The sequence below is a fragment of the Peromyscus californicus genome, unplaced genomic scaffold, assembly GCF_007827085.1.
Source record: "Peromyscus californicus insignis strain IS unplaced genomic scaffold, ASM782708v3 Scaffold_9__1_contigs__length_137607984, whole genome shotgun sequence".
In the NCBI taxonomy this organism is placed as follows: domain Eukaryota; kingdom Metazoa; phylum Chordata; class Mammalia; order Rodentia; family Cricetidae; genus Peromyscus; species Peromyscus californicus.
In genome coordinates this window covers 19,507,738-19,579,631 of record NW_026294617.1, presented here as the reverse complement: position 1 = coordinate 19,579,631, position 71,894 = coordinate 19,507,738, and the positions used below count along the sequence as shown (strand labels likewise).

Below are 71,894 nucleotides of genomic sequence, written 5' to 3'. Positions count from 1 at the left end.
TTTTTCTGCAAAGTGTAAAGTGAACTCACTCCATCAGTAAAGAAGGAGTGGAGTAATAAAACATCCCATGTGGAAAAGGTTTTAAACAAATGAAAAATGGGTCAGGGCCTAATTGAGAAGTGCCATGAATAACAGCAGAAACCCAGAGAATAACTTAGAGTCACTTTGCCTCACTGGAGACCTGGCATATCAGCTGTTGGCTTTGTAATTAAAACCTCATTCATAATATTAATGAAGACTGTTTCAATATGGGTGAAAGGCAAGTTCTAACCAAATAAAGAGTAACGGAGTAGAGGAAGTCAAGGTACAGAGAGGCATTCAGGAACCGTGCCCCCAATTCCTTCATCCACCCCCCATTCTACTCCAGGGCGTCTTTCCTGAAATCTCTCAGGACTTGCCTCTCATTCAATCTCCTTTGCAAGTTCTGAGCCTACAGTCAGATATACTTGCAGATTCAACCACTCATGGATGGAAAACATCTGAAAATAATTGCAACTGTACCCAACATTGGGTTTTTCCTTGTTGAAAATCTCTGAGCAGTACACAGAATCCGTACTTATGTACTGTGCTGATGGGAAGGTGCCTACAGTATATGGCTACCAGCAGGTTATGTGTGAATGCTATGACACTTTGACAACTTTTCCCTTGAGTCACCCAGGTCCTGTGCAGGTTAAGCATGCACTCTACCCTTAGCTACATTCCCAGGCCCATCCCTAAATTTCAGTAGCTGTGAGTGGCCCAGGAGCCAGTCCCCACAGATATCTGGGGATGATTGGGCTTACCATGGAGATGGCAAAGGAAATGGAAAACCGATCTCAGAGTTACCCCAAGTATGTACTGCTTAGTACAGTCTCAATGGGAGAGCCTGTTGACTGTGCTGAGAGAGGGGTTCCTAGCTGTACCCTGGATGTTTCTTTTAGGACATCCATGCTGCTTCACAGTACATCATTGTGCTATTTGTTTTTCTGGTCAGCAGAAACCTGCTGAATAACAAATGCTTCACAGAAGCATCTTGAGGGTGGAAGGGTTATTTTAACTCTGCATTCCAGACATACAGTCTGCCATGATACGGAAGGCCTGATGGTGGGACCAGCTCTTGATGATGGTGGACAGCTGCTTGCTCACACCTAGGAATTAGGAAACAGAGACACGGCATTTTCTTTCCATTCTTTGTACTCTGTCAGGTACCCCAGTCCATAGCATGGAGCTGCTCACATATATGGGTGGGTCTTTTCCCCTCCATTTTTCTCTGTGGAGGAGCCTTCCTTGACACAGTTGCAGGTATACTCACCATGTGCCGCATTAGCTCTCTGCCTAGAGGTGTTTTCAATTGAGTGGCCCTTAGGCCACATGCAGCCCAGGATAGCTGTGACTTTAGAAAAATACAAGAGAATAAACTTATTTTAAGACATTATACTTTTTCTTTGTATAACGTTTTTATAACTTGATTTCAAGGTTCTCGAGTTTGAGATTTGTAGCTGACAAAGTCATGTCAAAATTTTAAAATGATGGACTGCCCGGCCCTGCAAGGCTTTGCTTTTCTTTCTTTTTTCCTTTTCTTTCTTTCTTTCTTTCTTTCTTTCTTTCTTTCTTTCTTTCTTTCTTTCTTTCTTTCTTTCTTTCCTCCTTCCTTTCTTTCTTTCTTTCCTTCTTCCCCTTCTTCCTTCCTTCCTTCTTTCCTTCCTTCCTTCCTTTCTTTTTTGAAACAAGGTCTTAGTGCATAGACCACACTGGCCTTGAACTCACAGGGATATGCATGCAAGGCATTCCTTAATCCATTCAATGTAGGAAATGGATATGAGCCAGGAGAGACAGAGCCTGAGAGAGAAAAAAATCTAGAAAAAGAGAAGTATATCAAGAGGGTTATCCTAAGTGGAGAGGTGTGTGTGTGTGTGTGTGTGTGTGTGTGTGTGTGTGTGTGTGTGTGTGTGTGAGAGAGAGAGAGAGAGAGAGAGAGAGAGAGAGAGAGAGAGAGAGAGAGAGAGAGAGATTGAAGGAAAGAAGCCACAAATTGGATGCTCTCTAACTAAACTACCAGGCCAGATACTATTGCACCCACTGTACTGAGGAACACAACCCCAGGGAGGGGAGAATTCATTGGTTTTGATTTCAAACCAAACTTAGCACAACATCTGGCACAATGCATATTCACTGTGTATTAAAGAACTCCAGAGTCAGAAAGACAATATGAGAAAGCCACCAGATTACCAACCAGTAAAGACACGGCACCATCGTGGTCATAATCACACCAGCATCTGCTCTGATTAGTCAGTTTGTGCATGTTAGACATCATTTAATAGTTTTAATTTTTCCCCTGGAGCGACAGTTAAATAATGAAGTATCTCCCACAGCTGCTTAAGTTAAACATGGGCTGTGGCATGTTCTAATAGGTCATGGAATCTTCAGAGATCAAGCCTAGCTGGAGGAAGCAGGTCCCAGGGAGTGTCGTCGCTTTGATGGGAAACAGTCCCCTCAGCAGAGCATGGGCTCTGCTTTGCTTCTCCTTCCCCACGATGGACCAACACCTCAGGAGCCACTGAAGTGCCCCCAGGAGTTAATCATGTTAATTACATTCATAATTCTTACATCTGCAAAGCAGGGCATAAACTGAGCATAACCTTAATTCTAACGGAGAAGCAAAGACAATATTACTCGAAGATAATAAGATGTATGGAGCTTCTTAATTCTCTGAAATTTCTTGAGTGCTTTTCGTCTATAGTGGGGAGTCACAGAGTGTTGCCCAACTCAATTTATGCTGGGCCATAAAATATATAAACTATGGTATTTCTTAATATGATATATTTTACTACATGAAAACTGTCTATATTTAGAGGAGGAGGAAGGGAGAGAGAGACAAAGAGAGAACTTAGTTTCCCTTCAAAGTAGAGATTTCAAGGGCATTGGAATAATAATCATTACTCAGTTATTCCCATCACTGAAAAAGGCCATCAATATGTTTTATGCTGCCACATTTCAAAAGCACAAAATGTTCCATGCATTTTTAAGTTTTGTTAAGTGATTGTTTTAATCATAGTGTAATATTCTGCATATTCTGTTGGGTTCTCATCATACCTTTTAACTCTAAAAGGAGAACTCTGGCTGAGGCTGCCGGCTTATGGGCCATAATTTTCATTCATGGCTATCCCTCTGCCATGAATGAAGGCAATGGTCATTACCCCTTTTCCTCCTTTAAAGGTGATTTGATAATCACTGGAAACTGAATAAAGTCTGACTTAGTACTTGGCAGCACCAGGGCTTGTCTTTCCTGTAACTCATATTCATTCATTCATCAAGGTATTGAATGGCCATGTGGAATAACTAGATCCCAATAGAGGAAATGTTGAAGAAAATACAGTGTGTATGGCTTCCAAAACGTGGGGTCTGAAGTGCTAAGTGGATACATGGAGGATGAAGAAGGCAAGATAAAGTGGTTACCGGGTGGTGTTTCATCACCGTCACTGGGGACTGTTCAAAGAGCCTTACACACACGAAAGGCAGCAATGATAAAACCTCATCAAAAGCAATGGCAGTCAGATCGAGGATGGATTGCTCTGCAGTAGTGTAGACTACAGTGTGGACTGGAAGCGGATGATCCGAACTGGTGAAAACAAGGGTCAATGAGGAGAAAGTGGATAAGCATGGTCATAAAGGTGCTTAGGCCAGCAAGGTGGCGCATGCCTTTAATCTCAGACCTCATGAGGAGAAAGCAGGAAGATTGGGAGTTCAAGAGTCTGAGAGATGCAGTGAGAACCTGTCTCAAAAAACAAATGGTGGGATAGGGTGTATACCAAAATACATTATATGAATCAGAAGGATTCTACTAAAAAGATAACTCCAATAAAAGGCATTTAGGTGACTAGGAAGATGTCATATGAATAACAAAGAGAAAGGAGCTGTGTGCGGCGATGCCTAGTCTTGTGATTTGAGCAGCCAAAGGGAGAATGTACCCAAACAGTGATTGCAATCCAAGAGGAAGAACAGATTTGTGTGGGATGAGAAGATATGTTCTCTGAAATTGAAATGAAAACACCGGTCTGTGGCTATGTTACAAGAGAGTGTTTTTTATAAAAGTGACTCCACGGCTCTCTGGGCTAGGCAGAGCATTTGTTTATTCAACACGAGTTACTGAGGCATAATAACGCATGACAGAAGAGCAAGGGGGTGGGGCATGACGAACACATATGGCCTCTGCCCTGAGGGAGCTCACAGAGTATATGAAGTAGAAAAGTCGCCCAAATAATTAGTGTTGAATATTACAGAAGATGAGAGGCCAGGTAGGGGAAGCTTGCCTTGTATCTGCTGACTCCCATTCTCAGGGGTGAAAGCATTTACATACGCTGGTGGTTTGGGAGCCTAAGATGGAATCATGGGGAGGTGGAGAAGCCTGTCATTCATCTCAATGGCGGGATTAGAGTCACACAGACTTTTTGCACCCTCCTAAGAGTGGCTGACTTCTCTCTCCTCCTGGTGACAGGGGTTTGATAAAAACAACGGAACTTCTGAAAGATCTGAGTGACACGATTTTGAATGCAAATTCCTATAGCAATATGGAAGGTACATTGGAGAATGCTGGACACGGAAGACACATTTGGACAGTTGTGATTCCTCGATAAAAACCGAAACACCAAATAGGGCGATAATGCTGAAAAGGAATCAAGTGTGGAAATGTTCAATGAAATTAGGTTTAGAACACGGCTGGGCTGAGTGCATGGGGTGTGCTCAAGAGACCAGGAGGCTCAGAAACTGGGAATGAGGAGAGCTGATGTTATCTGGGCTAAATCTAAAGGCCTCTGAACCATACAAACTAAAGGAGCTAATGATGGAATTCTAAGTCCAGACACAAATGGTGTAGAACGGTGGCAGGGGGCTATAAGCCTCACAGATCCAAGGCCAGAAATTCTGAAAAAAAAAAAATATATATATATATATATATATATGTTTTTCACGTCTGGAAAAAGAGGGGTATCTCAGGAGGTGGGTTTGAGGGGAGGGCAAATAGACAGACAATTTACCCTTTCTGCCTTCTTGTTCTGTTGACTCCAGTTCTTTAGATGATGCCAAACACATTGAGGCTGATACTCCCCTCCACAGTCTGATAACTCACGCACCAGCCTTCTCTGGATGCCCTTCACAGACACTCAGAAATAATGCTTAACCGACTGTTTAGGGGCCTCAAGTTGCCATGCACATCATCAGGTAAAATCTGCCCCTTGCTCAGTGTGGTGGCCCACGCCTTACACCCCAGCACTGGGGAGGCAGAGGCAGGGGAATCTCTGTGAGTTTGAGGCCAGCCAGGACTACACAGTGAGACTCTGTCTTGAAAAAAAAATCCATCAACTCCCTTGGGCAACTAATTGGAGTTTCTGCTTTCCTACCATGGCCTTAATTGCTACATGGTGATGTTAATGGAGACGGTGACCACAGTTGGGGGGGGCATGCACTAGGCACATGTACGTGCGACTCTACACCACAATCAAGGTCTCTAATAACTAGTAAGAGATCCATGAAAATAAGAAAAAGAAATTTGCTTTTTCTCTGCACCCATGTTGGACTGATGGTTCTAGGGGGTCAATGCCTTTCCAGATCCAGCTGGCAGGAGCACCCAGTGGGGCCACAAGTCGCTACAGCTCACCACCGCGCAGCCAGAGTGTAGAAACAAAGGCAGCTTGACTTAATATCACTGTCAAGGAGAGTACAGAGGTTACTGTTACTGAAACCTCACAGTTGGGTGCATTTCCTGCTGCATACCTGTGTGAGCCCCTTGTCTTGGTAAACGGTCAGTGTGCTCTAAGCAGTTAACACTACAGTTTTCATGAACGCTGTCTTTAACTCTGACAGGACAGCTGGCAGCCACACCTCGGTCTCCAGCCTGGGGTGTGTAGTGCAGGTTTTCTCAACGATGAAAGACATGCCTGTCACCGTCAGGGAAACAAGTGGCACTATTTATTGCCGATGACAAAATGTAGGCTTTCAAAGCACAGTGACAATCTCGGGCTAGGTCTGGAGAGATGGCTCAGTGGGTAAGAGCACTTGTTGCTCTCCCTGAGGACCTGGGTTTGATTTCCAGAACACACAAGAAGGCTCACAACAGTCTGTAACTCCAGTCCTAGGAGAGCTGATGCCCCCTTCAGCCCCCAGGCACGCACTTGGTGCATAAACCTGCAAGCCGACAAACATTCATATACATTACATTTATCTTGGAATGCTAGTGGCCATCTTTGTCAACTTGACCAATGTTATTAAATTAATGTTTTTAATAAAAGGCTGCACACAAAGCAAGGTATGAAGTAAAGGGTTTCTTCCTGATGATTGTCTTCCTGATGTTTCTATACGTGCACGTCTTGTTCTTCCTCTCTTCCCGTCTTGCTCCCTTTGATACTCTCCCCCCCACACCCCCCTTCCCTCTCTTTTGAATGAGTTTTCTGGGGATCCCAAGAACTGGGGTCTTGTTTCTTGTTAGTCTGGGTATCCTTTCTATAAGGGGATGTGTCTACCAACCTCAGCAAACGTTTGCCTAATCATAAAAATACAGTGTTATGCAATCATATCTAAAAAAAATGTCCATTTGAAGTTTAAGATAGACCAAGTGGGTTTATGGTAATATACCAATAAAATATATTGCTCTGGTTCAAGACAGACCAACCAGATTTAACTGAATCAGTAAATTAATTGACCTGAACTCAAATCCCATTTTTAAACTTTATGTTTAAGATGCTGCTGTTAGCCAAATTTTGGTGCAATATGAAGCTGAACATTAACTATTATATGAAAAATTATTATAATTTGTGCCTTTTCTAACTACATTTGTGCTTGGTTTGGCTGCTGTATGTATATGAGCCAGAACAGGTCAACATAAGAGTGTATTTCCCAGCAGGCAGAGATCCCAGATGTCTCTTATTACGTCTCACATTAAAGAGATTTGTCAAAGGGGAGTGCTGAAGTCTTCTCACAGCATTTTGCTAGTCTTGCTTTGAAAAAATACCTTTTATAAAATTACATTATTTGTACCAGCATGCAATTGGCTTATGGCCATTTAAACATAATATATTTACACTCTTTGTTTTAATAGGGCAAGTACATTCCCATAGGAGCACCGTTTGTAAGCTACATAAACATGATTATTCAATAACTATTAAAGTATAAATGTGTGCTGAGACGAAAAATAAAAATAAAATAAAAGCTTGGTGACCTGACATAAAGAATGGAAAGAGAAAAACAAGTGACTGGCTTAAGAAGTTGCTCATTAGAGTTCACTTCAAAATGTCTACAGGTGTTCCTTTGACCTGTCTCCCTGACAGAGGATTCCTGTCTTAAGTCCTGCCCCGTGGCTTCCAGCCAAGAGCATAACAAACCTAGGGGCTTCTGGTGCTGGCAGCCATCCAGTCCTCCTGCTTCTTCCCCGAAGAGTCAGCATGCTCTGTTTTGTTTTACTTTCCTTTATCTCTAGCAAGGTTGCACTGCAAAGTTATTTGCCCCGATTCTAAGATCTCCATTATCCCCATTCTATATTTCCTCTATTTCAGAGTTATCGTTGGCAGTCAATGCCTAAACACATAAAATTCTAAACCTCTGTGAAACCAAAGGGGAAATTAGCATCAAAGAGCGTGGTGCAGAAGAGGTGGGCGCGGCAGGCCTGTTCTAAGGATCCTTGGATACAGACAGGAGCAGAGGTTGAACGTCTGAATGTGACTGTGTCCAGAGAAGAGAAAATGAGATGGAGAACCCTGGCGAACATCACACTGAAGGCACCATGGATGAAGTGGGGTCAAAAGATGGCTGCAGGAGAGATCAGCTCCACCAACAGGGCCCTTGCTCAGGAAAAGTGTGATGCTAACATTGGATGTCAGCCTGACAAGATCTGGAATAAGCTAGGAGAAAAGCATGAGGGATGATTTTGGTTAGGTCATTTAAGGTGGGAAGACCCACTTTAATTGTGGGTGTCACCATTCCTTGGTCTAGGACCCTGGACTAAATAAAAAGGAGAAAGTAGGCTAAACACTCGCATTTACTTTCTGCTTCCTGACTCATGCCTCTGTTACTATACTTCCCCAGCCATGATGGACTCTGTGAGCCAAAATAACCCCTTTCTTCCTTAAGTAGCTTTGGTCAGGTATGTTGTTACAACCAGGAAAGTAGCTAATATAAAGGCATTGTTTGAGACATCAAGACAAACTGGGGGAGGCCTGGAAATTGGCACAGGTCTTTAGAGACATTGCTGACAGCAGTGTTTATCAGAAGTGTAGGGCAGGGGTTGTGGGTGAGGGGTGAAGGGGCAGGAGCTAGATGACAAACTGAGGACTTGAAAGTTGGAAGCACTGAACTTGGCCTTCCCCAAGTTTTTAAGTTGAGGAAAAATGCCCACAATCTTGCCTTCACACGTCCAGTTGTGCTTGTGAGTGTTTGCTGATTCTGTTTGGATTTTATTCTGTTATTGAGAGATAACAGATGAACTGTGCGTGAAGAGCTGTGCAGTCCCTGAATTCCTTTGCTAGGACTGCCACCAGAGAAAGCAGCAGACGGTGATACAACCTATAGAAATGCATCTTCATGTGGCTCTGGAAACCAGAAGCCTAAGACTTAGGCACCAGCAGGCTTGGAATCTGGCCAGGCCTCTGATGTTGGTTTGCCAATGGCCACATTGGTGGGTACCCTCACTTACTGTTTCTTCTATGCAAGCACCCCTGCCTCTTCTTTTGGGGTTCCAGCCCTACTGCATTAGACCTTATAAACACATTTTACTTGACTCGCCACCTACAGCCTTATCTCCAAATCCAGCTGGACATTAGGGCTCCCTAATGAATGCATTTGGGAGTGAGGGAAAAGGTGCCATTCATAAGGACACCTAGGAGTATCAGAGGTGTACCCTTCTGCTTTCTAGCCACAGAAAGAGCAGATGAGAAAACCCTCAAATGAAGCCATGGTTTAAGTCAGAGGAGAGATGAAACCACAAGAAGACACCAGCGGTCCTGAGAATCAGAGACTGTGTGTGTGTGTGTGTGTGTGTGTGTGTGTGTGTGTGTGTGTGTGTGTGTATGCACACGTGCGTGAAGCATGACTCAGGCAGAGAATACACACGGTAGAATCAAGCTCAGAAGTCCCAGGCTTTAAGCACTGGTGAAAACTCCTATCGTAGAGGGGCTGCAGCAGCAGGGACAGTTACACAGAGAGTTGGTAAGATGCCCCTTTATGCATCTGCATGCATGCATGCATGCATGAATTAATAATATGTCCTTCATGCATATATGCATATTTTAGTATTGAGTTTCCAAAGGTCCACTTTCTGCATTTCCATGTACTTCACATTTTCATGAAATATCCAGTCTTGGTGCAGTAAAAGAAGGTGAGTCCATGGGACGAGGCACATGCGATCAAGATGGCGCCAGCACAAAGCCACTGCCTTGTGCTCTTGATTTCAGGTGAGGGGACCAATGCCTCTTTTTCCTTTTTTTTTTCCTTTTTTTTAATGTTTGTTTGTGAATATGTCTGGGTGAGTATAGGCAGATGCCCTTGGAGGCCACAAGAAGGTGTTGAATCCCCTGGAGCTACGGAACACTCTTTTCAACTGCTTTGAATCACTCTAGGTGTGGCAGGCTGTTATAGGGCAATTAAAAACTGATTCAAGCTGGGCATGGTGGCACACACCTATAATCCTAAAGACTGAGGCTGGAGGAACTTGGTGAGTTAGAGGCCAACCTAGGCTACACAGTGAGAGCTTGTCTCAGAAAAAAAAGAAAAGGAAAAAGGGAAGGAGGGAGATAAAGAGAGAGGGAGATGAGATGAGGAGGAGAGAGAGTGTGTGGGGGGAAATAGAGTTATAAACATTCTCGTCCAAAACTGGGAAACTTAGAATGGTGTTAGGCCCATCTGGGAAAAGCCTGGGAACATCCTTTGTGCTTTTGGTCCTTGTTTTCCAGAATCTTCACTCTGACCCTCTTCCTCTTCCAAGAAAGGTGATTTGTGTCAGTAGCTGAGTGGTTCTGGTGACCCCAGCTTCCTAAGTTTATGCTAGTTTCTAAAACCTCTGTCCCTTTCAGGCCCAGGCAGATGATTTCCTGGAGATACCAAGTTCTCAAGCACCTTTTGGCCTTCCCATGGATGTCTCCAGGTTTACTCCGTGAGACACAAAGCTGTGCTCATCTTTCTGAGACAGGGACGACTCCTTTCTGGCCTCTGCTGCATAGGGCTGCTGCGATTTGACAGGAGGCTACCACCAGACTCTGGTGCTGCATCCTCCAAGGTTTTGCTCTTTCTGGGGTTATCAGCCACACGTTCGGTCTTTGTCTGAGCCCCAATTCTGAAGTTGTGGAATTCCCAAGCTATGACGTCTCTGTTAGCCTTTCACAGTCCTTTCTTGAGCTGCTCTCTCTACTAAAGCAAAGGGCAAGGCTTCACCTTTGACACTTAGCAATCTCCTCTGCTCTGCATCGAAATTTACCATGTCAAGGCCGCACATTCTAAATAGCCACAGGAATTAATGTCCCTAAGCCTGCCCCCACCATGAAGCAAGAATGCTCCTTCTTCCGGTTCTGATAGCACATTCCTCCTCAGGCCTCAGGGCCTTCAGAGCCCTTCTCTGGCAATGTTTTTATTTGTTTGCTTTTGTTTTTAATCTGTGTTTCTAGTAACCAAGGTTCTAAGCCTTGTCTATTATTAAAATTCTAGTGGCTTTGATTCACACCCAGACAGCCAAGGCCTCTCACATATCTGAAAATTTCTGTGATGGCCTTGTGGCGCTTTATCGATCAGCTTTCTATGGCTAGCAAACAAGTTATCACAGACTCAGGATCTCAACATCTGCTTATCACCCCCGAGTTTCTGGACAGCAGAAACGCAGCCAGACTCAGGTGACCCTAGCTTTAAGGTATCACAAAGTCCAAATGAAGGTGCAGGCTGTGGGACTCCTTTGCTGGCTCCTGTCTTGTGATTGGGAGAACTCAGTGTCCTACAGCTGTTGCCTTCAGGTCCCATTTCCTGTCGGCAGTTTCCTGAAGCCAGGCTTCACTTTACACCTAGTTCCCGGGGTCACTGCCCAATCCTTGCCTGTGGCCACTGCTGTATCCAAGCCTGCAAAGGTGCACTAAAACTTCCTTCTGCAGATTACCTTGTACCCGGAACAGTACAGAAGCAGAGAGACTTCCTGAAAACCATCAGTCTTCAGTCACTGAAATCGCCTTGATGGGCACTCATTCTGGTAACTCCTGTGATGGCCAATCTTGATCATCCTCTTGACACACCTGGGAAGAGGGAACCTCAACTGAAGAGCTGCCTCAACCAGGATGGCCTGTGGCCATAACTGTGGGGGCATTTCTTGATAGCTAATTGATACGAGAGGGCCCAGCCCAGGTGGGCAATACCATTCCAAGGCAGGTGGACCTGTGCTATATAAGGAAGCTAACTGAGGGCTGGAGAGGTGCTCAGAGGCTAAGAGCATTGGGGGCTCTTCTAGAGGACCCAGGTTCAATCTGCAGCACCCACGGTCCGGGGGGATCCGATGCCCTCTTCTGGCTTCCTACCGGAGCCCTGTGTACATGGTGCACAGACATACATGCAGGCAAACACACATATTTTTTAAAACATTTATTTCAGAGAGACAGAGATAGAGATAGAGAGAGAGAGAGAGAGAGAGAGAGAGACAGAGACAGAGAGAGACAGAGAGAGACAGAGAGAGACAGAGAGAGACAGAGAGAGACAGAGAGAGACAGAGAGAGACAGAGAGAGACAGAGAGAGACAGAGAGAGACAGAGAGAGACAGAGAGAGACAGAGAGAGACAGAGAGAGACAGAGAGAGACAGAGAGAAACAGAACCAGGAAGCATGTCAGTAAGCAGCATTCCTCCATGGTTTCTGCTTCAGTTTCTGCCTCCAGGTTCCCCTGGCTTCCCTTTGGGATGCACGTAAGTTGTAAGCCGAATAAACCCTCCCCTCTCTAAGCTGCCTTTGGTCAGTGTCTACCATGGCGACAGAAAGCAAATTAGGACAGTTCCCTGCAGTGAACTTTTGGTTTCTGAGTTCTCCCCAGGGCACACTTTAATTGCAGTGTTTTCTCTCGAAGCTCAGGCTTGCCTTATCAAGTGGTAGCACCTGGTTCTTCTGGACATTCAGGAACTGTGGGAGAGTTTCTAGTCTGTTCTATACAGACACGTGCAAAGCACGGCTTGTATCTTATCAATCACAGAAAGTGCCAGTCGCTTGTGCAAGTGACTTTTCTAAGATTTTCCGGAAGCAAATAATGAAGGCATATACGGATGTAAAGAATAAAATACTCTTCATTCATTTTACTTGAAACTCAGCCAAATTAAACTACCATGTGTTATAATACATGCTCACAGTACCAAGATCATATCAAATAACAAACTTATCTGAGGAAGATACAGCCAGTGCCAACTATTATGTCATATAGTAAATTACCTTTGAAAAACATTCATCTTAAGATAGGTTTCGGCACCCATTGTTTAATGTTTAACAATAGAAATTAGGAATTTGACTTTCTTATTTGATGGAATACACTCCAACTAATACCCAAAGTTTAAAAATTAGTTGATTTTAACCTTCTTAGTTTAAAATAATTTAACTTTAGAAAGTGCCAAATTAATGAAATACAACCGACTTTCTAGAATTAGCTGAGGAAATATGACTATTTTGCTTTGTGTTATTTCGTTTAACACACAATATGTGCTCAGCTCATGTTCTCCATTTGTACAGTTCAGGATTCCAGTCAGGCAGTGCATGCCACCTGAAGTGGGCACATCTCCCCACCCCAATTAACGTAATCAAAACACCCCCAACAGTCACACTCAGAGGGTTATTTCCCAGGTGATTCTCCCGCATGTGGACAGGAAACGTACCATCATTCTTGCTCAAGCTGCTTTTGACAGTTACTTTTGTGTAGTGACAAGAAAAGTGACCAACAATTAAACACCAAGTTCATTTGTTTCAAGCACATATTATCCTGATAGCTGGATGGGATTTTACCCCACGTTCTCAGCAATGTTGAACTGCGACTATGACCCACCCTGTGGAGTCACCAGTAGAATTTCTTATTTGTGCACTCATCTCAGCACTTCTCGTGTTTGGAGTGTTTTCCATTCCGGATCCTGAATTATTATGTTCAACCGTGTTTGTGGGTGACTCTGCAAACTCTCCTATCACCTAGTCAGGGTACAGGCTTGACACTGAAACCATTTTGTGAGCCCTGCGGTTCCCGGGGCTTCCCAGGCTCGGCTGGACAATCCTGTCATTGCTCTCAGTGTAGTTCATGGTGTTGGAGGTCGTGACATGGGGGCCTCACTGTGTCCTGGGACGTTGGGCAGCCTGGGTGTCTCCTTCCTTAGTGATGGTTCTTAAACTCGAACCTTCCCAGGTGGAAAATCCTGGAGCTGACATCCTCTCATGCTGTCACATTCTAGTGCGGCCAATAGGATACATCAAGAGGATGGTCTAAGGACACCCACTGCAGGAGGCAGGGTGCATCTTGGTATTTACCTAGGAGACCCAGGTAGCTAGGTGGGGTGGGGGTGGTGCCATTTTTGCCCCCTCTTGAAGAAAGGGAGTCTTTGCATTTACTTTGTAAGATATTTTCCACGTTTCTGGCATTGCAGCCACCACTGACTGGATAGTGTCTAGCTAACTCAGTGTTGACTTGGAATTTCAATTACAATTATCTTCCAGAAGCATTCTTCAGAGCAGAACAGGCTGAGGCAACATTCAATGAAAGTTAGAAAAAAAAATTAACACCCCCTAAAAGAAGGATGATATATTATACTAGGCTAATCAAAAATACAGGCACCTACCTCAGCTGACTGGTTAAGAAAATTATGAATTACGTCTTTGTGGCTAACTTTGTGGCCTAACTTCAAACAAAGAGGAACAGGACTCTCTGGCAGACATCACTGAAGGCCTCCTGCTGTGTCGCAGGCTGTCTCTGTCACCTGTATGTATCATCATCACAGCCACCTCCACGAGCTCTCAGTGCTGTGTAGAACAGGGGCTGTAGGACCCACAGGAGCCTCTAAGACCTTAGGAAACTTTCTGCTGTCTTCCACTTTATTTTTTAATCATGTAAGTGTGTGTGTGTGTGTGTGTAGACATGGGCATGTGACTACAGGTGTCCCCAGAGTCCAGAGGGCTAAGATCCACTTGGAACTGGAGGTTATGGGCCAACCAACGTCAAACTCTGGTTCTTTGCAAGCCTCTTAACTCTTAACCTCAGAGCCATCTCTCCAGCCCTTGGAGAGAGAAGGTCTAAATAGATGCGTGAGTGCCATAGTTTACCTCTGTGCTTTTCTAGCACATCACATTAGTCTTCCGAGTGAAGGCAAGCTCCCATCCTGAAGTTATCAAGGTGGCTCAGCAGATAAGAGCAGTCTGGAGAAAGAAAAAGGAAGGTGTGCTCCTGGGAGCACAGACAGCCTGAGGACAAGTGATTAAACAGTGTCTTTCATTTCCCTGGGCACACTCAAGTTAACAAATTTTATGCAAGCTAATGAAGTGATTAATTTAGCCAATGTTTCCTTGCCATCTCACTGGAGGATGTGTAGCAGACATAATAAAGTTACAAAAGTTCACCTTGACAGATGACATTTAACATTAGTTTCAAATTGTTGTAATTCCGTGTGATTAGTGCTATGGTTCTATAGGAACATATGGCACAGGCCCTATCTAAGGACTCATGAAGGTCATCTGTTACTAAGTTGGTTTCCAAGGTTCTCAGATATTTACAATGTGGTTCCGAGAATGCTTATGAGCACACGAGACTCTGTGGAAGGCGGAGGGTGACTTTGAGGTTGAAGTTAGAAGATCATTAAAATTGCAGGCAAGTTCAATGGCTGGCATACGGTGAAAGGACCCTAATTTGCTGTTTAAAAGTTCCTTTCTGCCTTGAGAGTTGGACAGGGATGGAAGTTTTAAATTCATACGACTAACTCTACTGTAGGGTAACACTGGGGTCTACTGACAATTTATGCCTAGAGAATAAAGGCAAAACTTGCAATCAGCTGCTTAACCACAGCTGGAAGGTCTTCATTCCTTTGGGCCGGCATATTAATGTTTTAAGATTTATACACTGCAAAGTTATATTTCTTTTCATTTTGACCATTTATGTATAAAATAAGGTTTCATTCAGTTAGGAACAGCACCTCTAATCAAAAGAGGTAATCTGCAAAACACAACTTATCTGGGGTTTCTCCTATCCTTTGAGGGAAAACATCTGTACCTTGTATGGTTCAAAAGCAAAGGCCACTTTAGGTATGTTTTCTAGGACAGGGTAGGCAACAAGTGCCTTCCATATGGAAAGCTCAAACAGGCACTCCTCCCAAAGGCACTGAGGCGGACAGCCACAAGACATCCCATTACTAAGCTCAAGTCTCTTTGTCTTGGTCTTTTGAGGCAGGGTCTTACCAACCAGCCCAGACTGGCCTCACACTCTCAGTAATTCTGTCTCAAGCTTTGGAGTCAGAGCTACCATACTCTTACATGGTAAAAATCTTTTCTGTGCTCTCCATTTCTGTTAAGTTCAGCTAGCATAACCAGCATGCCCCATGTTTGTGTAAACAATCCTGTACTACCAGCAACATTATAAATCATGTGGGATGGGTGTGGCGCCCTCATTACTTTACTTTTAGCTTCTGCCCTATTGAGCAGTATGTGGCATAATCTGTGGATTATGTGTGGAGTTCTTTAAATTTGTGGGGAAATGGGAAAGGCCACCTGGGACAACTTCTTCCCTAGTCCTTCCAGATGAAAAGCACTTTTCTTTCTAGGGTGGTGAGCTATCTCAAAACACAAAACATAGCTTTATGGGCGTAGTTAGTGCGCTCTCTCTCTCTCTCTCTCTCTCTCTCTCTCTCTCTCACACACACACACACACACACACACACACACACACACACAAACAGAGGCAGTGTAGCTAGACACTTGCAGACTTGTTCTGTGGTGTGCTCAGCCACTGGCTCCCACACTTGGGACCACTGCAGTGTGTTCCTTCCTGAGGTTCAGTGGGAACCAAATGTAAGCACATAAGCGCTCTGGAAAATGAGCAGTAAAGACCATGTCATCTGGTAAGGAAGGAAACACACAGCCCACAGAATTCTTGAAAGTTGTGGCATAATCTGAAGATGCTCAAGCCTGGTGTTGTGAGCTAACCCGAGGATCTACACCAGAGTATGGGCAGGAGTCCTCTACGTTTTCAAAGCTTCTTACTTAAAATCTCTAAAATCTCAGTTATTGATGTTTGTTACCTCTGCCTGTTGAAATGACTGAAATCAGGGTTTAGATAGAAATGGATATTTTTCTCTGCCAAAGAATAAAACAACCATTCTTTAACACCCCATTTTGAAATTTTATTTGTGCTTTTTAATACCTTTGCTTGTGGGGTGAATCTTTTGGTTAGAGGTGCTGTTCCTAACGGAATGAAACCTTATTTTATAGATAAATGGTCAAAATAAAAAGAAATATAACTTTGCAGTGTATAAATCTTAAATATAATTATATTTAAACATAAATTTTAAAAGTGTGATGAGTTTGTGTTTCAACCATATTTGTTGAAGGATATAACCCTGAATATGGATCAAAAACAATGTAAGAAAAGATTTGGAATGAAAAATTGTCATTTTCAAATAAATTAGAAACTGAGACTACACTTTATTCAGCCAGTTTGCTTTGAGCTTAATGAGTAACTAATCTCTAATGGGGGCAAAACAACCAATAAAAGACAAAAGAAAAATTAGTCTACAGGGAAATGTATTTGAAAGTGTGAATAATTTCAAATTTATGCAACTGTGAAGATTTAAGAAAATTTAAAAAATAATAAGGAAACTATTTTTTAAATTTCTTTTTCCAGAAAGACCTTCTGTTAGAGAAAATATGGCTAAGAAATTAAACAATATATGCGAGCCAGCGGGCTTGGTGGCACACACATTTGATCTCAGCACTCAGTAGATGGGGGCCAACAGATCTCTGAGTGCGAGGCCATCTTGGTCTACGCAGGGAGTTACAGGCCCTCCAGGGCTGCACAGTGAGACCCTGTCTCAAACAAAGCCCAACTAATGTATATACCAAGAGCAAATATCTGCTAATGTTATTTCCAGTATTTAGGTAATTGATAAAAAAATTAATTTGATAAAATTATATGTAAGCTGTTGTTAGTTTTTCTATTGGGAGAAACAAAATTATAAAAGTGAATTGTTAGATACATAAAGTGAAAAATTAAAATCCAAAGGGCCTATGACTGTTATAGCTGATGACAGTCTTTCAGCAGACATGATCCATGCCTGTAATCCTAGCACTAGTGAGGTAGAGTCAGGATAGCTATGCGCAAGGCCAGCCTATGCTACCTAGGAAGACTGCCTTTCAAAAACAGTATTCCATGTCAATGGGGATGGCCGACTAAACCAGGTTTCTCTAGCTTCTGGTCCAGGCCTAAACTATTCCTTTAATTAACTTAGCAAGTAGTTTACTGGAAATTACATATACAGGGTAAATTAAAACAAACTAGTCTACAAATACATTACAATCTCTCCACTTAACATCTTGCCCTATGCTGCAGGAGACACAGGCTAAGTAATGACTAAAGCTGTTTACCCAAATTGTAGCTTGGTAAAAAATCTGCTTTCCGGCAGCTCTGGGGAATGTACCCTTTTCTGCAGGTTCGCTGCGACCTGGACAAGGTGCGCGGCACTACAGGTGCAGGAGTTAAGCATATGCGAGAAGACGCCCCGCCCCGCAGCCTGGGCGGGCCTAACTGAGCCTCCTTCTTAGCAAGCAGGGGGCGGGGGGGTAACGACAGGCCGGTTTTGCACGGGAGAGCCCCTGGACCCACTGCACAAAGGCAGTCACGAAGCCGAGCTTGGGGACCAGGACGCCGCCTTACACCGAGTCACCGGCCGCACCACCGCCTGCTCTAGCTCGGTGCGGTGCAGAGGACGGTGGGCGGGGTGGGGCGGGGCCGTGGCCTGTGGGGCCTGAAGGGAATGGCTTGGCAGATGAGGCGGGGCTCTGAGCTAGGCGGGGCCTGTGGGGAAAAGAAAGGTTGGGCAGGGCCTGCGAGAGACGGGCCAATGGAGTGGGGCTTGAGTGGGTAGGGCGGGGTCTATGTGGGACGTGACCTATCAGGAGGGGCGTGGTCCGCGAAGGGCGTGGTCTGCGTGCAGCGGGGCGGGGTGGGGCGGTGTCTGTGAGGGGCGGGCCCTGTGTGGGGCGGGGCCTGCGCGGCGGGCGGGGCGCTGGCGCTGGCCGAGACAGTCTTTGCGCCGGCGGCGGTGGCGGCTGTGGGGGCTGGGCGGAGCGCCGCGGTGCGGGGCGGCCGGGCTGGCGGCGGCCGGGAGCCGCAGGCGGGAGCGAGGCGGAGCGCACCGGGGGCTGGGGCGGCGGAACGGCGGCGGGGAACCCGAGAGCGTGGAGCAGAGAGGACTGAGGTAACCGCGGGCCGGGTGGAGCGGCCTCTGTCAGCGGAGCTCGGGCCGGGCGGGTCAGACCCTCTCTGGATTCCCGGGGCTGGAGGCGGCGCCCGCGGCGGGACCTGGGCCGCGCCCTGCCCGCGCCGCACCGGGCTGCACCTCGTTCCGAGCCTTTGTCTGTCAGCGGAGCCGGGGCTGGAGCTGCGGCCGCGAGCACGAAGGGAAGCAGGCGACCTCCTGGGCCCGAGTGGGGACTGTCTGCCCGGGCTCAGCCGGCCTTCTGCGGGAGCAGGTCCGGTGCAGCCGCAGCCCGGTGCTTCCCCTAGGGTCTGCAAACTATCAACAAAGAAGCCCCGCCGGACGGGGCAAGCCCGAGCTGCCTCAGTGGCGCTCTTGCACAGCTACACTGCGAGGGCTTTTGGACTGAAATCCAGGGTGTTGCTGTAGGTGGCATAAAGTACCATTTTGTTTCCGTTTCGACAGTGAGGCTTTCAAAATCTGGGTTAATTCTGTTAAAGTCTGTCTCAGAAGCATACCCATAGGAGAAGAAAAAAGTATAAAAAGGAAAATAGGTTTATTTAAGCGGTAATCATGTAACTTTTTGAAAGTGCTTTATGGGGTGAGTTGTAACAAATAGGTTTTAACGCGGCGTTTGGCACTAAAGATGTTGTTTGCTTCATTTTAGTTTTGGGAATTGTTGACTACCTGGACATGGGAACACCAAGGAATCTACAAACAGGTCTACTAAGAATCTGTCATCTCAAAAAATTTATTTTATGAATGTTTTCCATTAAGAAGGTGTCAACAGAGGTTTGTGATTTTTGCCACATAAGAGACTCTAATTTGAAACAGTTCCCTGGCAGTGGTCAGATGTCTGAAACTGGCAAGAGCTAGGCTGTAGGCTCGGAATGCTCATCCTTCAGCGAGAGAGGGAGGCACAGCGCTACCTACATACTGTCTAAATGCAATCTCTCTGGTGCCACTTAACATAATGGATGGCTTTTCTGCATCTCGATTTCAGATAGAGCACTGAGGTTTGCAGTGCTGTGGGGGCGTTTTCTACAGATCCAAGCACTGGCCGTTTGCTTCTGTTTCCAGATGTGTTTTCTCATTTGTGTACTTGAAACATCTACCATCACATGAACTCCAGATTGAGCCACAGAGTTCTGTGACCCCGAGAGATCCAGGAATGGTGTTGCCCAGCTTCGGGACAAGCCAGTTTCACATCTGCTTGACAATTAAATAAATATCTCCTTTGCTAATTAAGGCTATGGAACCAAATAAAGACATGCACATTCTTTTGCCAAATGAACTCTGGGGCTGTTGAATTTTACTGTAACTGGCCATTCCCAGTTAACTAACATATAAGTTATGCACAAATGGACGTGAAGCCTGTGGCAATGAATCCGGATTCTAGCCCACACTGAAGATTTAAGAACAAAACAAAACAAAACCTATTATGACTAATCCTTGGGAAGACAAAGTCTGCAAAATGGCCCAAACGAGTCTCCTGCAAGGGAAGCAGTTTTACTGTCGGGAATGGGTTTTCCACAAACTTCAGCACTGCCTCCAGGAGAAGTCAAGCTGCTGCACCAGTGCAGCCAACACGCAGTCCCTCGTCGGGAATGCTGGGAATAATGCTAGTGCCATCTCTGGGAAGGGGGCCTCCTGGGGTGTGTTGTTGGTGGGAGGGCCTGGCAGTGGGAAAACAGCCCTGTGCACTGAGCTCTTGTGGCCAAGCTCACCAGCCAGCCTACAGAGAGGTCTGCACCGCCAGGCTCTGGCTTTCCACTTCTGCAAAGCCCAGGACTCGGACACTTTGTGTGTTGGAGGGTTTATCAGAGGTCTGGTAGCCCAGATCTGCCAAAGTGGACTCCTCCAAGGTTATGAGGACAAGCTAAGAGATCCAGCCGTCCAAAGTCTCCTGGAGCCTGGGGAGTGTGAGAGGAACCCAGCGGAAGCATTTAAAAGGTAACTATGAGAAGGTAGCTGTGCTTGCATGTCTATGCATCCAGTCTGAGATGCCGCTCAGTTGTTGGACGTAAATTACTGTTTCTCACTACACCTCCTTAGTTTTAATAGAAAAGAGAACCAGACTTAAGCTTGTATTGCACAGTGTGTGGCTTAGAAGTGAAGCTTAGTTTTGCTCATTTAATAACAGAATGCTCCTTTCTTAAACAGTGCCTGTAGATGGGGAGGGGAATTTGTCCTAAGACACAACTATTAGGTGCTGGGACAGTGGGGTGCGATTTCATGGAGGCCAACTTTTGTTCATAGTAGTATTTATAGTTTGTTTAACTACAAAAGGTACTTTCTCTAAAACAGAGTCCTCAGGAAATGTGTTTATGTGGTGGAGTTTATTCTATTTACTAAAGGAAAGGTTGAGTGATCTGTGGCGATCTTTATAAAATAGTGAACATCTGAAGCATCTTTATACTTTAAGTGTTGAAGACAACATTGTTTTACTTATGTAAGAATTTCTGATAGAAGGGTTGGGGTAAGGGAACATGTTGCTTTTGAAAATGGTTTCGGGTGCAAAGCTGCATTCCAGGAAATGCCATTCCTTGGAGATAAGTTTGGCTAGTCCGTCTCTCTCATGGAGAGGCAGTCCTGGTGTCCTCTGCGCCTCACTTTTGCTGTAGTGTACCTGTTTCTCCTCCACGCTGCCTACCTCCTCCAGGGCCAAGCCTGTGTAAAGTGCTCTGCACTCTCAACTGAGAGGTTTGTGTGTCTGGAGGAGGGATTTGCCAAGGATGACAAAAGCAGTGTGCTTTATGTCCTGAAATCTACAACTTTTGCAGGTGATACTAGAAGTATTTAATGATAGCCTACTCTGTGGGGTCAGCAACTTAATGCTAAGTGTGTTACAAATAGTAAGCCATGTAATTTTCTTAGGAATTGTGTGACGTGGGAACCTTTAGTCCATTTTCCTGATGAGGAAGCTGAGGGAGAGAAAGCAGAATGAAGTTACCTGAGGTTGAACAGGTTAAGTTGCATACTGAAGTGTTAACCTACATATTCTTTATCAATAAACATTCTGGAGTCAGATATCAGGATGAGAACCTGAAGGACCAGAGAAGCAGAGAAGCCATCAGTCCTCTCCTACCAGCTCCGTTCCTTCCTCCAAAAGGGCCAAGATCCCTCTCTGCCCCGCCTTACCACTTCCTGTCCTATCTGTCCTTAGTCCTCCCAAATCTCTGTGATTAAATTTGGTCAGCTAGTGTCTAGCTCTGCCCTCTGACTCCAAGCAAGCTTTATTGGTCAGAACACGATCAAAGTCGCACACAACAGCATAACCTGGCATTTGAAATATATCTGTATGTAATTGTAACTAGAAGAGTTGCTTGATGAACTTCTGAGTAATAGAAGTTGTAGGTGGTAAAGGTGGAGAGCTGGGAGGTATTGGCGTGTATTTAGTACCATGTTCAGATGGCCCATAGAGTGACAGAGTGGGGTTTGAATGGGAGATGTTCCCATACACTCTTGTGTTTCAAAGCTTGGGCCAGTTAGGTGTAGTCCTAGAGGTGGGGCCCAGCTTAAGGAAGTGGGTCCCTGGGGATAGACCTTGAAGTTTGTAGCCTCACCCCATTTCCTCTCTGCTCTCTGCTTCCTGACCGTGGAAGTAATGTGACCATCTGCCCCAAGCTACTGCCACCATGCCTTTCCTATTTCAGTGGACTGTGTGCCCCCAAACTGTGTACCCAAAGCGCTCTCCTCTTAAGTTGCTTCTTGTTAGGCATTTAATCACAGTATTGGAAAGTAGTCATATAGGTAGAGTCACCGTGAGGAGTGAGGGTGAATAGTTTAAATATGGAAGTCAGCTTGGGCTAGGGTTTGAGAGGTGTGGCATTCTTCTAGACTTGTTAATGTGTAAATCCAGTCCAGTAAAACCCTGGGCAAATCTTCTGTTTTGCTCGCCATCACATTCAGGGCTACTGCCTGTAAGCTGGTGAGGAAGTCAGTACAAGCCTGTGGCTCAGACTCAGGCAGGTGGTAGGTTTGGTGGAGGGCACCCTGTGTGGAAGCCTTGCATGCCTTACAGATGGTACATAAGCACCCCTCTTCCCCCTTACTGCCTTTTTTGAAGGTAACTTAATAATTAAGGAGCTGGGTTTTAAATAATTCCATAAACTATCTGGGTGACATCTTAATTACTTCTAGAGTGTGCCATCTGATACCTAAGAGTTTAAACTCTTGTGTGGTAACCTTGTGCCTACCACCACCACCACCCCCCCCTTTTTTTAATGTATTCTCATCCCAAGCATCTCATTCTTCCTAGTATCATTGATTTTCCTAAAAACATTCAGGAAATTTTCTCCTATTCAAACTTTAGTCTGTATTTATTTTTCTGTCTGATTTGAAGTTATTAGCTAATCGAAGGGAAGGAAGCCAAGCTAGGGCCATGGGTGAAAACCACACCCACACTGCCCTTCTGATTGGCAGAAGTGCCGCCTCTTGAGGGTCTTACCTATACTTCCTGTGTGTCTGCTTGCTTGACTTTCCTTTCCGTCATTTAGCAAGAAGTCCCTCATGAGCCGAGGCTCTTCATCGTGGGTTTCCCACCCTTTAGAACTGTAGGAAATCCAGTAAGCCCATTATTTATACCCTTCCCACTCTGGTGTTTTGTTACAGCAGTACAGAGTGAACCCAGACAAGTCATTTTGAGCTCTTCAGAAAAATTTATTAGGAACATGTTTGATTTGGACCTGAATAGACACCATTCAACAGTTCACCCAGGAGAGGGCTGTTGTTTCCAAATAGCTACTTTATTTGGGGAGAAATAGTAGTAGACAGTTAAGGGGGTGTGTACTAGTTAGGGTTTCTAGTTAGGGTTTCTGTGACAAAACACTATGACCAACTGGGAGAGGAAAGGGTTTATTTGGCTTATGTTTCCACATCAGTGTTCATCATCAACAGAAGTCAGGACAGGAACTCAAACACAGCAGGAACCTGGAGGCAGGAGCTGATGCAGAGGCCATATAGGAGTGCTGCTTACTGGCTTGTTTATCATGACTTAGCCTGTTTTTTTATAGAACCCAGGACCACCAGCCCAGAGATGGAACCATCCACAATGGGTGGGGCTCTGCCCCATCAATCATCAGTAATGAGAATGTGCCACAGGCTTGCGTACAGACCAGTCTTCTGGAGACATTTTCTCAATTGAAGTTCCTTACTCTCAGATGACTGTAGTTTATGTCACATTGGCACAAAACTAGCAAGCATGGTGTGAAATTAGATAATTGATGTAGGATTAAATAAAATATAAATGTAAGCCTAGAAAAATAGAATCATTCTTTCTCCTTTCAGTAAAAATTTCAAAGCCAGCTTTTGTAGCATCACTTTCTTAACATATAAATCTTGATAGCATCAGTGGCTTTGTGAATACACAGGAAACATCAGGACAGCAGTCTATAGTTGAAGAGGAAAAAGCTGGGGAACTGGCTGAGGGGAGAGTCAGTCATATCTTCTTCATCCACCTAACTGTCCCCTCGATTTCACTTTTTAACTTTTTCCCTGTATTTTACTTAGTCCATGGTAGACTGTGTGGTACTACTAGGTACATTCTTACATGGCGTGATGTATGGCTGGGTTTATTGCGGTGACTTTTAATCTGGTGATACATGCAGCTGCTTTCCCCTCAGTCATGGCATGCTGCCTCTCAGATGTAGTTGTCCAAGGTTCTCCTCTCTTCATTCATCCATTCATCCATTCACCCATTCATTCATTCATGAGCAGACAGTGAGAGTCGTGCCGAGTTTTGAGTCGGCAGTGTATGCCATCAGAGAGATTAAATTCTAAGTTGTGCCCATCCCGCTTCTATGAAGAGAGGTTAAGGTTGAAAACCCGTTACAGTGTCCCTGTGGCACATGAACACTGTGCCACACACAGGATTATTTCATTTAATGAAGAGACATAAAAACACACTATTGCTTGTTTCTTTTCATTTTCATTTAGTTATCAATTGTATATTTTTACAGGGTTTTTTTTAAAAATTCATTTCTGTTATTCAAAGGAACTAAGTTTATAATAATGATTTCAGTTTTATTTGTGCTGAGATCTGATGGCTAGTTGCTTTCTTTCTGCCCCTCCCTGCCCCTCAGGTTTTCATTACAAAGCTGTGTGTTTTGCCTTCAATATAGCTTCTATTATTAGTATTAGAACAAGTGATGTAGGGCTTTCCATCAGCCCTGTAACCATTAGTAAATCCCAGTTATTTGTGAGCAAATGTAACTATCTCTGTAGTGAGGTGTTGGGGGCAGTAGCTCCTGTATGCTTTAGAAGCAGGACAGATGTCCTTTCATGGATGTCATTTCACTAGGCTACAAACTCCCAGCTAGACCTTCCAGGTCCTTTAGATTTAGGTGGACACGGTGCCCAGAAGCCTTCATCTCTATCTCTGCCTTTATTTCTGGATGACACTCGCAGGTTTCCCTTTCCCTCTGGTATTAAGTGTAGGTGGAATAGAATTGTGAGGAAGTATTAAAGATGGGTGAATGGCTCTAGGTACTGAGAGTTTAACAGTTAAGTGTGTTAGTGGTCAAGGGCAGTGGACTCACAGAAGAAGATCTCCAGCTGAGAGATCAACCCCCGTCCCCACCCAACAGAACAGGAATCCTGGAAGGTCTGAATCTATCGGGTGACTTCATCTGCCATCTCCATGTTCTTACCTGGGGTCCCTTACTCACGCGGGCATCCTTTGTTCCCGCTTCTCTTCACCATCTTCATGATGTCATTCGTGCCTGAGGAACTTGTCCTGTCTACTGTAGTGCTTAGTTAGCATTTTGCATGATGTCAGCAGCTGCTAAGTAATTATCATTTAATGAATGCATAATGCTGCTTGCCTATCTAAATTATTCCCTAACATAACTGAAAGGCTGAAGCCTTTGAATGAGTTAAAAACAAAAATATTGTATTGTTAAGATTAGTTTTAAATGCAGAACAGACTAATGTAGTGATTTTTAATTTAGTAACCTTCTGTGTGAATTGGCATCTGGTAATTTAGTGGCCAGATCCCCATATCTCATCTCATCTCTTCAACAGAGGACTCAGGGCTGAAGGCCCGCTTTCCTCTTCCCTTGTGTGTGCTCATGGCAAAATATTCTGTTTCTATCACTTGTTTTTTTTTTTTTTTTTATAACTAATACTACATAGGATAACTGTCATTTTCCATTCTTTTTTTAAAGTATTTTTGAAAATTAAAAATGTGTGTGTATGTGTACATCAGAATAAGTTGTCGGGTCTCCAGGAGCTAGAGTAATAGGTGGTTATGAGCCACTAGATGTGGGTGCTGAGAATCAAACTCAGGCCCTCTGTAGTTTCCTTAACTGCTGTGCCGTCTCTCCACCTTCTTCATTTTTCATTCTTAAGTATTTCTAAATTGAAGATCCCTATAAAAATGTTTAAACACAGCAAAAATTATATTTTCATAGACAAAACTTTGCAGGTGTCTTTCAGGTCAAGACCATTTTCAACCTTTGCTCTACCATTTAAAATATTTATTTATTTTTAAAAGCATTTTTAATGATATGTATGTGTGTGTTTGTGTATGGGTTTGTGCACGAGTTCAGGTGTCCAAAGAGTCCAGAACAGGGAGTTGGATCCCTTAGAGCTGGAGTGACAGGTGGTTGTGAACTGCCATGTGGGTGCTGGGAACTGAACTCAGGTCCTCTGGAAGATCAGTAAGTACCCTTAATCCCTGAGATGTTTCGCCAGCCCCACTCTATGATTTTCCTCTAGGATGGGTTTCCATTTTTTGAGCCTCCCACTTCTCTCCCTCAGATCTGCTCTCTTGCTCCAAGGTGGACTCTTTGAGAGCTGAGCACCTCAAGTGCTCTCTGTAGCTGCTCCACATCCTTGGCCTCCCAGCACTCATGTAACACCTGACACAGCATTTTGCTCCTGTGTCCATATTTTTAATTTACTTTGGATAACTTTTATTTTTATTTCAGACCAAAAAGAAGAAAGTTGTGCCCTACAAGTTGGAATATTTTTACCCAGTTCCGGATTTAACATTTACATCCAGATTTTTGTTCATTGCTAGGGAAGGTTCTCTAACAGTCAGGATGTGGAGTCTGGGCCAGCTGCTGTCTGCATGTGGGGCTGCTGTGCTCTGCTTGACTCTGTCTGCACTCTTACATGCAGACAGTTGCATTTGTTTGTATATGTCAGAAACTCCCTGAGTGTTCTCTACAAGCTTGTACTAAGGGTGTCTTGAACTTGTACCTATAAATGGCACTTCTTCCTCCTCTCTGTCACTCAGTTCTTACTGAATGTGACTTCTGTCAGGCATACTCACAGGGAGATTTGGGTGTATGATTGGTGGCCTCTGAGCTCGTGGCTCAACCTGCCTTTCACACAGCTGATGTCATTGAGAGGTTCTCATTGTTCTTTCTCTTGGAGCCCCTATGACCGTTCTTTGGTGGCTCTTCCTCTGCTTTCTCTCAGGTTTTCCTTACAGAGCACCCTCACATGTTATTGATGTACACACTTCTATCTTACCTAGTGACATGGTCAACAGTGCAGCTTTCTAACATGTCAGCAGATGGACAGTTAATCCTGATCTGTACCTGTCATTTCGCTTGGCCATCCCTCACTAACCTTTGTTCAAACTTACTCTTCCAAGGTGTCTTTCCTTTTTCTTTTTTTTAACCCGTGTGTGTGTGTGTGTGTGTGTGTGTGTGTGTGTGTGTGTGTGTGTGTATGCATACATGTCTCACATATTTGACACACATTTATTAAATAAATGCAAAAAAAGATGTTGTAAATACAATCCAGAGATGTCCTAATTTGATGCTTATGGACCAAGGAATGAAGTAGAAAAGCATGGAAAGACTTTATTTTCCATAATAGGCCACCATGTTTCTGTAAGAGCAGAAGGGTTTGTCGGTGGAGCTAAAACAAGGTGATTCCATAATGCAAGTCCCAAATCCAAGCTGAAATGTTTCAGGCCTTGGGTATGGGAGACTGTGAGAGTCCAGCTGTGACTTTCTCTCACCTTTTGAAGAGTTCTTAGGTGGAAGGGAGAGGAATGAGAAAATATCAGATAGAAAGATAGACCTAGACGATGACGAGAAAGACAGAGACGCAGGATAGCTTCAGGAGGGCCTGGGTCAATACCCAACAGCCCAGATGTTTATTCAAAAGGGCTTTTTATAATATGCCAAGGGGCAATGTGGGCAAAAGACCTCCACATTGTAAGATCAAAGCACAACGTACAGCCAAGTGTAGACCTTTCCAAACACCTGGTAAACACACCCAAGGTCAAGTCATCCCATTATGCAGCCCTGCTGCGTAAAGCAAGCTCAGATTCTCTGACCCTGGTAAGGTCTCACTAGATAGCCTCTGTGGGCCTCCACACGGGTCTAACAGTGTTGCAGTGTGGAGTTTCTGTATCCCATGTTCAGAGCCAAGGCTGCAATGAAGTCCTGAGACACAGCACAGTCGAGCTGCCAGACACACCTGAATTTATTCTGCATTTTATGTTGAGCTAATTTTGGGTCGTGGTGTTTAGAAATCTATCCTGTTACGAAGTTATTTTTTGAAAGTTATGGGACCCCATATGGAGTTGCACTCCACAGTTGAAGCAGCTGAGTTCTAGAGCCATGCCTGTCACTGATTTTCTTGGGATTGAGGCCTGTGCCATGGTGGTAGATGTGGCTTTAACAGAGGCTTCAGTGCAGCTTTTCCTCAGGTACTTCTTGCCATCACCATGGTAACAGAACTGTGGTGAGAATGTGCTCTAGTTGACCTGCTGGTCCAGGGATGACAGTTACGGAGAGACAGGCCAGCAGCAACCTGACCCCAAGCCTGAAGTAGATAAAACACCCACATAGACACAAAGGAGAGAATACATAATTGTTCTTGGGGGTGGTGATACAGACCACGATTATGAAAATAACTGCAAAACTAAGAAGAAAGGAATATTTCAAATGGGAGGTCATTGTTTTCATTAGAAATCTGGCAGTCATGGGTTAATCAGTTTTACTCATCCATATACTCAATCTGTCAACAACTTGTTTTACCTCCATGATTAAGCCAACACCTCCTGTCTCCACTTCCCACCATGGCTAAATCCCTCTATGTTACCAGAACTATAGCAGCCTTCCGTGGACCATCAGAGAAAATGTCAGGTCATGTTACCTCTCCCCTTTATACCTGACAGCACCTCTTCCATCTTGAGAGGAAAACCTGAGCTCTCCATGGTCTCCTGCTGGCCTTGGCCTTTGACCTTGCCCTTCAGTGCCTTGACCCTCTTCCTTGCTTTGGAGTCACACTGTCTTTATCCCATCCTTGAGATAGGTTATGTTACAGCCAACACATTTTTGTATGGCTGTTCCTTCTGGACCTACTTGTGTGTCTGTGACGTTGCCTTCTCAGAGCCTTCAGAAGCCTTCCTTCAGCCCTGGTCCTGTTTTCTGTGGTACTGGGGCTCACACTTAGGGCACACACAAGTTAGTATGCCGTGTGAGCTACGCTCCCACCCTCAGTTGCCCTGTACATACTACCATCCCACTCTTTTTTCTGTTTCTTAATGATCACGATCTGGGGTTATTTCTGTGTATTTTTAACTGACTCTTTGCCTACCGTTTTGAGCAAGGAGAGTATGAGGTTGTTAGACTATAGTAAGAGCAATCACTATTAAACTAATAGCCAACTACTTGTTTTAATATAAAACATTCTAATTTTGGCCACATCGATATAAATGTTATTGTTTTAACCACATTTGATTCTAAAATACTCCATTTTCTTGTGTGAAACAGTTTATGCATATAGTTATATGTATTACACAGTTGTAGATGAACAAATCTCTTTTACATCATCTCCCTGCTGTAGCCAGAATACTCCCATTTTTGGAGGGAATGAAAGTGAGAACAACTAAGGAGGTCCTTCTTCACCTCACTGTGCCTCTCTGAGAGATCTGAGGCCTGGGATACCTGGTGTCTCAGTGTAGATGTAACGGTCTTATTAAATAAGAAACACAGAGCCAAATGCAGAGTTAAAAGCCCAAGAGGTCAGAGCGGTAGCTAAAAGCTGAGACTTAAAACCACCTTCTTACCCTCGCTGCCATCCTTCCCCTGAGAAAGAGACCTACTTCCTGTGTATCTGTCATTTTATTGACTTTCTGTTCTGCCTTCTCATTGGTTGTAAACTCAACCACATGACCTCCTCATGACTGCCTGTCTATATAGACCTCCAGGTCTTCTATGGTTGGTATTGAGATTAAAGGCGTGTGTCTCCATGCTGGTGGTGTCCTTGAACACACAGAGATCTGCCTGTCATGTGATCGGGATTAAGGGCATGTGCTACCACTGCCAGACTTCTGCTATGGCTTGCTATTAGCTCTGACCCCCAGGCAACTTTATTTATTTGTATTTATTATACAAATAAAATCACATTTCAGCACAAATAAAATATCACCACATCCCAGAGAGGCACTGTGCAGATGGTGTGATGTAGCCAGTATCATTAGGCAGCATTTTCCTGTGTGACTTGACTTTATTTTTATGCATATGTGTTTGTGTCTGTGTGCGTATGTGCCACATGAGTGTAGATGTCCTAAGAGGCCAGAAGAGCGAGTCAGACTTGGAGCTGGAATGACAGTGGTGAGCCAGTTGGCGTGGGTGCTGAGAACTAAACTCGGGTGCACCCGAGAGTAGCCTTAGGTGTGCAGTGTTGCTGAGGCCGCTGTTGAACTTGGGTTCATTCGTTTGTTTGAATGCTTATTGGGGGTGAGGAACGCACCAGGTCTTGTCCTAGGATATGCAGTAAGTAGATGTGGCAAATATCCTGTGTGTTTATTGTTTTTTTTGTTTTGTTTTATAGCTAAAGGAGGTGGTTGGCACAGAAGTTAAGATACCAGGTAACAGTGTTTTATAGAAAACCAAAGCAGGGCAGGAGCGAGGGCTGGGAAAGTAGAGAGAAGGTTGCTTTTTCACGTAGGGCTACTTAGGATGTTTAGAAGGAAGTTTGACAAGAGCCCTTCAGACCGAGGAGATCCCAAGTACAAGGTCGTGGCCTGGGTAGGAGTTGGCTTAATGTCTAGGAACAGAGGTGTGCTTGTGTGGCTGAGAGAGCGCTCGCAGTGGGAGGCAGAAAGAGCCGGGAGCCTGAACGAGCCTCAGAGGGTTGTCAGGACATTCGTGTTTCCTTGAGGAGATTGGAAGCCCTTGAAGCTCTTTAGACAAAAATAATCTGACTGTTGGTTTCATAAGGTCACAGCGACTGATGTCCTGAGAAGAGGGTAGATAGGCTAACACAAGGAAAGCAGTAAAGGCCAGTGCTGTGATCCATGTGCAGGTGCTTGCACTTGGGAGAAGTGAAGGACCCAGAAGAAGTGTCGTCTGAGTTTGTTCAGATTGACCTGAGAGCTTGTTGGATGTGAGTTATGTCAGAAATAAAGCAAGAGCTGACTCTTGGGATCTTGGCTGGGAAACTGGAAGGCTGGAATTTTGAGTTACTGCTGAATAGAAGCTGAAGGGATGGGCCCAGTGAGGGCCGGACACTGGAGGGTGTGTTCTGAAAAGCTGAACTCCAGCATCTAAGCCCAGAAGGTGAGCTAGCAACTCAGATCCAGCCAAGGCTTGTGAGGGACTCTGCTGTCATGTAAGGCCACAAATGAGCAGGCAGAGTAGGAGCAGGAGGCTCAGAACCTGGTGAGTTTTCTGACTAAGGGGTTGTTAAGGCATGAAGAAAGAATCACTGCAGTAGGAGGGTGGGACCATGCACAAAGGTTCCAGTTGTAAAGCATTCCTGCGAGTTGAGGACTGTGCATGGCAGTGGGTGACAGGCAAGTCTTGAGAGTAGCCACAGCATGAGAAAGCTGAAGCCACCGGCATTGTGGATGACCACTAGGGGTAAGGACTTGGGACACTGAAGCTTTTACTGTGATGCTTGAGTGACATCTAGTAGAAGCTGGAGAAGCTGTGGGCTTGTGGCTTGTTTCAGAAGACACATGGTACATACATGTACATGCAGGCAAAACACATATACATAAAATAAAATGGGAAAAAGAGGTTTGTTTTTATTCCTTAATTATGTGTTTGTGTGTGTGCCTGAAGTGGATTTGTGCATGTGAGTGCACTGCCTACAGAAGATGGTGGTGGATCCCTTGGAGCTGGAGTTACAGGTAGTTATGAGCCACCCAAGATGGGTGCTGGGCCTGCACTCAGGTCCTCTGCAAGAGCAGCAAGCACTCTTAACCACTGAGCCCTTCCCCCACCCATAATAAAAACTGAAGTGTGTGTCAGTGTATTGGGTGATAGCAGTGTCTTTGATGGTGTCTCTCATCAGTGAGGACCTTTCCTTCCTCAGACCAGCAATGCCAGTGGGAGGCTAGCATCACGACTCAGCTGCTCTGGGACTTCTTTGTGGTCTTCGCCAAACCCTGATCCACTTGTCTTCATTGGTACAGTTTGCCACACTTTTGACCAGGGCCTGGAGGCTCCTCAGTTCCTTGGGGCTCAGAGGTTCAGGCCTTCCTTGGTGATGCTTGGTTAGCTCTGTAGCATCCTGCCCTTTCCAGCCTCACATTCCTCCAGTTCTCTAGGGTTTTGTTTGTGTTTGAAGTGAGCCGAGTGAGTTCTCTTTCCAGCATGCAGGCTGAGAGCTGGCGTGCTGGCCTGCAGACACACTTGGCCTACTTTCCTCAGCCTTGTAAACAGCGACCAGGGCTTTGCAAACACACCTTGGGGAAAACCAATCTGTGTGTGGACACTTCAGACTTGCTGCTCTCTAAAGTGGACCTGACTGACCTCTACCAGCCCCGTGAGCTTGGTTCCTGGCTGAGTCGCTTGGTGGGCCCAGCTGCTTCCTGTTCTGCACCTGTGACCACTCACGCCTCCCAATCATCAACTGATCCTGAAACAGGCCAGTCCCCATCTTTGAAAACGCCCTTGTTCCCTGGAGCTGTGGTTCATCTGGGCTTCCTGTCTTTAGATGCAAGTGTCATAATCTGGTGGCCCAGGCAGCCCTGTGCTACTGCTACCCACCAGGTTCACCCTGCAGAGTCACCATGGATGGAATGCCCTGTAACTTTCCCATTTTGTGGATTTGTACCTTGTGTTGTTTCTTTAAACATAAATCCATCCCTACTTTTGTTCCTATGAATATTAATGTGACTGTTCTAAGCTCTTGGGCTGTGTTGTAACTTGGGCTCTTTGGACATCAGTACTAGGTCTGGTCTGGAGTGGCCACTCTGGCTATCCTGCCTTTTATGCCCCTCTTCTGTCTGTCTGTCTGTCTCCCCAGACTCTGTTCTGCTTGCTGTCCGCCCACCACCCAAGTGTTGCCATTAGTGTTACTTTTGAATGAGGGTAGCAATTTGATCTTTTTTTTTTTTTTTTTTTTTTTTTGGTTTTTGAGACAGGGTTTCTCTGTATAGCTTTGCACCTGTCCTGGAATTTACTCTGTAGCCCAGGCTGGCCTTGAACTCACAGAGATCCTCCTGCCTCTGCCTCCCGAGTGCTGGGATTAAAGGTGTGCGCCACCACCGCCCAGCGAGGGTAGCAATTTGAAACTTAAAGTGACTACCCTGCGTTGATTCCAGCATTGACATAGATGTTTTTCCATTCACTTCCAGCCTTCCTGAGACTGTGTGTGTGTGCTCTCCACAAGTCTTTTGCCTTCTGTATGTTTTTCTTTATGCTATCATATTCCATGTTTGCTTTGGTCAAGATTTCAGAAACAGGTTTCCTCCTGTGGGTTGGCTACACGCTGACGTCGTTTTAATTACCCCTGGTTGTTGTTACCGTTGGTTAGGTGAGTGAATAGATATTCCTGACTGATTGGAAATACCAGCTACCATCATCATCTTTTTCCTCCTCTTACGAATGCTTTATTTTATTGGATGGATGATTTTCTTCTTAAGAAAAGTAAACACAATCTAAGTTTGTTGTCCCAAGAGAAGATAAGATAAAAATTATTAGTATTTTTAACCTTCTGTAAAAAGCAAATAACCCCCCCTCCAGAAAAAAAAAACAACCATTTTTATTAAAGCCTGGGTTTTTTGTTTTGTCGTTGTTGTTTTTGTTTTGTTTTGTTCTAAGAATTGAATATTTTATTAATAAAATGACTGGCAGATATGTCAGTATGTACTCTAAGACAATTTAGAACATGCTAGATTTAGCATTAACCTGCTAGGTAAATGACCCTCACATGTTACATGGGGCCAGGTCCTCGGCTCATACATGGATAATACTCGGATACCAAATTTTACAGGGACTCTAGTATTCAAAGGGGGTCATCTGGTAATATACTCGGACATGTCTGTGGGAAAAGCAGTTCAAAGACAAAGCCTCACAGCTTTCAAAGTTCTGGTCTCTGAACCAGTGAGCCCATAATCCTTAGGCCTCTTTTGGGGGTGCTAGCAAGCAGTGGGGGACATGTTCAAAACACAAGTACTGTCCTTATGGCTGGGTATTTAAAGAGAAAAAGAGGCCAGAGTCACAGTGACCTCTTCAGGGGCATGCCCTGGTGACCCGAAGACCTGTCAGCCCTGAATTCAGTGTCTTGTGTGGGATTTTGATGCTAAATATTTGAGGATCTTGGTTCTTCACGCTCCCCTGGAATCAGAGCAGCTTAGCGTAGTGCCCAATTACAAGTTATGGACACCATGGTGTAAATGTGGAGGGTAGTGGACACCCTTGGTGTCTGTTTTCATTTTCCTCTTGTTTGCCACTGTGCACTCCAGATTCGCTGGCCTTTGAACTTATTCTCCTGTCTTCATGTCCCGTTTCTCATTAGGAGTTTGGGGTTTCGAGATGCATACGTTACCTGGTTTCTGGGGTTTCTAACTGTGGTCCTCATGAGCCATCCTCTCAGCCCTATTAGTCAGAATTTACGATTGCACCATTTGAAACAGAAGTGTACTCATCACTGAAGGAGGACTGTGCTGAAGCCCAGAGAAGAGCTGGCTCGGATGTGAGTGTGTGGAGAGACACACAGAGCTGTGCATATTTTCACTGCGAGACGAGCAGGTAACAAAGTGAGTGCAGAACCACAGATGTTCAGAATCCACAGGACCTCACTGGCTCTTCCCATCCTCATCCCTTTTCCTTCTCATGTTCCCGCCACAAGCCTGAGCCCACAACAGAAGTGTGTGTTTGTGTGTAGAATCCAGCAATACTGTTACATAGGAAGCAGAGTTAATACTGAGACACAGTTTGCTTTTAGGTGCCTGGGCTCCAAAGTTTTGTGCTGCCCCACTTTCCACTCTCTGTTGTAGACAGATCAATGGCCTTAATGTCTGTCCACCCCAGTTTAATAGAGGATTCTGGTATCCTGTTGTAAATAAAAATACCAGGAATTGTTTAACAGCGCCAGGGCTGTGGGGATAGGGAGTGCCCTAGTTAGGGTTACTATTGCTGAGATATAATACCATGGCCAAAGCCCCTTGGGGAGGAAGGGATTTATTTCAGTTTACACTTCCAGGTAACAGACCATCAATGAGGAAAGTCAGGGCAGGAACCTGGAAGTAGGAGCTAATGCAGAGGCTGTGGAGGAATGCTGCTCACTGGCTTGCTCAGCCTGCTTTCTAGAACTCAGAACCACCAGCCCAGGGATGACACTACCCACAATGGGCTGAGCCCTACCCCATCAATTAATCATTAAGAAAAGGCCCTGCAGGCTTGCCTACGGCCCATCATATGGAGGCATTTTTCTTAATTGAGGGTCCTTCCTTTCAGATGACATTAGCTTGTGTCACATTGACATAAACTGTCCAGCACAGGGAGCCTGTGGTAGGTCACTGTAGGACCTGATCTTTTTTAATGTATTTACAAAGTTAATGGAACCTACTTGAAATAATTGTATCATTTGATTTGGTTTTTGTTCTTTGCCTCGTCCCATTTTTAGCTACGGGTTTTGTTTTTTCACTTGCTAGTTCTGAGTGTGTGGATTTTGTAAATGTTCTTTAAACTATATGTTTAAACTCGCACATACCCATGCATGCATGTGCGCACACACTCTTTTCCAGAATTTGCATTTCCCTCCATTGGGGCAGCAGGACCATTCAAGATCCTGCCTGCTGAGGTTTGCTGTGTCCTAACAATGACAATAAGTGTTTGTCAGAAATGGGGGAATCAGGTCACTCTACTTCTGCTTTATTGAGACTGGACTCCCAGAGTTGGCATCAGATATTTCTTAGGACATTTCTCATGTCTGAGAAGGTCAAGTTACCCACTGTTACTGATTGGAACAGCTCTGCTGAATTTATGGATCACAGATGCCCTGCAGCTGAGTTCCCTTCTTACAATATATGACACTGCTTATCTTTGTAGGGCCAGTGTGTTTGTAGGAACAGTTTCATTCGTTTATTTCAAGAACCTAAACCTAAAAGCTCATTAAACACAAAATGAGCCTTTCTCCAGTACTGTAGACAGAATGAAGTGATTTCACAGCACCCTGTAGAAAGGGGCGGGTGGGTGGTAGAAACGTGTTGTGTGGGTTCAAGTTAAGGAATCCACATAGAAATCCTTAGAGTACATAGAAAGGAACATGTAAAATGGCCTTAGAGTAGGCCCTCAGAATGCTCCATAGAAGTTGTAATAAACCGACTAATTATAAGGAATTTACCTCCATGGTGATGCATGCTGAGAACTGCAAGGTGGGAAGCTAGCAGGCTGGAGACCTAGGAAAGCTGACCTGAGTCAGGGCAGTGGGTGGTACAAGTTCTCAAGACCCAAACAGTTGATTTTTTTTGAACCTGAAGAAAGAATAAACTGATGTCCAACTCATGCATTCATGCAGTAAGCTTTTGGATGATTGGGTGAGAGCCACTATTTCAAAGCTTAGAAACATCCAGGAGGAACAGAAGACCATATGTGGGCATCCTGTGGCCCAGTCAAGTTGACACATAAAGCCAACCACCACAAGCCCACAGGAGCTGAGTAGAAGTCAGCAGTGAGTCGTTTGTGTTCACATTCGGGAATGAAGAACACTATTCTGTCAGTACTGGAGTTATAGGCATCTTACTCTTGAGTGTTGTAAACTTTTTATGTATTTAGGATAAAAATCTTTATAAATAAATGGTTTATAAATATATCAGACCACTCCATCCATCCAGCAAACATAAGTAACTCTTCACAGGGTCCTAGGTAAGCTCTTGGTAGAGAAAAGGTGAATTCCCCTGGCCGTCCCCTCTCTTCCCTAGAGATCAGGAAGGTAGACGCTACACTAACAGTTCCTTGGTGACCTGATTAGTCCCAGTTGTCGAGGGCTTTTGAGCAGTGTGTTTGCAGCACCCTTCCTGTGTCAGGTTGCAGAGTGAGCAGTGCAATCCCAAGCCTTCTGTGTGTGTGTTTGAGCTGAGCTCTGGGGGTGGAGAGGAGGGTGAGCATGGTAGCAGGCATACAAGCAGGGTTCTGGCATGAGAGAGGGTCTGTTCAAAGGCCCACAGGCAGGCCTGCAGAGTTGCAGGGAATGGGTAAGTAGCAATTATTGGTCAGAGCCTGGAAACAGAAACCTGTATTTGGACTCAGCATGCTGCCAGGGCAGGGTGGACTTTGGTAGCTTGAGGAGTAATGATGGGATTGAAGGCCCGGCCAGGCTAGCCCATGAACAAAAGCTTTCTGTTTAACGACTTGCTGAGCATTAGTATGTGAAGAGCAGAGTCAGCCGACTACTGAGAATTCAGACGCCCACACCAAGGGACACGTTACCAGGAGGGGTTTATTATACTTTATTATATATCATGTTAATGTTTTAGTTTTTAGTCAGTAATAGTGACTCTTGTACAGTTCTATGATTTGGACAAATTTAGACTCAGTGATGGTATGTAGTAGGACTTTATTGTGTTGGACTTTTACTTGGGACTGCCAGCTCCCAAATAATGACATGGAGACTTTAATTCTGAAAGCTTGACCTTTAGCTTAGGCTTGTTCCCAACTAGCTCTTGTAACTTAATTAACTGCTTTTATTAATCTACGTTTTGCCATGTGACTCTTTATCTTTTCTCCATAATGTATGTCTGCCTCCCTCTGTGTCTCACTGGCTTCTCTCGTCTCTTGTTCCTAGAGTTCGTTTCTCTCCCCAGAAATCCCTCCTATTCTGTCCTGCCTAGCTGTTGGACATTCAGCTCTTTATTAAACCAATCAGGTGCTTTAGGCAGGCAAAGTAAAACAGCAATACATCTTTACAGCTTGCTCAAATATTCCACAACAGTGGTACAGAGAATTCTGTCACTCCCAGAATCCTCTCTGCACTCTTTCTTGGGTACAGTTCCCCACAGCCAGGTTCTAGATCACATCCCTGTACTCTTGCTTTCTTGGAAAGTCATTTTGATATACTCAGACACAAAGTTTTTTGCATCTTGGTCCATTCTCTTGGAAGGGAGGCTGTGTGAATCCCTTAGCCTGTTGTTTTCTGTTTCCTTTTCTGTTGCAGTGGCAGCCTCTTGTGTGATGTATGCAGTTTATTTCCCAGGTTGCATGCACCTGAGTGTTTCTAGTGTGGGGTGGGTTATAGGGGAAACTGTAGAAACATTGAAGTTCATTCAGACTCTGTGGCTGTGAGTGGTTGGTCCTAAGGACAGGGATCTTTGGGTCGTGTGTTTAGGGAACTGCTGGACTAACCTGTGCTACTGGTTTGTTTGTTTGAATCAACCTTTATGTTCATAGCAGACAAAATACTACATAGGGTAAGGTGCAGTAATGGGTGTACAGTAGGCTTGTTGAATGTCATTTTGTTTTCTCTTTGGACTGTAAGCATCAAGAGAACAGGGGCTTCATTCCTTAACATTCCCCCAGAGCCTGGCAGATGATCTCAGCAGATCTAAATAAATACAATGTAGATGGGAAACAGATGGCTTCATTGTGGTGTGCACTCTGCAATGAAAAGTGGTGAAATTACTACTTCACGGTCTCTTAAATTGAGTATGGGTTAAGACCTTCTCCATGTGCAGGTCTCCTGTGAGAACTGTTCATGAAACACTTCTAAATTCTATTAGCTGCTTTTTTCTTGCTGTGCTAAAACCATAACCAAAGGCAACCTGAGAAGGAAAGGGGTTATTTCAGCTTACCGTGTAGTCCACCATAAAGGGAAATCGGGACAGGAACGGAAGCAGTGATGCTGCTCCCTGGCTTGTTACCTTGGCTTGCTCCATTTGCTTTCTCCCTGGACTATAGGCCCAGGCATGACACCTCTCACCATGGTCTAGGCTCTTTCACATCAATCACAAATCAAGGAAATGCCCCATAGACTTGCCTACAGTCTGACGGAGGCACTTTTTCAGTTGGGGTCCTCCTGGAGTGACTAGTTTGTGTTAAGTTGATAAGAAACTAAAACAATTAGCCCTTGTCAGCTTGACACACGAACATGTAACTATTAGACCATTACCTTTCCATTTCTCTTTGTCCCCACAATGTCATGTCACTATTAATATGTAATATGAAACGATATAACTTTAAAAAATCTACAGTCTTTAAAAAAAGTGTAACACTGTTAAACATTCAGTGTCTTAGGATTTCTGTGGCTGTGACAAAACACCATGAGCAAAGCAACCTGGGAAGGAAAGGGTTTATTTGGCTTACATTTCCACATCACTGCTCATCGTCGAAGGAAATCGGGACAGGAACTCAAACAGCTCAGAAACCTGGAGGCAGGAGCTGATGCAGAGGCTGTGGAAGGGTGCTGCTTACTGGCTTGCTCATCATGCCTTGCCAGTACCACCAGCCTAGGGATGGCCCTGTCCACAATGGGCTGGGCCCTCCCTCATCTATCACTAATTATGAAAATGCCCTACAGCTGGACCTTATGGAGGCGTTTTCTCAATTGAGAAAATGAGATGACTCTAGCTTGTGTCAAGTTAACATAAAACTGGCCAGCACATTCAGTCTTTTTAAAATATCCATATCCAAATCTACTTAAAAACCCAGTCTCTGTGCTGGCTAGTGTTATATCAACTTGACATAAGCTGAAGTCATCAGAGAAGGAGGGGGCCTTAATTGAGAATGGGCCTCCGTCTGACTGGGCTGTAGGCAAGCCTATAGGCTTTTCTTAGTGTTTTCTTAATTAATAATTGATGTGATAGGGCCAGCCCATCATGGGTGGTGCCATACCTGGGCTGGTGGTCCTGGGTTCTATAATAAAGCAGGCTGAGCAAGCCTAGGGAATCAAGCCAGTAAGCAGTACCCCTCTGTGGTCTCTGCATCAGTTCCTGCCCTGCTTGAGTTCCTGCCCTCACTGATTTTGATGATGAATTATATTATATGGAACTATGAATGAAATAAACTCCTTTCTCCCCAAATTGCTTTTGGTCATGGTGCTTCATCATAGCAATAGTAACCACTAACTAAGACAGTCTCTTAACTGTGGGTACCTGTAAAATCAAAAATAAGTTAGATTCTTTCTGACTCCAAAAGGGAAGAATTAGGGCACAATCACAGTCCGTTCAGAGCAGAACCAGACTCCATCAGTGTAGCTGGTTTACAGGGCATCTGGGAATTACAGTTTTCTAGGCTCTAAGGAGTCCAGGCAGCTCCACTTCTCCAGCTCTGTCATCCACAGCACACCCAGATTGTCTCCTAGACTCAGGCTTGTTCCCCCCACAGCTGCTGCTGCTATCCTTAGTGGTCATCTCATGGTACTGGCATCTCAAAAATGCTGAGGTCTTCATTGCAATTGGACTATTCCTTTACCAGCAGCCTCTCTTGAGCTCTTTTCAGGGACTCTGACCTGCCACATTGTGCCAGCCTCATCTCTACATGACCCTTTTAAGTCTGGTGCAGCTGAGGCTGTACCTTCACCAGTGGCCTCTCTTGGCCTCTCACAGGACCAAGTTTCGTCTGTTTTCCATGACATGCCTTCATGCCTTCAAAAACAGTACCACCTGGGAAACTCTTACCCCTTACCAAGTTCAGCTGTCAGCACAAGGCACAGACTTGGCCATCTCTGGACCACGGCTTCTCTGTGCTGACCCTGAGGAAACACTCTCCAGAAGATTTCACCTCAGTGATGCTGGTCTCTCTTTGTCACAGCTGATTCTTCAGCCTCAGCTGACTAGTGTTGATTGTCCCAGGGAAGCGAAGCTTTCACTTTAGTAGTTCTGGTCTCCTGTTAACGATAGCTGATTACTTGGCTCCAGCTGACGGAACACCACAGATTTTTATTACAAAGCTTCACACCAGCTGTTCCAGTAGTCTTTGCTTGCCTCTGAAACTTCACAAGGCAGGCCTCCCTTGTCTGCACTGCTCTCAATATTGTCTTCCAGTTTCCCACAACAGTTCATTAAGCCCTCGACTCTGGCTTTTCCAGCCCACAGTTCCAAACACTTGTACAATCCTCCCAAAACAACATGGTCAAGTCTAACACCTCAATACCCCACTCTTAGTACTATTTTCTGACCTAGTTAGGTCTGCATCATAGTGACAAAGACCACATCCAAAAGCAACTTGAGGAGCAAACTGTTTACTTTGTTTCACTTTAGACTTCCAAGTAGCATCATCCCTGCTGGAAGGCAGGGCTGGAACTCCAGACAGGAACCTGGAAGCAGGAACTGACTCAGAGACTGTGGAGGAGTTCTGCTTATTGGCTTGCTCATCGTGACTTGCTCAGCCTGCTTTCTTAGACTTCCCAGGACCACCTGCCCATCCACAGTGGGCTGGGTCCTCCCACATCAGTGATTATCAAGAAAATGCCATACAGACTTGCCCACAGACCTGTGTAATGGAGTCATTTTCTCAGCTGGGGCTCCTTCTTTCCAGATGACCCTAGCTTGTGTCAAGTTGACTAAAAACCAGACCAGAACAATAGGTTTCTTCCTCCTATGGTGTCCTCAGAGTTTGTCTGTTTTCAGCACAGGAACAATCTAAGCATTTTATTACTGACTCAGACCACCAGGAAGGGTACTGAAATCCAGCTTTATCTAGTTCCTACCACCCTTAATTACACTGAGTCACAGTACACAGGCAAGTGCACAATACACACTGTACTGTGGAAGTTGATGCTATTGGGAAATGAACTACTTAGAAGATGCGTTTTTATCTGAAATCACTTTATTTTTTATAACATTATAACTAATAATGCCAACATGCGAACTATGAATTTCAGTGCCCTGTCCATGACATTGACCTGTCCTGTGGCTGTCTTGCAGGTGTGTGCTGCTCCCACTCCTGGGGATGAAGCCGCCCTCACAGAGCCTCTACCTGCTGGTTGACTCCGTGGACGAAGGCTGCAATGTGATGGAAGGGGAGCAGACATCGCCCAGCCTCTCGGGGACTGTGGCAGAGCTCTTGGCTGGTCACCACGAGTTCTTTCCCCCATGGCTACTGCTCCTGTGCTCAGCCCGGAAACAGAGCAGAGCTGTCACCAAAATGTTCACTGGTGAGCAAGACTGTGAGACGCCCAGAGTGTTGTGTGCTCCAGAGCTGGAGCCAGGCTCCAGGTTCCTGCTCCTGGGTTCCTTCTAGGGAGCAGAGTACAGGGTGGAGGCCTAACTGCCACATAAGCCCTCTCAGCCTCTTGCACCATACCTCAAGATCACATTAAAAATCAAGTGTGTTGTGTTGTAAAATCACTTACAGTGGCTTTTCCCAGACTTCTTTCCCTGGACTGAGGGGATAGTTCAATGTAAAGTGCTTGCTATACAAACAGAACCCTGATACACAAAAACAACAAAGCCTAGCCAGGCATAGTGACACATGCTTTTAACCCAGTGCTGGGGAGACAGACAGACAGACAGACCCCTAGGCTTGCTGCCCCACCAACCTAACCTGGACTTTGTCTAAAAAAAATGATGGATGGCTCTGAGGAGGCATGACACCCAGGGTTATCCTTGGCCTCCACATGTGTGTACACATACATGAATGTGTGCACATACAAAATAACGCTCTTTCCCTATTCCCCATGTAAGACCCGACTTAGTGATTCGTTAGCGGGGCTACTTCACAGTAGGTCTGTGCCCTTTACAGCTCATTAGTCATTTATCAGTATCTCCCCAACGGCTCCAGAGGTTCTGCCAGAGGTTCTCATGTGTGTTCCCTTCATCATGACAGGGCTAAGTCGAGAGCTTCATATAATCTAAGGCCACAGCAGTGAAAGCTTTTGGTGAACGGGATCGGAGCCAGTGCTCTGCGGCAGCTCCTATGTGTGGCTGAGGGCATGGTCTCTTTTCTCCCCATCCAAGTCACCCAGTATCATCAGCTCATTTTATGTTCTATAAACATTATGAACTTTTAAGTTTCATTTTTAAGTGTGTGTATGTCTGTGGGTGTGTGCACTCAAGTCCCACGGACCCTCTAACTGGAGTTACAGTTGTGAGCAGCCCGATGGAAATACTGGGAACCACATTCAGTTCCCTTGCAAAAGCAGCACATGCTGTAACCCCTGAGTTCTCTCCAGCCCCAAGCTGTAGTCTTCTGTGTGCACAAATGAGTCACGTGTCCACATTAGTGCTTACCACTGTCTGTGTGACCTTGGGCAGCTTGCCTAACCTCCTGTTTCCTGTTTCCTGTCTGTAAAGTGGGGTGCTCTGAGATTAGATGTGCCTGAGGCATGGTAAGGGCTTCATACATACTGCTCTTATTCTCATTTGTTATACATTTCAGTTTTGACCTGAATTCTTATTATGGCTTCTAAGCCTTGGTCTCTGGCCTCATCTGCTAGGTATTCTTTCCTGTGAACAAGTGTGCTGGCTAGAGACATTTGGGAAGATGGAACCTCCGTTGAGAACAAGATTGGCCTGTGTGCAAGCCTGTGGGGCAGTTTCTTGATTGATGATTGATGTTGGAGGGCCCAGCCCACTGTGGGCAGATGGTCCTGGGTTGTATAAAGAAAGCAGGCTGAGCAAGCCACGGGGAACAAGGCAGTATGCAGTGTTGTTCGATGATCTCTTGAGTCAGCTCCTGACTCCAGGTTCCTGCCCTGAGTTCCCTGCATGATAGAGGACGAGCTATAAGATGAAATAAACCCTTTCCTCCCCAAGTGGCTTTTGGTCATGGTGTTTCATCACAGCAGTAGAAACCCAAAGTAAGACAACAGGCCTCCACTTCATCCTTTGGTTCCTCTGTTCCTTGGCATCCAGATTATCCTTGTGTTCTCACTGCAGGCTGATCCTCATTAGTCTGAGACCTACAGTCCTAAGTGCTCCAAAATCCAAACTCCAGGTCAAGAATTGGTTTTGTGGGGTATTTAAAATATCACCTGCACTTCAAGCTGTGTGGATGATGTGCATGGGACACAGATGGGTTCTGTTCTCCTTCTGTATGTACAGATAGTCCAAAATCTGAAAAAAAATCTAAACTGCTTCCCATCCTGGGCATTTTGGATGAGCTACCCAAGCTCAGTTGCCAAAATGGCATGGCCAATGACGTTCTGTCCTCCAGTTCACTTGAACTTGCTTGGTTAGGGAGGGTATCTATCATGGACCTGCATTGCTTTGCTGTATTCTAGTCTTTTGTGCATGCAGTGATTTCCATGCCTGCCTCAGCATGAGTGCTCTCTCTGCATTCTCTCAGCCAGCATTTGCAAAGTCAGCTGGCCTCATCTCCATTATGGGTTTGCACATGATACGCTGATAAAATGTTCATTCCTTGAACTTCTTGCCCTCCTCCCGCTCAGGTCCCTACCCAAATAGGACATTCACACACAGACTGTGTTTTCCATCCTTGTTTATTTGTGGCTCCCTCCTACATAGTCACACACTCACTCTGTCTGGTTTTATTTTCTTCATGGATCTAGTATCACTGAAAATTTCTCTGATTTCATGTATTTCCCGGCCATCCTCTCAACTAGGATGTAGTCTCCATGAAGACAGGGTACTGACTGTGTGATCACAGACTTGGATCCTGTAAGGTTTCTGACTGTGAGCACCAGGGTACTGACTTTGTGTACTGATTTGTAAGCAGATTCAAACTCATTTGTTTCGCCAACTCCAAGGAGTGTCATACCCACTGAAATATTTTCCCAAAAATAGAAAAGTGGTTTAGTGGGCCTGGGGAGATGGTTCATTTGTCAGAGCACCTGCTCCAGGACCCACATAAAAAGGCTGGGTGTGATAGCCTCCTTACTGGAGAGGCAGAGATAAGTGGACTTCTGGAGCTCACTGGCTGGGCAGCCTCACCTATGTGGTGAGTTCCAGGCCAGTGAGAGACTGATCAAAAGAGAAGGCGTATGGCTCTGTGGGCACTTCTTCCCTACACGAGTGTGGTGCTCCATTCCATCCCCAGTACCCCAATAAGTAAGTCATTTTCAGTGTTCAAGGTGGTCAGTGGAGAGTCTAGTCTTCCTTAGGTGCTGCAGCTCAGTCCAGAACTTCGCACATGCTGGCCCAGCTTGCACGACTGAGCTAAACTAAACCTCTGCTCTTCTTCTGTTTTGTTTTTTCCACTAAGCCTTGCCCTGGCTGGAATGGACCTTACTGTGTGTACCTTGAACCTGTAACAATCTTCCTGCTTCTGCCTCCCTAGTGTTGGGTTGTTGGCACAAGCTGCCCACCCCAGGCCCTTAGTTCTGTCTTATTAAACTGTTACTGGCGGTAAATATAAATTCTTAAATCCACATCACTCTTTAGATTTGGGAGAGACTGTGTTTCACATTGTAAGCATTTCGCATCCATTTGTGTACCTTCAGTTCCGTGTTCTACCTCTTCCTCCCTCTGTCTGTCAGCATCACACAAAGCCCTGATGCTGACCCCTTCAGTCAGTGCTCGTGGTGGGTGACTCAGGCCGCTCTCTGTGCTTGAATTTAACTCACTTATAAGGTAGGAAAACCTCTCTCACAGTGCACATGGCAAGTGTGTGCGTGAAAACTTACAGTTGCATGTAGCCCATGGGTAGAGCCCTTGCCCAGCATTCAGTCCCCAGTACTGTGCAAACACAAGGAGAGCTGACTCATTGCATTTTCTTTAGCCCACTTTGAAGGCATCAGGCCTGGCACTGTGGAGGCTTAGTGCAATTCTGTTTTTATTATCTCAAGTTTTCATCAGATGATCTTAGTTAATTAGCTTAAATTATAGATATTTATGCATAATGGGTTATATAATCTCTCACATAGATCAATCTGTGTGCACATTACTTTGGAAACTTTAAAACACTATTACATACCAATTTGGTAATGTTTCATTTATTAGCCATAGGCCTAGTACTTGCTCTGTACCCCAGGCTGGCTTCAAATTCATAATCCTCCTGCCTCAGCTTCCCAGTACTGGGATCACAGTCATACACCACCTCTACAGGTGGGTTCCTTTTTACCCTAAACTGTTTGAGTGACTTTGTAAATCAACTAGGAAGTTACCATACAGGAAGAGGTTTGGAGGCCAGTCATCTCAAAGGGCTAGGATATGTGGGATGCCAGACGTTCCTGGGGATATGCTCAGCCTTTCTTTAGGTTGAGGGGGGTGTGATTTATATTATCAAATTAAAATAATTAAATCTCCAATTGTCAGTAAACAGCCGAATCAACAAAGATGCCACTGGCCAAATTATGCTTACAGAAACTCTAACGCTTAAAATACAGCTACCAAATGAAAGCAAAATAAAGTGTGGGTTTTTGAGTCTTTTTGGTTTTGGTTTTTGAGACAGGGTTCCTTTATGGCTGTCCTGGAACTCATTCTGTAGACCAGGCTGGCCTTGAATTCACAGAGATCCACCTGTCTCTGCCTCCTGAGTGCTGGGATTAAAGGCGTGCCCACCACTGCCTGGCTTTTAAGTGTGTTTTCTAAAGGGACACAGCATGAGGCACACCCATGAGCTCATTAGACAGCTGAGTATTGACTTTATGGAAGATAAGCTCAAGTGCATCTATCCACACTAGGCAGTAACAAGGCCAAGTCTGTGCTGTGAAGCGCATTCTAAGCATTCTGACATGGTCAGGGAAGGGGGAGGGGCCAGACTCAGGCCAAACTCAATTCTAAACCTTCCTCGTAGGTCAGCCTCTTTCAAAATGTGTCTTCTGAGGTGAAGGATTTAGGTATTGTATGTGTGCATGTGTAGTGCGTGTTTATAGATCTCACTCTAATATATAGGGCTTTGCACATGTGTTATTTCATCTTGTTTGTCGTTGGCAGGTTGTGCTTTTCAAAAAAATTCCTTCAAGTATTTCAAGCTTGGGTTCAGATAGTTGAAGTGATCTGTCTTCTTCCCAGACCTGTTTTTCAGTGATAGCTTTTCAGTCCTGTTGGTCACAGCAGATGTCGGGGTCACCTTCGACTTACCACACTCACCAAACCCTGTGTGACCCACATAATCCCCAGAACAGCGTGGATCTTTGTACCTGAGGCTGCTGCTATTGGCAGACATGCTATGGTCCCTTCTGGAGTGTCTGTTCTCTGTAAGGGTCGCCTACAGTCTTGTTTTGCTCTCCAGTGGTTTGGGAATGGCCATTCCTAACACACACCAGCCTTGATGAGTTTATTTGTAGCTTTTACTTCCATGAGACAAATAGTTACCTGATAAATCCAAGTCTGTACACTGATGTCCCTTTAGGGCAGTGGTCCTCAAGCTGCCTAATGTGAGACCCTTTAATACAGTTCCTTATTATTGTGGTGTACCCCTACCATAAAATTACTTCATTGCTACTTCATAACTGTAATTTTTCTACTGTTATGAATTGTAATGTAAATATCTGATTTGCAGGATATCTGATAGGTGACCCCCAAAGGGGTCACGACACACAGGTTGAGAACTTCTGCTTTAGAAGCTGCTGTCATAGTCTGTTTTGAAGAACTTAGAGTAGCCACCACTAATGTGGTTTTAGCTTTGGTTGACTTTCAGTAAGTGGCTTTATTCTTTCCGTGCTAGAGTTTTACAAATGTAATTTGGAAATTTGCATCTTAATTGGTTCCAACTATTTCTTGACAGCCTGAGATTTAATTATCTTAATTTGATATCATAAAGCAATGTGATATAAAGAAAGTGACTGGTGATACGCTGTTTTGATCCAAACCATTCACATTAAGGTTGATACGCAGTCAAACGGGTGGGCAGAAATGGCTGTTATTTGTGTGAAAAAGCTTATCCTGTAAAAACAAACCTATTTGGTTCTCACAGCTTTGCTGTTCAGACTGTCTTTACAAGATACTTCTATAGCTGTGTATGTTTATCTGTTTCCACTTAATGCTTCTTGCAAAGGGGTTGAAAGGCATCAAGCTTCAAGAACCAGGTACTAGCCACATTTGTTGGTAGGAAAATGAAATCATTGCTTTGTCTCTTACATGTTTCCACATGACAAAAACTACTTTGCATACTAGTAGGTATTGGTAGATTCTCTTATTGGCATTAACCCATGAGTCAGATTATCTGTATTGGTTCATTCTCTTCACACACGTGCCCACCTCTATATTCTACTTACTCAGCCTTACTGGCCGTCTTCTGCAGGTTTCCGGAAGATCAGTTTGGATGACCTTCGGAAGGCGTACATCGTTAAGGATGTACAGCAGTACATCCTCCACCGCCTGGATCAAGAGGAGGCACTTCGGCAGCACCTCACCAAGGAGACGGCTGAGACTCTGAACCAGCTGCACATCAAGAGCAGTGGGTGTTTCCTGTATCTAGAGCGCGTGCTGGACGGAGTTGTAGAGAATTTCATCATGCTTCGGGAGATCCGAGACATCCCAGGAACTCTGAATGGTCTCTATCTCTGGCTCTGCCAGAGACTTTTTGTCCGAAAACAGTTTGCCAAAGTTCAGCCCATTCTGAACGTGATCCTTGCAGCCTGCCGGCCCCTGACCATGACAGAATTATACCATGCCGTGTGGACCAAAAATATGTCTCTAACCTTGGAAGACTTTCAGCGCAAGTTGGATGTCCTCTCCAAGCTCTTGGTGGATGGGTTGGGCAGCACCAAGATCCTGTTTCACCACAGCTTTGCCGAGTGGCTCTTGGACGTGAAGCACTGCACCCAAAAGTACCTGTGTAATGCTGCAGAAGGGCACAGGATGCTGGCCATGAGCTACACCTGCCAGGCCCGGAACCTGACCCCCCTGGAAGCACAAGAATTTGCCTTGCACTTGATTAATTCAAATCTTCAGTTGGAACCAGCCGAACTGGCACTGTGGATGATATGGAATGGCACCCCGGTCAAAGACTCCCTGTCCACCTTAATACCCAAGGAGCAAGAGGTGCTGCAGCTGCTGATCCGAGCCGGTGCTCACGTCAACAGCGAGGACGATCGCACTTCCTGCATTGTCCGGCAAGCCCTCGAGAGAGAGGACTCCATTCGGACATTACTGGATAATGGGGCTTCTGTCAATCAGTGTGATTCCAATGGGAGAACTCTGCTGGCCAATGCCGCATACAGTGGCAGTCTGGATGTTGTGAATTTGCTTGTCTCCAGGGGAGCTGATTTAGAGATCGAAGACTCCCATGGACACACGCCACTCACTCTAGCTGCTAGACAAGGGCACACAAAGGTGGTTAACTGTTTGATTGGGTGTGGAGCCAATATTAATCATACCGATCAGGACGGTTGGACAGCGCTGAGGTCTGCTGCTTGGGGGGGCCACACTGAGGTTGTGTCTGCCTTGCTTTACGCTGGCGTAAAGGTGGACTGTGCAGATGCGGACAGCCGGACGGCTCTGCGTGCAGCAGCCTGGGGTGGCCACGAGGACATCGTCCTGAACCTGCTACAACATGGTGCTGAGGTCAACAAGGCTGACAATGAAGGGAGGACTGCCCTGATAGCTGCAGCATACATGGGTCACAGAGAGATCGTGGAGCACCTGCTGGACCACGGTGCAGAGGTAAACCACGAGGATGTGGACGGCAGAACAGCGCTCTCGGTGGCCGCACTCTGTGTGCCTGCGAGCAAAGGCCACGCGTCAGTCGTAAGCCTCTTGATTGATCGAGGGGCTGAGGTAGATCACTGTGACAAAGATGGCATGACCCCCCTGCTGGTGGCAGCCTATGAAGGACATGTGGATGTGGTAGACCTGCTTCTAGAAGGAGGAGCAGATGTGGATCACACAGATAACAACGGGCGGACGCCCCTGCTGGCTGCAGCTTCCATGGGGCATGCTTCGGTGGTCAACACACTTCTGTTCTGGGGTGCAGCTGTGGACAGCATCGACAGTGAAGGTCGGACAGTCCTCAGCATAGCTTCGGCCCAGGGGAATGTGGAGGTGGTGCGCACTCTCCTGGACAGAGGCTTGGACGAGAGCCACCGAGATGATGCTGGCTGGACACCTCTCCACATGGCAGCTTTTGAGGGTCACAGGTTAATATGTGAAGCTCTCATCGAACAAGGTGCTAGAACAAATGAGATTGACAATGACGGGCGCATCCCTTTCATTTTGGCCTCACAGGAGGGCCATTATGACTGTGTCCAGATCCTGCTGGAGAACAAATCCAACATAGACCAGAGAGGCTATGACGGCAGAAATGCATTGCGTGTTGCTGCTCTGGAAGGACACCGGGACATCGTGGAATTGCTCTTCAGCCATGGGGCTGATGTGAACTACAAAGATGCTGATGGGCGGCCCACGCTTTACATTCTGGCCTTAGAGAACCAGCTCACAATGGCCGAGTATTTTCTGGAAAATGGTGCAAATGTGGAGGCCAGCGATGCAGAGGGAAGGACAGCGCTGCATGTCTCCTGCTGGCAGGGGCATGTGGAGATGGTACGGGTGCTTATTGCCTGCCATGCTGATGTCAATGCCGCAGACAATGAGAAGCGCTCAGCCTTGCAGTCTGCTGCATGGCAAGGCCATGTCAAAGTGGTCCAGCTTCTGATAGAGCATGGCGCCGTGGTGGACCACACGTGCAACCAAGGCGCCACAGCCCTCTGCATCGCGGCCCAGGAGGGACATGTAGATGTGGTGCAGGTGTTGCTGGAGCATGGCGCTGACCCCAATCACGCTGACCAGTTTGGTCGTACCGCCATGAGAGTGGCAGCCAAAAACGGGCATTCTCAGATCATTAAGCTGTTAGAGAAATACGGTGCTTCCAGTCTGAATGGCTGCTCTCCTTCCCCTGTCCACACCATGGAGCAGAAGCCTCCACAGTCGGCACCGTCCAAGATGCAGTCTCTGACCATCAGGTCCAACAGCTCTGGTGGTACTGGTGGAGGGGACTTGCAGCCTTCCCTCCGGGGCCTGCCCAACGGGCCAGCTCATGCCTTCAGCTCTCCATCAGAGTCTCCAGACTCGACTGTGGATCGGCAGAAGTCATCTCTGTCCAACAATTCCCTGAAAAGCTCAAAAAATTCATCTCTGAGAACAACTTCCTCCACAGCCACGGCTCAGACGGTGCCCATTGACAGTTTCCACAGCCTGTCATTCACGGAGCAGATCCAACAGCACTCGCTGCCACGCAGCAGGAGCAGGCAGTCAGTCGTGTCCCCCTCCTCCACAACCCAGTCCTTAGGACACAGCCATAACTCTCCCAGCAGTGAGTTCGAGTGGAGCCAAGTAAAACCAAGTTTGAAGTCAACAAAATCAACTAAAGGAGGCAAATCCGAAAACTCCAGCAAGTCTGGGTCAGCTGGGAAGAAAGGTAAACAAAATAATTCCTCACAGCCAAAGGTTCTAGAATATGAAATGACTCAGTTTGACAAAAGAGGACCTGTCGCTAATTCTGGCAGTAGCCCACCTAAACAGACGCCGGGGGAATCTCAGTGTAAAATTGTGGGCCCCTCATCTCAGGATGGGAGTCGTGCCCAGTCACAGTTTCTCATCCACCAGCAGAGCGGTGAGCAGAAGAGGAGGAACGGGATAATGACGAACCCCAATTACCATCTGCAGAGCAACCAGGTGTTTCTGGGCAGGGTCTCCGTCCCTCGAACAGTGCAGGAGCGAGGACATCAGGAGGTGCTGGAGGGGTTCCCTCCCTCAGAGACAGAGCTGAACCTTAAACAAGCCCTGAAGCTCCAGATTGAGGGTTCTGATCCCAGCTTCAACTATAAGAAGGAAACGCCCTTGTGAGAGGTAAGATGCATTCTCCAAACTCTAGCACCTATCCAAAGCATGTATGGAACAAAGGATTGATAAAACCATATACAGATGCATAGATAGATAATAGGATAGCTAATAGGTAATAGATAGTAGACAAATGATAGGTAGGTAGCTGATATGTAGACAGGTAATAGACATAGGTAGATGATAGATTGGTAATGTGTAGATACATGGATGATGAGATATGTAATAGATAATAGACATAGATAGGTAAGAGATATGTAGCTATATAAATAATAAGATAATAGGTAATAGAGATAGAGACAATGGGTGACAGGTGATACACAGTTGATTCATACATACATACATACATATATACTTAATTTATTTACTCTTTTATCTCCCCTCTCTTCCTCCCCTCAGAATGTTAGACTGAAGGGATGTGTTTATATTTGATGCTAAGTTCATGTGCTTAGAATGCTGTTGGAATCTGTGGTAGTCTTTCAGTAAAAATGTATTAGATAAGTAGATGAACAGATGAATATATCGTCTATCAATTCTAGATTAAGAGTTTTTCCTGTATCATCATTTCCTGCTACCAGGAGATTTCTGATAGATAACAGGGCTGTTTTCTAAGTATTTATTATTTGGTTTTGAAGCACTGGGCTGTGCCTAGTGGGTAGTTGGCAAACGTTAATTTCATTGGTTTACCCAGAAACAGACCATTGATTTAAATTGGTAATCAAGTTTTATTACAACAACTCTCATAGACATCTAGTAGTGTTGGCAGGTAACATGAACAGGTGTGGACCGTGGTGAAGGGTATGGGTTATCATTTACTTATTTACATATTTAGGGGCAAGATATGGAAACCATGAATTATGTTCAGATCACTAGTATTTTTTTTATTAAATAAGAATCTTTTTATCCTCGATCTCAAAGGATGTTTCACTGCATAGGTAAAAATGGGTAGACAAGTAGCAGGAGCTCATTTGTACACCTTGGGTGCTCCTCAGAGGCACCTTTCCATGTTATAAATCAACTGAAGATTTCATTAAGCATCTTTTCTAATGTCCAGTGACTTTACAGAAGACCTGACTTCTGGTGACGGTCACATTCAGGCAAGCTGGCATACAGTTTAGGAATTTGACAAATTCACCATCATTACAAACATCTTCTATCACTAAACATCCTAATATGAGAACAGATGGATGGCCAATCCAAGGTAATTCAGAAATATGCCTCCAAATACTTGATTCTGATGGTACAATACCCGCTCCTTGCATACGCAGGCAAACTCATATGTCTGTGTCAATTAGTAAAAATATGATAGAAGGTAAATATTTGGTAGAATAATTTTCTTTTATAAGATCTTAAAACTGTCACTACAAGAAAAGAATAGATTTTTTTTTTTTCCAGTTTCCCTTTCTGTGAAACAGAAGACATTGTGGTCAGAAGGGCCATTCAGCTGCCAGATGGAAGCAAGACACCTGAGGATGTGCTGGCCAGACTGTGACTCTCTCAGTACTGTTTCCTGACTTACTGTCATGTGCCTACCCAGTAAGGCTGCCCTTCTCAGCATAACCCCCATGCTGAAGCAGTCTCCACCACACCGAAGAAATGGAGATGTAAACTGCAGTTCGATACAACCAAACCCGGTTTTGAGTATTTTCCCATTTGGTAAATGTGCATGTGCCATAGTCAGGTGTCTCCACAAAGGCAGTGTTCCGTATTTATTGTTTTCTGCGTTGTGGCGTGTACTCAGTCCCATCGCATTGTCTGGTGTGCCTGGTTCTTGTGTATTTAAAAATGTTACTCAATAAAACAATTCTTGCAACTGTTTTCTGTCTGCTAACCTTCAGCATTGGACAAAAATGAATTTCTGTGTTGATGCCACATGGAGGTGAAAAAATGACTTTGTGATGAGTTTTCCACAGGCATCAATTCTGGTAGTGCGGAGAGTCACTCTGGTACCGTCTGGGTAGAGCGGAATGACAGAGCAGGCAAACGCTGGCCACTCCGACTACAGGCACGAGAGGCTCTGAGCTGTCTTCTACATGCCTGTCAGTCCACCTGCAAGTAGATAGACCATCATTCCTGAAGCTTGGACATTCTCAGGAACAGAGCAGTTAGTGCCTGGGGGCACATGTGCAGACAGAGGCTCCAGGTCCAGCTAAGGATGACTCTGATCCCTGAATCATTCACTGGCAGCCCTCACCTCCTTCAGCTAAATGAAATGTAATCTGTCATTGTAATTGAAGCTCACTGCTCTGAGCTATTTCCCCTTGCCAGTTACTGCATAACTAAATTAGCTCCAGTCAGAACCATTTGGGTACATTTGAATGACTTAGTGGGATGGATGTTCTTGAATGTACAATGTGCTGTCCATCACAAGTGACACCACTAACCATTAGTCAGAGCACATATGTTTTGTTATTTGATAGAACTGATGGGCTTGCACTTTTCTGGCCACATTCTCTTTCCTTTTTTCATCTTTGCACGATTGTACATAGGATGGCTGGAAGCCATGGTACGGGAGGCATCGGCACCAGGAACATGGAGCAGCTTAGATGGACTGTGCAACTGATGGGCCGGATGATTTAGAAGCCAAGGATGGTTTGATCCTTGAGCACTGTACTCCTGTTCATCTCTCAGGCCTTGGAGATTCTGTGTTCTCCTCGTGCTGTTGCTAAGGGGGACTGGGGAAAGAGAATTTGGAAATTGAGCACAAAACCATTGCTACTACTGAAAACTTTGGAATGTTTTAACGAGAGGCCAGGAATGGTCATCATGTGTGAAGGGCACTTTTAGTGTTATTCATGGAAGCTCAGATGTGTAACTGCTTGTGATGAGTGTTTCTCACTTCAGTCTTTGTGTAAGCCTTTCCTTGCTTTGTTTTTCAGTGTCAGCCTAACTCACTTCCTGTGTGTCATTTGTCAGTCATAACCAGGATGAGGGATAGCTGATGGAGTCACTCAAAGTTAAGGTGATGGCATGGTTGATACTGACAGATCAAATGTGAATGTTTCAAGGATTGAATTCTTGTCCCTATGGGACGTTGATTAATGACACTTAACAGGACTCTTGCAAGGCAGCCTTAAGTGTGCTTCTGAATCTGTTGATGAGTATGATCACACCCTGTTACTAGAACCAGTGTGACTCCATCTCACACACACTACGTTTACCATAGAAGAGGAGCCTCTGACTTCTTACTAGGTGTATTTTTTTTTCTTTTTAAGGAAGAGAACCCTGAAAGCTGTCAGTTTTTCTATTAACCTTGAATTATTGAAATCATATTTATTTAATTTTATTGCTTTTCCAAAATTGCACCTTGTGACCAAAGGGCAAAGACAGCTCATCGCAGTAGGGATCTGTATTTTCCAGGGGCTTTTGTGTCCCTCTTTACACGCACGGGACAGTTGGTAGGAGGAGAGCCCGCTGGAAAAATAGGGTGCTCATAAGTATTCCTCAAGGGGTGCGTGTGTGTGTGTGTGTGTCAATTATGATTTAGAAAAGAACAAAAATGACTTCTGTCGAGGGTCAGGCTGACCGAGGCTGCAGGACAGCCACCCCACTGTGCTTGTTCATTTTGGAGTGGGGGAGGGGGCTAGTACCACAACTGGGGAAAAACGATGGCTTCTGCTCTGTTACAAAGATAAGAAACAGTCCCACAAATAAATAATAAATAGCTATTTTTGAAATTCAGATGTTTAAATTTTGTAAATCAGCTGTTTGGGATGTCACTTGTTTATAACGTTTTTGTAATGTTCCTTCACACCCCTTCCAGAAGGTCAGTGTCACTGGATGCCAGGTGGTAAAATGTCAGAAAAGTAGACACCTGGAGGGGGTCCAGGAAAGTTTGGGGGAAAGAGGACCAGAAGCAGCGCCCTGCAGTGTACAGCGAATACCTTTGTTCCTTTCTCTCCGGCCCCTACCAGATTCCTCAACCAAAACCTACTTCAGAGACAGGAGCGAGTCATTGTGCTGTTTGGCTGTGCAACTGTTAGTTTTGCTGAACGCCCTCCATCCGTCAACACTTTCCCCAAATATAGCGACAGACAAATGCTTTCTTCCATTGTTCGCTCTGTGTGGGGTGTGTAAATAACCTGGAAATGTACATTGAACTTCACAGTGTAAAGTTTTATTTTATTCCTTGTATTATATTGTGTGAAAACATCCCGATGTACATGAAGTGCATAATAAATCTATTTGCTTTACAGAAGATGCCTTGTTCCAATTTTGTACTCTAAGTAGCAGCATGTGCCTGATATGCCTACAGTAAGAACTTGTTTTAAGTTTATAATTAAAAATAATGGGCGATGAGCTATAACACTGGCCGAAGGAAGCTAGGAGAACAAGATGTGGCCTTTATCTCTTCCACAACTTTGATAAGTGTTCTTTTCACAGCTTTTCTGTTTCTATTCCCTGTCCATTTTTTACTGTGACCAGATAAGCCATGTACATGCATGATTCTTGGTTTTACTACAGTCTTACCCTGGACAGTTATTTAATTTTCTGGGGAAATGGATAATTTTCTAAATAAAAGTTGTGTGTTCCTCCTTTGGTAAGCACGAGTCCCTTCTCTGGACACTGTTTTCCCCCAGAAAAAGCCAGCACTGACCAGGACAGCAAGCCCATGTGTTTATGTATGTTCTATTCCTTCCAGGCGAGGTTCCTAAGAAGGGCAACAATTCTTTTTCCTTAATGACTTTATGGCTTAATGTAGTTCCTTAGAACTCATCGTTTCCTGCAATCATTCACTTACTCATATTTTTATGCACTTGATAGGTTAAAAAAAAACCACATTCTAAGCAATTTTAGTGTAGGAGATGTTTGAGCAGAAATAAGTGATACTTCCACGATTTTAAAAACATATCTTGGCCAAGTCCAGCTGATGGACGAAAGAGACGGGGCAGGGACTCTGCAGGGCCTGGTCAGCATTTGGAAAGATGCCAGCTGATAGTGAGATGCATGTAGGAATCACGCTGCCTTTCTGGGAAATTTTCATCATGCAACGTGTGTACTAATGTTACTGTGAGGACAGGACAGCTGCCTGCCAGACTCTCCATTACAGGATAAATAAAACAACTCAGTATTAAAATAAGATGATTAGAAATTTGTACCATATTTTCCATGTTTTTCAAGATTTTTTTTTCTTATATGTGGGGGTTGTATGTATTTGCCTGTGTCAATGCAGCTGGGTTTGCATGTGTGTCTGTAGGATCTTGTGTGCCCAGGGTTGACATCCGGAGTCTGGATTGTTCTTTACCTTAGTCTGAGTCAGGATCTCCTGAACTGAACCCACAGCTCACCAATGCTAGCCAGCTTGCCCCAGGGAATCCCATCTCTGCCTCCTGAGTGCTAGAATTACAAATGGGCAGGCAGCAACGCCCACCCAGCATCTATGTGGCTCCTGGGGACTGGAACTGGCCTCCACACTTGAGCAGCATGTGCTTTAGCTCCTCAACCCTGTTTGTCCTTTTGTGAATGTTACAGTAGCCCACTCTTGACCGAATGTACCATCCTTTAAACGCACTTTACACTGGATACTCATTCTGTTTGGAGCCTTTTAAGATGCTGCCACTGACATAGGCTTTTGCCTATATCATGGGTGTATGCATTTGTTTTCAATAAGACTGTTTTTACTAGCTGCTTTCAGTCTCCAAAGTCATTTTATCCATTTCCACTCCATCAACTCTATATAGGAATCTCACTGAACATCTTTGCCTACAGTTACTTAATTTCCACCACCACCCCACCTCGTTTGGCCATGTGTTAATAGTGCATTGATATTTGAATTTGTATCTGTCAGGTAACTAATGATATTAGGCATTGCATAAGAGCATATTAGGATATTCTATATTCTAACTTGGAGAGAACTCACCCATGATCCCCCTTGGGCTTCCTGGTTTGCAGGCTCCTCTGCCATTCTCAATACATCCTTTGGGTGATATATGCAAATATGTAGAAGGATCTTCTCAGACTCTGCCCTCTTGCTCTAATTGGTAAAAGAGATCCTTATTTGTTTCTTCTCATCTCATGGTCCTGAGGGCATTGTCCTCTGTTTTCTTCTAATATCTTATTGCTTTGAATCAGTGATGTAACCAGCATCTCCTGTTAGAGTAACCACTTTCCTTACTGTGTTTTAATGTGTAGCTTTTAACCAGCATCATCCGTTGGCAGTTACCACCCTCAGTAGCTTCTTACGTTTTCATAGGATGTTGAGAGTCCTCACATCTTCTCCTGGAAGCTTGCCTTAGTTTCTGGTGGTGTAGCGCATCCTCTGAGATCTCTGGAGAGGCTTAAGCCTTGATTGTTAAAAAGCCTGGCTTAGGGCTGGCAAGATGGTTGGGAGAGTATAGGTGCTTACACCAAGCTTGAGGTCAACCTCTGGAACCCATGGGGTAGAAGGAGGAAAGGCTCCCACAATGGCCGTGACCTCCATATATATGAATTGTGCGGGCACATGCACGCACACGTAAATAAAATGTATAGAAATTCTGGTTTTATTTCAGATATTGACTCCACAGGTAAGCTTTCGTTAACTGAATTGTTTATATATTTTAGTCTCTTCATTTCCTTCATTATTTATCTTTACTTGATGATATGTCTTAGTTTTCCACACAAAGCTATGTGCAATGATTAGCAGGGCTCCCCAGTGCTTTGTTGGTTACTGATACTGTTATAAATGCCATCTTAAACTTCATTTTCCCCTGTTAACATACAGAAATACAGTTTGCTTTGGCACAAGTCTTGTTAAATGTATTTTAAAGCAAGATCTACTAGTATTCACTCTTACGTATAGTTGAATAAATTTTGATTTTGTTATTCGTTTAGATGGGCTTATGTAGCCCAATCTAGCCTTGAACTTACTTTGTAGCAGAGAATGAGCTAGATCCTCCTGCCTCAGCCTCCCAAATGTTGGGATTCTAGGTATAGGCCACCATGCCCAGCAAGTCTGAGGTGCTTTGATGAATCTGATAAAGTCCCTAGCATACCTGAGTTGGAGAATATTTTCTGAGCCTCTCAAGAGTCATTGCCTACTCCCAATTAGTTTCCTCCTGTGATCTCTAGAGAGGCTTAAGCCTTGATTGTTAAAAAGCCTGGCTTAGGGCTGGCAAAATGATCAGAGAACCAAACACCCATTCTGGTTGGGTCGACCAGTTTCCTCTGTGCAGTTCATTCTAGCAAATGCTTGAGCTTTGAACTCACAATTTACCTTTGTTGGACTTTGTTTCCATGTTGTGTTAGTAGGCCTAAAAATAGGTATTTGTTACTCTGTGGCTACTAATTGCTTCACAGCTGGCTTCTCTTTTTTTTTTTTTTTTGGTTTTTCGAGACAGGGTTTCTCTGTGTAGCTTTGCGCCTCTCCTGGAACTCACTTGGTAGCCCAGACTGGCCTCGAACTCACAGAGATCCGCCTGGCTCTGCCTCCCGAGTGCTGGGATTAAAGGCGTGCGCCACCAACGCCCGGCCTGGCTTCTCTTTTGAAGGATCGGACTAGTGCATGATAACATATTAAGAGTCTATTGAGATTATTTCAGAAAACAAGATCAGACATTAACTTAATGAAAGGGGCTGTAGGATTTAAGTAAGGGGTTCTATTTATTTTATTGTCCATCCTGGTACATCTGTTCTTCTCTTATTTCACTAATGTTATTTCATTTCTAATGTGTGATTAGACCCAACTGTTTCCATTTTAGTTTCTATTCAGATGCCTGCAAAGGAGTTATCACCTGGTCTTGGATACACACCTAGATTATTGGCAAACAGAGCTTCTGATAGACATGCAGAGAAAGGGTTGGTCCACCAGGAAGCTATTGCCTTTGATCGGGAGGGGGCTGAATGCCTATAGTCAGTCTTACTGCACCTGTGACAGTGTTCGTCATTTCTAAGGCAATGTCAAAGTTAAGGCACCCAGGGCCCTTCTCAGACTTACTCACCTTTCCAGTTATTTCTTCCAACTCATTCCCTCTCATCAACCCCCACAGGATTAGCAAGCCCCATCCTGCCCCTCCCCTTTCTAAAATAATTTCCTCCTCTTTCGCTGTATCTCCACCTTCAGCAACCTTAGTCTGCCTCTTCCAGCCAGAGGCCTTTTCTTCTTTTTAATGCTGCTGCAGTGTGTTTTGTCTTTGCTGGTTCTGAGTTATCTGGAGTAGACTCTCCTTGCTGACACTGGGATCTGCTCTTAGATAGAAATCGAGCCTTCCTTATCCCAGTGTGTCTGCATTATCTCCACAGAGTAAGTGTCCAATTCCTTTCTGTAGTGTTTTCTTTTCATTCAGAAACAGCTGTGTGCTGTGAGACACATTTAAATCCTGCTATTTCAGGCCACCTGTCAGAACATATTCTTGGCTCAGCCATGCTCAAACAGGAACCCAAGTCATAGCACAAACGAGTATATGTTTTCTATCCCTGCCTTCCCATCTGCCCTACTCCGTGTGTGTTGCATGAAGCAAGGTAGCACAGTAGTTACTCATCACTTACTCATCTAAACGGCCGGGCCTGGCTGCTTAATTGCTTCTTAGCCGATACCAGGTCCCAAACTCTTTGAACTGGCTGGCAATCATTAAGTTGACTTCAGTTGACTTTTTAATAAAGAAGAATTTAGAAGCCACTGGTAATACTGGGGAAAACGATTCATTTGCTCATTATCCTGCAAGCACAGAGGACAAACACTGTCACAGGTGCAGTAAGACTGACTATAGGCATTCAGCCCCCTCCCGATCAAAGGCAATAGCTTCCTGGTGGACCAACCCTTTCTCTGCATGTCTATCAGAAGCTCTGTTTGCCAATAATCTAGGTGTGTATCCAAGACCAGGTGATAACTCCTTTGCAGGCATCGGAATAGAAACTGAAATGGAAACAGTTGGGTCTAATCACACATTAGAAATGAAATAACATTAGTGAAATAAGAGAAGAAAAGATGTACCAGGATGGACAATAAAATAAATAGAACCCCTTACTTAAAAGGCAAGATGAGATGCTCAAGCCCAATCAAGGAAGACTGATTTTACTTTATCTTAAGGTCTGGGCCCTATGCCATTTGCTCTGTAGAAGATCACTCTTTACATTTCCTTTGAGTATGTCTTACATCTCTTATTTTTTATTTGCATTTCTGACACTTGGGACTTTTTCTGATTAGCTGTCATCATATTTACCATCTGGTAAAATTCTTAATTCACAGAGTGATTGTTGTGACCCGTGGGGTGTTGAGGATTTGACAAAGAAGTAACCATGGAAACTGTTAGATTAGGCTCAGGTACTCCTGAGAGCTGCTCACTTCTCCCCTCCTGCATTCTGATGCGCTAATCTTCATTCTGGACACTCAGTGTTTGGCCAACAATGCATTTATTGCAATGTCAGCACCTCTCTCTGGAAGGCAGATCCATTTATTCAGTCCATAAATACTGACTGAACACTTAGAGCTACTAGATATCATACTAGAAAGTGACAAAACAGAGCACTGTCATTTCTTGGCTGGCACAATGTCTCAGTGGGTAAAACGGCTTGCTTCTAAGGCTGACAACTTGAGTTCAATCCCCTGTATTCACCGACAGAAGGAGAGAACTGGCTCCTTGAAAGTTGTCCCCTGACTTACACATGTGCACCTTGGTACATGCAACTCCACATATACTTCTCTTCATAAGATAAATAAATAAATCTAATAAATAAATGTGTAATTCTGGCTGCGGCAGGATTATACTTTGTATACTGCCTTCTTTTTAAATATGTCTATCAGAACACAATCATCAAGATTACACACATTTTCTGTTTTATTCTCTATCATCTTTCCAATAGTCCTTATCATAAAGGAAGTGTTCATTAAATATCAGTCGGTGAGTGAATGAACGCTCTCACAAAGGTTTCTAACCAGAAAGAAGACCCAGAAGGTCTAAGTGACAAGTGTTTTATTGTCTTATCTATACCTTGAGTAGTGTCTTGTTTCTAATCCCTAAATGGTAGAGGGGATAACCATGTTACAGGAAGAGGCCATTCATACCACTCAAAACCTACATTCCTACTATAGGAAGTGGCCGCAGATGACTTAGGGTACTGGCTGATTGTGCTAGAATTGTTGGGTGAAGGAAACAGAAACCAACTTAGACCAAAAGAAATGTATCTGAGGCTGATAGGAACTCACACAGTTCATAGGAAATGGGGAGAATCTGTCCAGACACAGGCTAAATTCAAGTTATCTATAGAGCCAGAGAAAGGATGCACAGAAAGAGCAGGAAGAGTTTGTTTAGGGAGTCACTGCGCCGTGAATGGGCACCCATTGTCTCCCTGTCTTGGCTACTTTGTTAGTTCTATTGAGGTTAGCTGAGGTCATGCCTCTGTCCCTTAACTAGCAGAGGTCGGAACTCCTAATAATTAAATGCCTGAAGATAGCACTCTATGCTGAGTACATAATACTTAAGAGTGAATCAAGGTACTGTGAATAACAAAAAGAAAAAGAAATGCTAAGAAAATGCAAGATAGAAAAAAGCTAACTATATTGTTCAAGCAAAGTGTGGCATCTCAAGAAAGGTGAATGGTCTGAACTTATACTCAACCTGAACCTGCTAGCCTGCTACATCCTCACAGAAGATGTAGCAGAAGATGCCAGAAGACCCAAGGCCGGTTTGGAAACAAGGGACATTACTGCTCACAGCCCACCAGGCCTTGTGATCTTGAGCCAGTCAGTTCTATGAAATCAATCAGGATGCAGGCTAGAAGGATGCTGTATCGGTTACTCATCGTAGCTGTGGATCACACCTCCAGAACCTGGAGTGGGAGGCCTCAATCTTGCAAAGCAGCTACTAGTGAACTTACCCTGACTGGGCCCTAGAGAATGAGCACTGTCATAGAAGTAGCTGCTTTATCTCCAACATGTCACTTCTCGCACAATCATCTTCCAAAAGAAGGTTCAGAATAAAGAACGAAATAAGCTGGGCAGAAACATGAGGGAAGAGTCATTTCCCAAACAAGGTGAGAGGATGCCTTAGGGTGGGTGAAGAGGCAGTGGTTCGTGACCATCTGATTTAAATAAAAGATGAAAGAGAAAGCCAATGTCCAAAACATAACTAAACAAAGCTCAAAGGATGAGTGTAAGATCAGGGACCCAGCGGAGAGACCTGGGGTGAGCAGACACAGAGAGAAGCAGGTGCTGATGCCGTGACCAGCAGCAGAGTTGTTCTCCAACACCAGTTGCCAGGCTGGCTTAGCCGAGCAAGAAAAGAGCAGGCATTCCGCAAGCCCATGTGTTTGGCAGAGCATGAAGAAGCACACAGCCATATCTCTGAGGTGCAGGTGGGGAGTCACATGGAGACCATTGAAGCTTTACTGGGTTTGCTCTCAGAGGTCAGCTTTACCCTGTTGCCTAGTGACAGAACCCGCTGATGTTTCTGATGTTGCTGAGTGAGTGAGCCCTGACCTCTGAGGCTGCTCTCAGGGGGTTGCCCTTGAGGTATTCAGCCCAAGCCCAATGGCAGGGAGTTTCATAGGATTCTGAAGAGGGAGGAAAATGTCACTGCAATGCTCTGAAATATTTTCTGCATCCAGCTGTGAGTATGGGAATCACCTTCCTTCGAGTTCCCAGATACTTCCTGGGAGAACAGAAGCCACATTCTGCCTTTACAGGTCCCAGCCCTCCCCCCCAGGCCAGTGATGATCTTACAAATGCAGGCTGTGAACCAAGAGTGACACCCCAGAGCCCTAATGGGAGAAGAAGGGCAAGTATGGGCAAGGCTCCTGGCTCCCCTGCCTGCAGCTATTTCTCATGCAACCTGTTTCTCAGGGAAACTTCAAGAAACAGCTCTTGGTCTCTGCTTTAAAAGGAAGCCAGTCATTCAAGAGTAAATCATCAGTACTGAAGAAAAAGCTCTTATTCTGAAGGCCCTCTAAACTTAATCTTGAGGTAATGTGGGATGGAGTATGACATGGAGCTGTGGGCCCCTGTGTGGGTGGATGGCTCTATTGAAACAAGTTTTAGACATTTTTAACTGGAGATTAAAAACTGCTAAATCTTTGTAAAATTTAAGCCATGAAGAGCTGGTGGGAATATAAAATAAAGCTTATCTCAAATAAGAGAGAGATTATCGCCTATAAAGGCATGCTACAAACTGTGTGTGAAATGTCTCCTCTTATGTATGCACACCCTTGTTCAAATCTTGAATGACAAGTGACTGTAGCACCTTCTAATATCTGAGAGGAAACTTTGACATTGTCACACGTGAAGCCTTTCTCTAGAACGTATCTGAGGAAGGAAGCTTGGGAATGAAGCCTTGGAGTTGATTCAGAATGGCCAGGATAAAAAGCAATTGGTAAAAAAGAGTGCTCACCTAAGGATGGAGAGGGCAGGTATGGAGGTAAAGTTTTTATATCCCAATGTTTTCATCTTGTCAGTCACTTGGTTACTAAGTTGAGAATAGGATCCACCACTTCGATGGAGGCACTTCTCCTGCTTAACACAGACATTTTCCACTTTTCAGATTTGAATTTTGTCTTGGATCAGTGAATTCCAAAGCCATTGGTATCAGAATCTTCCCAGTCAATCCTCAGTGTTTCCTGAGTTACTGACTCCATTTCCTCAGGGAAAAGAGTGACTCAGAACACCGAGTCTCACGGTAGGACAGGTCTTAATCCAGGCTAAGTGATTTTCCATCCCCCTCTGAAAATTCTGTGTTCCTACCTTTCCTGTGACTTTTCCAACAGCCTTCCTTCCTCCAAGGCATCCTCAGTGACTTTCCATTATTTTAAAGGTGCGGGGATGACATTACTTTCTCCTGCCTGTCACTTGGAGCACAAAGTTGTTTCAACATCAGAAACAGGACAAAGACACGTCGAACTGGAGTCATTTGTCACCCAACCATGAGGTAGGGCATCCAGCCACAACATGCAAGACACATAGCCTTAAATATGACCAATCTAAAAAAATGTTGTTTTTTCTACTGTTAACATATACATATATCTAAAAGGTCAATATTTTTTTTTTTTTTTGGTGGTGGTGGTGGTTTTGCTTTATTTTGTTCTTGAGATAAGTTCTCACACTCTAACCCAAACTGGCCTGGCGGTCACTGTGTAGTCTAGACTAGCCTCAAACTTGTAGCAGTCCTTCTGCCTCAGCCTCCTGAGCACTGAGAGAATGTCTCCCTATGGCAAAGTTTCTAGCTCTATGAGAAGAAACTGGCCCGAGAGATCCAGAATCCACTGGGCTGTCAGTTATTTACCTGCAGGAGTGATTCTGAGACCCAGCATATTCCTAAACCCAATTTATCTCAATGATATATTATGTAACCATGCACTTACTGAATCCTAGGAACTGACTCTGCAGCCTGCTATGAAAGATTACAGACTAGATTTGTATGCCACAAGTTCTTATTCACACACAGCATCAGTTCCATATCACATACACAGAATCATATAGTTCCCCACTCTAGAAACAGAGAGGTGTTCCCTCACCCAGTGTAGTTGGACATTTTCCTGTCCTGCCCACCAGTTCCCAAATAACCACTTAGAGGCTTAATATTATTTATAAATGCTTAGCTGGTAGCTCAGTCTTGTTACTATCTAACTCTTATACTTAAATTAACCCATATTTCTTATCTATGCTTTGCCATGTAGCTCATGGCTTGTTGCCTCATTTTCTATACAAACTATTTCCTCTGCAGCTGGCTGGCATCTCTCCTGACTCTGCCCTTGCTCCTCCCAGAGTCCTCTGTGTCTAGCTGTCCCGCCTATACTTTCTACTTGGCTACTTGCCTGTCAGCTTTTTATTCACCAATGAGAGTAATGCATATTCACAATGTACAGCACCAGGAACCTGCCTGTCTATGGTGGCTGGGCTCCAACGCTCACCACACATAGTATCTGGTAACTATGATAGGAGAATCCATAAGCCACTGAGCATCAAAACTGCAGTTTACAAGGTTAAATATAAAGGCTAAAGATCTAATTTACTTTATGTTGAAAAGTTGGAATGTCTAGAATGTTCAAGTTACACACCTTTCCCCATCCCAATTTTAGACATAGTAAATTGAACACCAAGGGAACATGGGCACAGTGCTTTTGGGGAGCACAGACATAACTCACAGGCTCAAACACAAAGGTCAGGTCTGCAGGAGCCTCTTGGGTGAAGGACAGTAAGTCCCACCTCAAGGGATGTGACAAAGGAGACAAAGGGAACTGCAGGAACCTGATGATAACATCTGGAACAAAATGAACTTTCTTCAGTTAACAGTCACCCTGTGACCAGCATGCCCTGTCTTAGAAGGCACTTCAGATGCCACTTTGATGCCTTTCAGGGACACTAGAGTCCTTTGAAATGGACTGCTTTCTGGGAAAAGGTATTTACTGACCCAAGAATGGAATCATTTCATTTTATTGTTGGTTTTGTATGTTGGAGGCACTGCAGATAGAACCTAGGGCTTCGCATGTTCCAGGCAAGCCTTCTACCCAGGAGTGACACCCCCAGATAAACAGAACTTTGGAAAATCTGAACATTTCCTTCCTACAGAAGACTAATTCTCTACATAATGGAGCATGCTGCAACTTTAAAGAGTTTTGTTTCATTTTTTTAAGGGAAGAAAAATAAAAAATGAGTGGGCATTCTGAAAGACACTTTGTCATAGGAGGAAAAAAAGTTGGTGTAGGGCCACATGTGCTTTTGTATAAGAAAGACAACAAAAACATCTGCAGCCAGACTGGCCATAGGCACTAACCACCAGGCTTCCCTGAAGGAGGAAGAGGCATGGGAGCTGAACTAGCCAATGAACATCAGGTTTCTGAGCTGAGATCTCATATATATTTACCTCCTGAATTGACTCCCAGTTTAAAAAGCATGGTGAAGCAGCTGCCAGACTTGTATCAGTGCCCATCTGTTTAAGTATTGCTGGCTGGTCGGCAGGCAGCCCTCTTCATCTTACTCCGAATAGTAAATTGGCCCATCTGCTTCCTTGACCACCAGCTGGAGCAGTTCTTCCTTGACTCAGGAGTTAGCTTAGGGTGAGAAAGCTCATCTCCACCCCAGCTGCAGGCTTGGGAGGCATGAACTCTTTCAGTCAGACTTAATGTAAAGTCTACTTTGCACCACTTTGTATCATGTGACCTCTGGAAAATGACTTAACTTCTCTTAGCTTCCTTTTTGCAAAATGAAGAACCACAGGAGCTGAATATATCAGACACCTGCTGTGGCCCTGAACACCCAGTCCCGCTGTTTTTGTCGCCTCGTTTCCTGCATCATTTGCTACCTGAACCAAAAGCGTTTTAGTTTCAATGCTCAAGTAAACAGAGTGTCTTAGTGTACTAGCTGAGTTTATGTCAGCTTGACATAAGCTAGAGCAGTGGTTCTCAACCTGTGGGTAGTAACCCCTTTGGGGTCCAAACAACCCTTTCACAGGGTCTCATGTCAGACATCCTGCACGTCAGATATTTACATTACAACTCAGAACAGTAGCAAAATTACAATCATTTAGTAGCAACAAAAATAATGTTATGGTTGGGGGTTCACAACATGAGGAACTGTATTAAAGGGCCGAAGCATTAGGAAGGTTGAGAACCACTGCTCTGGAGTCATCAGACAGAGAGGAGGGGGCCTCAGTTGAGAAAACGCCTCCATCAGATCAGGCTCTGGGCAAGCGTGTAGGGCATGTTCTTACTTAGTGACTGATGGGGGAGAGGTCAGCCAGTTGTGGGTGGGGTCATCACTGAGCTTATGTTTCTGGGTTCTAAAAGCAAGCAGACTGAGCAAGCCATGAGGAGAGCAGCCAGTCAGCAGCTCCCCTCCATGGCCTCCGCATTAGCTTCTGCCTCCAGGTTCCCACCCTGTGTGAGTTCCTGCATTCACAGCTTTTGATGGTGAACTGTTATATGGAACTATGAATGAAATAAACCCTTTCCTCCCCAAGTTGCTTTTGGTCATGGGGCTTCATCATAGCAAGAGTAACCCTAGCTAAGACACTTACTTGCACTTGGTACTTAAGTTCTGATTTAACTCCACCAGGTTTTCTGTTGCCTTTTGTTGTTGTTGTTTTGTTTTAAGACAGAGTTTCTCTGTGTAACAATTCTGACTGTCCTGGAACTCGCTCTGTAGACCAGGCTGGCCTCCAACTCACAGAGATCCACCTGCTTCTGCCTCCCGAGAGCTGGGATTAAAGTTGTGCTCCACCACTGCCCGGCTTTCTGTTGCCTTTCTGATGTAATAGTTCTGACCACAGCAGGCAGCTCCGTGAGTTTAAATGGAGCATTCATCACTTCATAAAACACTAACTGCTGTTTGACAGATGTGGTGGTTTGAATAGGAATGATCCTCATAGGCTCATGTATTTGAATGCTCGGTCATTAAGGAGTGGCATTACTTGACAGGGATTAGGAGGTGTGGCCTTGTTTGAATAGGTGTGGCCTTGTTGAAGGAAGTATGTCACTGGGGGTGGGCTTTGGGGGTTTCAAATGCTCAAGCCAGGCCCAGTGTCTCTCTCTTCCTGCTGCCTACCGATATGGATATAGAACTCTCAGCTACTTTCTGTCTATATGCCTGTCTGAGTGCTGCCATGCTTCCCACCACACTGATAACAGACTGAACCTCTGAACTGAAAGCCAGCCCCAACTAAATGTTTTCCTTTGTAAGAGTTGCCATGGTCATGGTGTCTATTCACAGCGATGGAACACTAATACAGCAGATTTCATGGGGAAAGGTAATTCCATGGAAATGCTGAAGTTTTTCCTTTGCTAGTTAGGATTGCTTTTAGGATACATTATCACATGATGTGTGAGGAGGTGGTGGCAGCATAAGGAGGCGAATCCTCATGATATTGAGGACACACCCTTGTAGGGATCCAGGGCCCTATTCCTTTCTCCTTGACGGCCTAACTATAGTGAGGTAGCAGCGTTGGGCTGCCTCTTCTGGCCCAAGAGCAGACAAGCCAACCTAGCTGTTCCTCTGGTGCTGTGATTAAGCATCATGACTGAAAGCAACCTATAAAAGACACATTTAATTTGGCTTCCAGTTGGAGAGTGTTGAAGTCCAGGGTGGCAGAGGGAAGGTTCAGTTGAGAGCTCACATCTTGATCCACAACCACACAGCAGACAGTGCGTGCGATAGGCATGATGTCTTTTGAAACTTCAAGTTCCACCCCCCCCCCCAGTGACACACCTCCTCCAACAAGGCCACATCTCCCAATCCTTCCCAAATAGTCCCACCAACTGGGGACCAAGCTTTCAAATATGTGTGCCTCGCCTCGGGGGCCATTTTCATTCACACAGCACACCAACCAAATGAAACCTCCAAAACTGAGGCAAAGAAAACCTGTTCTCCACTAAAGTTCATCACCTGGGCACTTGTTAACAGAGTGAGGAAGCCTACTCTCTAAGGGGGAAACCTCTTTTAAGACAGCGAGGTGATACATGGGGGGCGGGGGAGGGGGGTATGAAGCAGGAGCTGCTACCCTGAGGCTCCAGATTAAGGGAGTTAACTCCCTTGTAGTATGGACCATTGAGCCATCTGCTCTTCCAGCTTGGTTCCCTTTGCTCTCACCAGCAGCACTTTCAGAGGAGAGAGAGACTCATGGCTTGCTGAGCAGTTTAGAATGCAAACTAATGACAACTGAATTAAATCCGTTCTGCCTCCCTGCGGGTTTCCGTCCTCAGGGTGCCCCGGATTTGAAGAAGGAGAATATTGGCTCGGGAATTGGGGAAATCAGAACAGCAGGCAGAAGGCAGGGGCTCGAGGCAATCAGAGCTCTGTCTGCAAGGAATGGGCGCACTTAGGATGAGGCCCGGGCGGCAACCAGGGCACCCAGCTCAGCCCTGACAACCTGTCAAGGTGGCCAGAATTTCCTTCCTTAAAGACTCACGAGTTCTGCTAAAAAGCTAGTGTAGTGATCTTGCTATTTTTCTACCCTTCCCCTTTTGTAAAGGAGAACTCTCTTGTCTGCATCTGTGTTAGCCTAGGGGTAAGGGACAGAAGGTAATTTACCAAGAGCTGTGTTCCAGGTGTTATGCTGAGGGTGCATAGACACCCTTTAAAAAGGTGGGAGCTGGCCTCCCACACCTCTGAATGCATAAAATCAACTAAAAAGTTACAATTCTTCTGAATCTTACATGGAAAAGAAAGAAATGGACACAGCTAAATTTCTTATTTTTTAAGTTTTGTCACAGCGAGGCACTAGTGTGATGGCTCCATGAACAAGGACCCTTGGTGTCAGGCCTGGTCGCCTGAGTTCAACCCCAGGGGCCCACATGGCAGAAGGTCCCCTGAGCTCCAAGTGTGTGTGGGAGAGGGCACAGGCACATACAATAAATAAATAAATAAATAAGTAGGTCAATAAATAAATAAATGTAATAATGTTTTTTAAATCCTTGCTATATACTCCATTTCAAAAACTTAAGAGCAGTACTTCTCAGAAACTTTTTTCCTATTTATTCTTTGTGTCTTTCACATCATGCATCTCCATCCCATTCATTTCCCTAGAAAGTTTTTTTAAGAAGAAAAGTATTTAATCCTGGGAAAGACTATGGGAAGAGCCGTTGCAAGACAGGAATCATTCAGCGAATCAAAGATGCCCTAAGTGACAAGGGATGAATGACAGTGGTCCATCGCCAGGACTTCCTGTCTTCTGCTCTTTGCAGGCACACATCTGGGAGTCAGGAAAGCTAGGGGGCTCTTGGCAGTTCCAGCAACTGAGGCAGTAGCCTGGCTTTGTTGATCCAGAACTAAATCTTCTACTTGGTAGAAGTAAGAGTTTGCTCTGAGCAAAACACAAGTGGCCACAGCCAGGGAACACACATTCCGGTTGTCTTAATGCCTCACTCCAATGTGACCAGCGCTCCCGAGTCTTAGGATCACTGAACAAAGGAAAGCCATAAATCACAGCTTTTACCAAAAAAGTGATACAATTCCACTATGTCTCAGATGCTGGCTGAAGACATTCTTAGCTTTGGGGCTAGTAGATACAGGTGGGTTGCTAAGTTACTGATGATGGATTCCACAGGTTCTGACAGATAGTTAAGGATGTGAGGTCACTCTGAGTTGGGCAATGAATGAATACTGAGGGGATAAAGACTGCCCCAGATCTCTTGTCTCTGGATTGGCAACATTCCAGCTCTCCAGCTAAAGTTTGGAGTCCATCTTTAGCACAGGTATGACCTTTCTTGAGAGTCAGTTCAGTGTCCTATGGTTTTTAATGTACAGGGAGAAAAGAGGTTGCCACAGACACTTGGTTATCTTTGAGTATAGAAGAAGTAGAAATGTGCTAAATATACTTATTTTCTTAAGAATGAAATCCAGGTACTGGATTGCTTGTTTGTTTTTTCAAGACAGGGTTTCCCTGTGTAGCCCTGGCTGTCCTGGAACTCATTCTGTAGACCAGGCTGGCCTTGAACCCACAGAGATCCACCGGCCTCTGCCTCCAGAGTGCTGGGATTAAAGGTGCGCACCACCATCACCCAGCCAAGGTACTGTTTTGGTTAGCAACTGAAACAAGTTTCTAAAACACATATCTCCCAAAGAAAGTTACAGTGATGTTTCCCAGTTACGAACAAAAGGAGGAGGGAAGGGTAGAATGTTTAGAGCCGCGCAGCCTTGATTTTATCCCCCGCATACTCCTTTTCATACCCACACGTGTTTCTCTAAGGTAAATACATTGAAGACATCTCAGGAGAGCACATGAAGAGGGGAGGCTGTGACCCTCCAGGGCTCTTTAATTGATGTGAACAAAGGCTGAGCTCAGGGCACATGTATCTTTGAGATCAGAAGATCCAGCTGCTTGGCAAATAAGCAGACTTTGAGAGTTCACAGACAGGAGGCTGGGGCTGGGGCTCCAGGAAGGCTCCTTGCATTACACTGATGGTTGCTGAGGAACATTTTGCATTCTTGCAGGGTTCCAGTGGGAAAGGGGCACTCTGAGGCGTAAGGTAGCCATCAGTTCATAACTAGAGCTGGTAGCTGGATCTTTCTGTGTGTTTTCGATTATCATTATCATCGGGAGCAAACAACACAGGATTCTCTTTCTCAGAGGATATTTGAAATATCTCCATAAGTCAGAATCAGGCTGTGACAAGCTTTGTGAAATGAGCCCCTACAGTTCCCAGATTTAAAAAAGAGCTTCAGTCTCCACACTGAAGCTTACTCCTCACAGACTGGGCAGCTGCTGTTCAGTCCTACCACTCATGGGTGTGTGTTCACCGGTATGGTGATGAACCACAGTGGTTCTGGTGGCCCTGACACTCCTCTAGCGCTGAAACCTCCACGTAGAAGCTGTGAAGATACCTTCCCATCTTCATCCTTAAAGCCTGTGCCCTGAGCATCTAAGAATTGAACTGATTTTTGATGAATAACTTAATTTGGATCAATTCTGCAAGGCTTGAAAGAAGACAAAAGCCCCCTTCACACTGAACCCAACAGACTTACTCTCTGGATCTTGGGATGAAGAGATGGGGTATCATGCATTCACTCTTCTTTGCAAACTGGGGGTGCAGAGTGGGAGTGAGACCTGCTAAAGTGGGTGATAGATAAAGTGGCCATGTTGGCTCTAAGCGCCTCTTTTGCGACTGGGGATTGAACTCAGGGCACTGTGCAAGCCAGGCAAGTGTTCTTCCACTGAGCTGTAGCTCGAGCCCTGAAAAGAACAATGATTGTGTCTTCAAATAACTTAAAGAAATTACTCATTGGGTAATGTCCCCACAGGATAAATGATGCATTCGGTT

The 71,894-nt window shown here is 44.9% G+C and overlaps 1 protein-coding gene across 1 annotated transcript; it reads left to right on the top strand.

Annotated features, from left to right (window-relative positions):
* The first annotated feature begins 18,287 nt into the window (after nt 1-18,287).
* Ankrd50 (ankyrin repeat domain containing 50) lies at nt 18,288-55,431 on the top strand. Its single transcript, XM_052730882.1, has 5 exons — nt 18,288-18,409; nt 19,077-20,362; nt 41,478-41,707; nt 47,698-51,242; nt 52,629-55,431. The coding sequence occupies exons 2-4, from the start codon at nt 19,851-19,853 to the stop codon at nt 51,237-51,239; spliced, it is 4,284 nt and encodes a 1,427-aa protein (XP_052586842.1). The 5' UTR covers nt 18,288-18,409; nt 19,077-19,850; the 3' UTR covers nt 51,240-51,242; nt 52,629-55,431.
* Nucleotides 55,432-71,894: the final 16,463 nt, after the last annotated feature.

Excerpts from the sequence above, each read along its gene's own strand:
- Ankrd50 (XM_052730882.1), top strand. The coding sequence starts at position 19,851 with ATGACTAATCCTTGGGAAGACAAAGTCTGCAAAATGGCCCAAACGAGT. Across the intron at positions 20,363-41,477 it reads CCAGCGGAAGCATTTAAAAG|GTGTGTGCTGCTCCCACTCC; the intron begins GTAACTATGAGA and ends GCTGTCTTGCAG. Across the intron at positions 41,708-47,697 it reads TGTCACCAAAATGTTCACTG|GTTTCCGGAAGATCAGTTTG; the intron begins GTGAGCAAGACT and ends CGTCTTCTGCAG.